Raw genomic sequence first — 72089 nt, forward strand, 5'->3', positions numbered from 1 at the left:
CTAGGGCTTCATCCATTTCCAAAGTACCAATATCTTGAATAGTGCATTTAAAGTGAGAATGAATTTGGTTTATCAACAATACCTTTGGAAGTATTTGTGACTACGCTCCACTTGGATCTAGGGTTTCAGTGATGGTAGGAGTGAGCTTGAAATTTGGAGCCTTCCATTCCACACCATGAACTAGCATGTCTGAACCACACTTTGCCTTGCTATTGTTGAATGCCATCTTCACTCAGTAGGGTTTGAGAGAATTCAAAATCTTTTGATAACAATTCGCTCAAATCACTTGGAAGCTCTTGAAGATCACACTGTACAATGTCTCTTGAAATTTCATGGTGAAAATGACTTTGATTTCATTCCTTTTCTCAAATTTCACCATAAATGTTCGATATGAACAGTAGATCAAATTGACAAACTATCATCTACTTCCTTGCATTGATTACTTGGTAGAGTCTTCCATCATTTGGTAACCATATGGAATTTAGTTACTCTTGACCTTGCTTGGTAGAGTCTATGACCCAACCTCACTTGGTAATGAAAGTGACTCGGTAGTAATTGGTATCCTTTTACTTGGTGATCCCTTTGTATCTTGAATACGGATATGGATCTTTTGTCTTTTCAACTGGAACTTTTTTGAATGTCTTCTTTGGTAGCCTAGTCCCAGTTCTCCTTTGAGAAATCAAGTAGAAATTATGGAGCCACCCAATTCTTGAGTGACTTTTTCATCATTGTTTGGACTTGCATTCTCGGTAGACTTTGGAACCCATTGCTATCTCATCTATTTTCAGATGTTATCAGCCTTTGCCTTCTTTTCATCTTCAATTCTACTAGTATTCATATAGTTCTTGGCAAGATGACCAAGTTTTGTACAAATGAAACATCTTTTAGTAGTATCTCTTTTCCTCAAATGATGCTTTACACAATTCATTCCAATGTGTCCAAATTCTCCACAATAATGAAATTTGCACGAGGTGTTATAGTCCCAACCAAATATGGATTTTATAATTTGTTTTGCTAGATTTAATATCTTGGTTTTGCATTTTGATGGTTTGTACCTATGCTTCTTACATTTGTGACATTTGCCTTAAAATCTTGGTTTTTCTTTGCATTCATTAGCCTTATGACCATGTTGATTGCAATTGTAATATTATCCATTGAATTTTGGTTTTCCATTGCTCCAACATTTGTTTGAAGTATGATCTATCTTACCATAGTGATTGCAAGTAGGTCTTTGATTCTTTTGAGTTCCTTGCTTGGATGATTCTCCTTCTTCTATATATCCAATTCCTGCTTTTCCTTTTTGTCTATAGAGATTTTTCTCATTCAATTGATTCATGTTTTCTTGGGATTTCATCATTCTTTCATTGATTTTTCTTTTAGAGTTTAGGTCATTCTACAATCTTTCATTTTTAGATCTTAGGTTCATGATTTCTTCATTTGTATTGGAGAGCTAATCAATGAAGTCTTCTTGTTGAAGGGATAGGTGCTGGATTTCATTGTTCTTTCCTTCTATTTTTTATCTTATCTTTTTTTTCTCTTTCATAACTTCACATAATCTTACTACCTAAATTTCTTTCTCTCTTCTTATTTTTCTTACTTCTTCTTGCAGTGAACCATTCTTTTTAGGAGTTCTTTGTTTGCTTCATTTGTTTCATCTAAGCTGCTTGCTAAATGAAGGTCTTCACTTCTTTGTTCAATTTAGACATGATCATTCATTTGAAGTGCAAGATATTTTTTTCTTTTCAGGGATTGAGAGAGTTTCTCCTTTGCTTTCTTGAGTTGGGCAATAGCCATTTCCAAATCTAGCTTCTCATTATCAATAGCTTGTCAAGTCTAAATATCTCCATGGCCTTTGATCTTTGTAGAAGTTGTTAAACTTTTCTCTGAGAACCACAAAGCCCTGATACCAATTTTTGGAAATATACTTAAAGGCTAAGTTATTAAGAGGGGAGGGGTGAATCAATAACTTCTAAAACTTCTAAAACTTTAATCCAATCAAAAATTCATCTAATACTAATCTTAACTACATGCATAAGAATCCAAAAACATGAAAGCATACATAACACTTTGACACAAGATTTGGTGACCCAAAAAACTTCCAAATAGAAAGTAAGACTGGGGTGGGGATGATACCCACAAGCTTTAGTACTGCAATATAAAGTTGGCCTATTAAGGCTTACATTGATCACTTCTAATGATCTACCCTGTTAGGAGCAATAAGGACTTCTAGGTTCACCTTGTTAAAAGATTTACAAACATACAATAAATTATGCACTTGGTAAAGAGATTTGCATAAGACTATTAGGTCTACCTTGTTAAAGGATTTGACTGATCCACTTATTAGGATGAAGCCATAGCTAATCTCTAATCTACAACTTGGTTTGCTGAATGAGATTCCTTTAAGTGTACAAATCACCTTTCTGTGATAGATGAATCTTTGTTGCTCCTTATACTACTGTAGCCTTTGTAATTCACACTCTCTGCTCTTCACTAATGACCATGTTGATTCCATACATATATTCACACAACTTGGATGTGATACAATACAATACATTACATGTATACCAATCTAATTATATAATTACAAAGTCAGCCACAATACAATTTTACACAAATATTACAAAGTTAGCTCAAATGTAGACACTCAGGTTTTGAAGACTGACTCAGTGAGGTTTTGATACTCGACATCCACTATCAATTCTTGACATCATCATGCACTTGGTAGACCTAGAAGCTAGGTCCATACTAATCACTTCTAAGTAGTTCTTGAACTTAGTCTGCACTGGTGACTTAGTGAAACTATGAAACTCAACATATAAACTAAATCACTTGTTTACCACTACATAGCTTGATAAACACTATCACCTTAAGCTTAGTATAAACTGAGTTAGTTGGTTAATACTAAGTAGCTTAGTTAATGTTTGACTTGCATTACGTCAATTGCAAACTTGGTAAGCACTACACAGCTTAGTTTTCATTGGTAAAATTGACATACACTAAGATGCTCAGTTTACACTACTGATCTTGACAATAATTGTAACTACTTAGTTTACATTAGAATTTGTAGATACTTATAATCTAAATAAGTGTATATCACTAATAAAAAACTTGACTAACATGTCAACAAGAGGGATGTAATTTAAAGCTCTTCAAAAAAAGAATTAGTTCAAAAGGCTTTACGATTTGAAAGTTATTGCAGTTTTAAGTTGCCTTGAGACCCCTTAAAAGCACTTCAAAGTCAAATTTGAGGCACTAAATAGCCATGTACATGCATAAAAAATGGGGGACAAGAAAATTTGGTCCATAGAGCTATAGAGCACTTGGAGAGCTTTCCAAAAATCTAAACGGTTTTTCATTTGGAGTCCCTTATCAAAAGCTATGCCTCCCAAAAGATGGACTACCATTTATTAATTCTTCTAATTTTGCTCCGACTTCTGATGTGCTTTCTAGAACCTTCTATTTTGGTGGTGGATTCAAAATGATGTATTATAAAATGTATTCCTAACCCTAAACCTAATTTAGGTTACTTAAGGTCATTTCTGGCATTGTAAAACTAGTTTTGGTGGAGTTTGGTAGAAGGTACTATGAAAAGGATTTTTCTCCAGAATCTTATAATATTGTAAGCCAACAAGGCATGTCATGGAGACTATTTTTTTGTTGTACTAAATGTAATAGAATATCACTTCTAATAATAATATTCCTCTTTTCTTATTGTGTTTATTTTGTCTTGGGTTTTTCCCTCATAAAAAATATTGCAATTGCTAGATAGAAAGTAGAAGTTTTCTTCTAGACTAACAATGACTTGCAAAATGATGTGTAAATTGTTGAGCAAAGAGGAGAACATAGATCAAAACCAAGAGAAGATATAATATTTGAGTTAGAAAATCCTACCTCTAATAGGAACTTGACAAAGAATCACCCTCTAGAGTAGATAATTGGAAGCAAAGACAAAGGTTCGATGACAAGAAATAGAGTAAATGAGGAATTATGTTTGATTTCTCAAGTTGAACCTAAGAGGCATGCAAAGATGATCATTGGATTCAAGAAATGAAGGAAGAATTAGGTTAGATTGTGAATAATGACACATGGAAATTAGTTCTAAGGCATAAAGACAAGAATGTTATAGGGACCAAATGGGTATTTAGAAACAAGATGAATGAACAAGGTGAAGTTGTAAGAAACAAAGCTAGACTAGTATGCAAAGGATGTTCACAATAAGAAGGAATTGGTTATTAGGAGACATATGCCATTGTAAATAGAATGGAAGTAGTGAGAATTTTCTTGTCTTATGCAACAAATAAAAAGTTCAAAGTGTATCAAATGGATGTAAAATCAACCTTTCTAAATGGAGAACTTAAAGAAAAGGTATATATTGAGAAAATTGAAAGTTTCCCTTTGATAGAAGAAAAAGAAATGGTATGTAGATTGAAGCAATCTCTATATGGTTTAAAGAAAGTGCCTAGAACTTGGTATGAAAGGTTGGACAAGTATTTGGCAAAGCTTGGATTTGCTAAAGGTACGACATATAGTAACTTGTACTTGAAAGAAATTGAGAATGGTTTGCTAATAATAGTAATATTTATTGATGACATAATTTTTGGAGGCAATGATTAAGCAAGTGATAAGTTTTCTAAAGAAATAAAGAATGAGTTTGGAATGAATATGATAGGAGAGATGAATTTATTTCTAGGTTTGTAGACTATGCAAAATAGTTATGGTATTTTTATTTCACAAGATAAGTATTTGAAAGACTTGTTCAAAAGATTTGGCTTCAGAAGTTGTAAACCTACTGGCACACCCATGATAATTGGTCATATGTTATCTAGTAAGTATAAGACACCTACTTTTGAGTAGAAGAAGTCTAGGTCCATGATTGGAGGTTTGCAATATCTCACTCACACTAGACCAGATATAGAAAATGAAGTTGGGATTGTTTCTAGATTTCAAGTTGATCCTAAGGAGTATCACTATGCAGTAGTAAAGATGGTATTCAGATATTTGAAGGGAACATTTGATTATGGTATATGGTATGGTGGATCAAATGATTTCACTTTATGTGCCTATACTGATGTGGATTGGTCAAGCAATATGGATGATAGAAAAAAAACCAGTGGTGGAACATTTTTTCTTGGAGGAAGATTAATTTCTTGGCCAAGCAAGAAACAAGATTATATTTCATAGAGTACAACTGAGGCAGAGTATGTAGCAATAAAAAATAATTTTAGTCAAGTCATGTGCATGAAGTAGATGCTGAAAGATATTGGGATAAATTTTTTAGAACCTATTATCATATATTGTGATAACACAAGTACAGTAAGTATGTATAAGAATCCTATATTGCATTCTAAGACTAAGCATATATCTATTAAGTATCACATTTTGAGAGAAAAGATAGCAAAGAAAGAGATAAGATTGGAGTATGGCAGTACTAAAGATTAGATTCTAGATCTATCTTTACAAATCCTTCACCTAAAGATACATTTGAGTACTTGAGAGGTATGCTTAGGGTTATGCCCTTACCTACTTTAGAGTAGATGATGTAGAGATTGCATAAATCTAGTGGTATAGGGCACTATTGTTTGAATGGATTGAATATTGATGTTTCCTGTATGGGGGAGTATCTAAGATGAGTAGAGTTCCTAAGGACTCTTGGTAATTGGTCTTGAACAATATATTTAAACACATGGGTTGGTTGAAGATTTGAAGTAGATATTTGATAATGAGGCTTTTGACATTGATGTTAATAGGGGAGAGAATGCATGAAAAACATCTTTGAAATATGGGGGAGAGAAGTGTGATAACATATCCTAAGTATGAATGGGGGAGAATAGAAATGTGCATGGAAAAACATCTCTACTTTATTAGGGAGAATTAGAAAGATTCATGTAATTAAGGAGAAGGAATATCTATATGAGAGAGATATACAACATGAAGGGAGAAGTTGAGAGTTGTTTAGTGTGTGAACAACTGATGCCAACTATAAGAGATGCAGAGAAGAGCAGTATTCCAGAGGATTTTAGATTTGATTGATGAAGAGGATTTTACAAGATGAGAGCAACAATAACAACAATAGAGTATTGTTTGGTATTCTTGGGATCTAGATGTTTTTCATCTATGTTTTCATCAATGCTAAAGTGGGGGATTATTAGCATGAATGCTAATGGTATTCCTTTGGGGGAGTATCCTAAGCATTGGTGAGCATGTCGCACAACTAACATGTTGCATTCATGAATGTGTTTGTCATTGATGACAACATAGTATGGTTTCTATGAAGATTAGTTGAGTAGCTATATTACCCACCTATAGTTTTCTTTTGCATTATATTTACCAAACTCATTTATGCCTATTTCACGCATGTGTTAGTTTCAAGGATATTGGATTTATAATTATAACATTATTTCATGATTTGGATTACATGTATAGCAACAAATAATTACTTAGTTTATTATATTTCACATGTTGATTGTTGATTATGATTACTAGTGCATAAATAGTTCTTTAATGGTTCTTAGTTAATAAATGTGGTTGCTTTTAGGATGACATCAAATCATGAGTTTTTATGTTTGAATATGTGATGAATTATACCCAAGATTTATTATAGTACTCACCCCATACTTGCATGTGTATGGTGTGTATGCTTGTTTTACTTTTCTATTTGATGTGTCTAATGTAGTTAAGGGAGGGAGTGGTAGTCACCCGCTAGTTAGGATCTACATGATGTATCACTCCCTTTGATTGTTTTTAAAGTTAAGATATATTTATATACATGTACATGCTCATCTTTTATGCACAATGTAGGTACTAGGCATCGACTTCCATGAATTGCCAGAATGAGCATGCCTTACCACAATAACTCAATGGTAAGAATGGGGAGATAATGTTTAGGTCCAATCCCAGCCATAGCCTAATTACTTGTCCTAAGAAGGAGGACATGTATTTGACTTTCCACCCTTTTTAAAACTTGTGAGTTTATCTTTGTCTATGTTGTTTGATTTTGAGTTTCGGTCTATTTTAGTAATGTTGCTTTTATGTGGATTTTGTTATGTGATTTATTTGGTAAATGATTTAATTATAATATTTGGGTTAATGATATAATTAAATATTATTTGATTAAAAGGAAACTATTAAAGCGCGAGAATATTTAATTAATTAAAAAACTAATTAAATATGTGCTATAATTTAAAAGTCTTAATTTAGAAGTCTAAATTTAGAAAATTGGTTAAAGAGAAATTATAATATGATGACATTTAATTAATTAAATATGTACTTCAATTTTAAAGACTTAATTTAAGAAGTTGGACAAAAAGAGAATTAAAACATTAAAATATTAAAGATTTAATATTACTTTATTATAATTATTTATTTTAAAATAATTAAATTAGAGTTGCATTTAAACAATGAGCTTTGATTATTATTAATTAAAATAATAAACTATGCTTTAATTAATGCTTGCACTAATTAATAAACTGGAGGAAAATGAAATATAAAAGAATGAAATTTAAAGATAAAGTTATAGTTTTAATCAAGTGGCATAGTTATATTTATCTAATTTAATGATAATTATTTAGCAGTTTTATTTTAATAAGAAACTCTAAATAATGTTATTAAGTAAATTAATAAATATATTATTAAAAATGCTTCAAAAATTAATTAAAGAGAGAAAGCTAATTATTTAAATTAAGATATTTTGTAATTAAATATCTAATAGAGTTGTGCATAAAAAGATAAAAGGTAATAAAGTAATAAACAATAATTGATTAGTGAGTTCCCTCTTGTGATTGCACAATCAGAGCCCCAATTTAGGGGAGAACTCTTTATCAGAGATCGAGAGTTCATTTTGCAATTACACAAGTTTTGGGGAGCAAAATTCAGAATTGGGTCAAAAGAATTGTTAAGAGTTTCAGAGGGTTTGAATTTGCACGCATTCACAGATTATTTCAGATTTCAGTTGTGGTTTTGAGGTTTTGGAGAGCAAAATTCAGAATTAGATCAAAAAAATTGTTGAAAGTTTCAGAGGGTTTGATTTTGCATGCATTTACAGATTATTTCAGATTTTAGCTGTGATTTTGAGGTAGGGTTTGAAAACCCATTGTAGAATTTTATTAAAAGATTTATCTACTTCGTGTCTTCCTGGGTGTTTGCATATTGCTTATTAATTTACTGTATTAATTTTTGAATAAAGAATTATGTTGTAGATTTTAAGAAAGGGAAACTTATTAATCAAGACAACTTGACTGAGGAAAATTATAGAAAAATTATAGAAATTATTGTGACTATATTCTTATAAACCCCTTTCTAATATAACAAAAATTTGATTATTGAAAATTGGAAGAAAATAATAAATTGAATAGTTAGGGTTTCACTTTTAAATTTTTTATTAGAACTATGTGATTATCATGAATTTTCTAAATATGGATGAATATTCTTCTTACATCTAAATAATTTAAATGCAATATTTATTTGGAAAGCAAAAGATTAATTGAGAGGAAAGCACATTATGACTAAATTTATACATGGGTAATTGAAGGATCCAAAGTAACAAAATAACTGGAGCGTACGGTGCAAGCAGGAATGGGTTTTTGTATCAGCAGCAAGGCAGGAATGGAATTTTGAATCAGCAGCTAGGCGAGAATCGAGAGAACACGGGCATTGGGGGGCAATTTGTAGGTGCAGGGCAGAAATCAGAGGTGAATGATGCAGACGCCTCAAAGGATGGGGACCCACGGGAGTTGCTGCCTCACCTAGGTGAGAAGATTCCTCCCCTTCACTCAGGTGGTGGGCTGCCTGGGGCCTAGGGGCACTGGTCGAACCTATTTGGAGTCAAACCATCAGGTAAGTTGACATTCCCGAAAGTCATTGATAAATCAAACAAGGATAAGGGTATCTTTGCTCTGAAAGTTCCTCAGGAAATTATAGACCACAATATCCTTAGTATGGCGAATACCTTGGTGGGAAAATTTGTAGGGCCAAGGCCCAACATTGATGTTGTGAGGATTTTTACGAGAAAAAAATGGGATTTAAAGGGGCATGTAGAGGTGACAGCAATGGCAAAAGGTTTCATGACTTTTGAGTTTTCTTGCTCGAAAAACTTTTCCAGAATCCTGTGCACAGGGAACTAGTCTTTGGGGAGATCTACTTTAATCTTGCAAAAATGGTCTTCCAATCTAGACTTGAATAATGATTTCCTTTTCCAGGCTCTAGTATGGATTAGACTCTCAAAATTTCCCATGGAGTACTGGCATGAGGACATCTTTGATGGCATTTCCAGTTCTTTTGGAGAGCTTCTTTCCATTGATCCTATAATGACAGCTAAGAAGAGACTTACCTATGCAAGGATATGTGTAGGAGTGACCGAAGGACAGGATATGGCTCAAGTTATTGAATTTCAATCTCATTTGGGAAGCAGAATCCAAATGATTGACTATGAAAGTGTGCCCTTTGCGTGCTTCCATTCTAAGAAGGCAGACCATAAGGCTGGATTCTGCCCTCTATTCAAAGGAAAGGGAATGGGGGGAAAGGCCCTCCCTCATGGTGGGAAGAAAGCTGCTCATGTTCCCAAAAAGACTTGGAAGAAGAAAGAAATGCAAGTCAAGAAAAATGGAGAGGTTGAAGAAAAAGCAAATGATTCTGTTACTGACCTCCAAGCTAAACCTGAGACCTCCAGGTTGTAGTGGATGCACTAGAAGGAGAAAGGAATGAGACATCTGAGGAAAAAACCAACCCTTCCCAAATGAAGGAATCCAAGGATAATCTCGAAGAGGCAAGTATTTTGGAGTCTCAAATCCCTGAGAGTTCTGAGGAGGTTGATTCGAACCTTTCCTCTATCTCAGACTCTTTGGAGGAACAAAAGGAAGGGGAACCATTGTCTCAAAACTCCACAAACTCGATTAGTAGGGAACCCCTTGTAATAGTGAATAGAATCTTAGAATGGCTATCTACCTCAACATCGAAACAACTGGCTAGGCTAGATGCTTTGTTTGATTTATGTAAAGAAGAAGAAGAGCCACCCTGGATAGAAGTCAGAAGAAGAAAGAAGAAGAATAGCCGGGACCCTTCTCTTGCCTCTCTTGCTTCAACTAGAAGCAAGGCCAAGGCAGATCTTGGTCATAAAACCAACTCGGTAGGAAGGAAAAGCAAGAAGAAACATCATGGATGGAACGCAGCGTACCATCCAGGAAGCCTACTCATCAATTAAAGCATGAAGATCCTCTCATGGAATATTCGTGGACTCAATAGAATCCACAAGCAAGAAGTTGTAAGGAATATGATAAGGGATCATAGACCCTATATATTTCTTATTCAGGAAACAAAAATGAAGAAAGAAAATCTAGAAAATATTAGATTCAATAGCAACATGAATGTAATTGCCTCAAACTCAGAAGGAGCATCTGGAGGGCTGCTGCTATTATTCAATAATAGACATTTCAATATTGTGCCTGAGTATGATGAGGATAACATCATTTTATGTAGAGTACAACATTTGCTAACTAATGAATGCTGGTTTTTAGTGAACATTTATGCTCCCAACAACACGAGAGATAGAAAAAATTACTGGGTCAAAGTTGGAAAGTTGATGCAAGCCAGTGACATTAAAAAATACATTATCTTGGGAGACTTCAACTCTCCGTTGGAGGACAAGGAGAAGATGGGAGGATTGCCCACGGATTGGGAAAGCATGTAGGATCTTTCCAATTTCATCAATGACCTCTTCCTAATGGATTTGGAGCTCTCGGGGGGTACCTTTACCTGGTCTAACAAGAGAGCTGGTCAGGATTGCATTTAGGTCAGATTGGACAAAGCTTTAATCTCCCCGAAATGGTTGCACTCTTTTAACTGTAGATTATCTTTGCTACTAAGAGTTGGTTCTGACCTCTCTCCCACTTCTCTTTTGGTGTCCCCTCTTGAGCCCAAGAGAAACTACCCTTTTAGGTTCGAGAAAATGTGGACCACTCACCCAAACCTATTGAATAATGTCAAAAGATGGTGGGGGATTGGTGTTGATGGCTCAACCATGTTCAGAGTCACCAGAAAGCTCAAAAATGTGAAGAGGATGGTAAAAATTTGGAACAAGTCTAATTTTGGCCATATTTTCCATGACAAGGAGGAGTTGTCAGACAATCTATTTGTCATCCAAGATAGTATTCAGAAGGAAGGATATAATGAGAGTAACAGGGAGGCTGAGTTGTTGATCCTATCTGATCTTCATAACATCATCAACAGGGAGGAAAAGTTTTGGAGGCAAAAATCTCAAATCTCATGGCTTAAGGATGGAGACCAGAACACAAAGTTCTTTCATATCTCCTCCCTAAAACATAGGGCTAACAACAAGATCTTTGAAATCAGGAAGGGGCAAGTGTTGTTGTCTGAAGATCCTGTTATCTCAGCTGAAGCGGTCTCCTTCTTCTCTTCTCTTCTCTCCGAGGACCCCCTGCTTTCCAAGGTGGATCAAGAGGATATCATCTCTTGTATTCCTCAGATTATTCAATCCCACCATAATAAACTTCTCTATGCTATTCCTAATGCATTGGAAGTTAGAGAGGCCCTTTTCTCCCTACCTAGTGATAAATCACCTGGTCCGAACGGGTTTCCCACCTTTTTCTTCCAAATGTACTGGCTAGTGGTCATGGGGGATGTGGTAAAGGTAGTTCAGGAGTTCTTCGGAGCTAAAAGTATTCTTAAGGAGATTAATTCTACCTTCTTGGTTCTCATCCCTAAATCCCTAGGGGCTGACTCTTTTGACCAGTTCAGGCCCATCAGTTTGTGCAACTCTTTCTACAAGATTATCTCTAAAGTTCTCACTTCTAGAATGCTTAAAATCCCACATCTGATCATTTCACAACAAAAATCGATCTTTGTTCCTAGGAGACAAATCTTGGACTCGGTATTGATGGCTCATGAGGTTATTCATTCTTTAGAAGCTTCCAAGCGGGAAGGTATGTTGCTAAAACTGGATCTTTCAAAAGCCTATGATTGGGTGGACTGGTCCTTTATTGGTGAGGTCCTTTAGGCATTTGGTTTTGACAATAAAGTGTGTAAACTCATTTCTCAATTGGTGTCTACCTCCTCTCTTGCTGTTCTAATTAATGGAGCCCCCTCTGAGTTCTTTAAACCTTCTAGAGGTCTCAGGCAGGGAGATCCCTTGTCACCTATCCTCTTCATTATTTTAGCTAACTGCATTGGGATGCTTATTGAATGTAAGAATTCTGATGGAAGTCTTATAGGGATTAAGCCTTCTTTGAGAAATGACCCCTTCACTCACCAGCAATTTGTGGACAACACTATAATGTGGGGGGGGGGAAGCTTTTGTGAAAGAAGCTAAGACTTTGAAGAGGTTCTTGATACTTACTCCAGAGGGACTGGTTAGCTGATTAACTAGAACAGAAGCTCAACCTTCTTTGTTAACACCCCTGAAGTAAGACAAAAGAAAATTGCCAAAATCCTTGGTTGTGGGGTGGGCTCTCTCCCTTCATCCTATCTTGGACTCCCCTTGGGCTCTTCTCCCCCTGACTCTTTATGGAATGGTATTTTGGATAGATTCAACAAGAAGATGGTTGGATGGAAAGGTGCCTCTCTCAGCTAGGCTAGGAAATGTCTACTGGTCAAATCCACTCTTCAGAACCTTCCCATTTATGCTCTGAGCCTTTTTGGAATTCCTGTGAAATTTGCAGAGAAAATGGAGAATATCCAAAGAGACTTTCTATGGACCGGACTTGAAGGAAAGAAAAGGTAACCTCTTGTTGCCTGGGAGAAGGTCTACCTCCCCAAGAGGTATGGAGGTCTGGGCATCAAAAAGCTTACCCATCTCAATGAGGCACTTCTTGCAAAACAAATCTGGCATATCTTCAATAACATTGGTGAATGGAGAGACATTCTGGAAAATAAATACCTTAGAAGACCCTCTCTTCATTTTTCTTTATTCAATGAGGACATCCCTAAAAGGTTGACTATTTGGAATGGTATCCTGAAGGCTAGGGACCTAGCTAAGGCTAGGGTCTCTTGGAAACTAGGCAATGGGGAGGATATTCAATTTTGGTTTGATAGGTGGTTATGTCAAGGCCCACTTTCTAGCAACCCAGTTTTTGAGAGATGGGTGCAAGAATGCACGAAGCTATATGGGTTTAAAGTAATAAATTATAGGGTTGGTTAGGAATGGAGAGACCTTTCCCTCATTTCTGAGGACTTGAAACCAATTATGACTATGCTTAATGCTTTGATCCCTAGTAATAATAAGGATGAGATGGTATGGAGGGATAATCCCAATAGAAGTTATTCTATTGCTTTTGGCTACAACTCTCTCTGGGGTTTAAAGGAGAAACCCCCTTGGGCGGATGCTTGGCTCATGGGCCTCACTCCTAAGATCAACATATTTTATTGGCTAACCCTTCAGAACAAAATTCTAATGCAAGATAACCTCATGAAGAGAGGCCATGTTATGCCCAGTAGATGCCCACTCTGTAAAAACCAGTCTGAGTCGGGAAATCACATCTTCATTCAATGTGACTTTGCTAGGGAGGTGTGGAATTCTCTTAATCAGGAAATGGAGATTCTTTGGTGCTGGCTAGATAACCTTATCGCCTTTTTTAGTCATTGGAAAAGCCTCTATAAAATTGCAGGCCAGCAGGATAATTATGCCTGGATTTTGCCTCAATTCTGCTGGAGTATTTGGAAGGAAAGGAACAATAGAATTTTTAGGGATAGAGAGGAGCTGGCTATTATTCTAGGAAGGAAGATTTTGAAAAACATAAAAGAAAACCTTCAAGTGATGAAGGAGGGGGAAGTTGATATAGGGGACAGGAAGACGGTTAAAGAAAAAGATAGGGAACCCAAAAGACAGGATGCAAGATGGATTCTACCCCCGAAAGGATGGTCAAAAGCCAACTTTGATGGCACTTCTAAGGGCAACCCTGGACCCTCTGGAAGTAGTGGAATCATAAGAAACAGTTTTAGGGAGGGGATTGCAGCCTTTTCTCTCCCGCTTGGAACTCAGACCAACCATTTGGCCGAAGCCAGAGCTGCATGCAGTGTGGTAAAGCTGGCTTTTGAAGCTGGAGTTTCCAAACTTTGGCTTGAAGGGGACTCCAAAAACATAATTAACAATATAAATAGAATCTCCCCTCCCTCATGGTCGATTGCAAATATAATTTATGAGACACGTGCCGCCCTCACAAAATTTGAGAAGGTCCACGTCACACATGCGTTTAGAGAGGCAAACCCAGTTGCTGACTAGTTCGCTAATAAAGGGGTGGGAGCAGACAAAGAGATGATCTGGCATTCTGAAAAAGATATTCTGATGGAGGCTAAGTCACTAATTGAGCTAGAAAAAATCCACAAAAGTACAGGTCAATCTAACTATAATTATGTTTAATAAAGAAAGAATGGATGTTGGTACAAGCAATAATATGTTTCTTGGTTTTCGTAATCTCAAGGGATTTTCTCCATCTTTTCGACACATTTGGAGGATCACTATCATTTTCACTCATTATTGCATCAGAGAGGCAAACGATCACAAACCCAATTATAGAAACAGAGCCAAAATCTTGGCTAGAAAAAATTTGCAGAGATTGGGGCTCATGACAATTGTTGAAGAAAAAATGGATGTCATGACTGGAGAATGGAGCAGAAAGGAGCCGATGGGTGAAGTGGAGAAGTTGAAGAATATGGGCAAAGTCTGGAAAAAATTGGAAAAGGGCAGGGTTGCAAATTTTTTTGAGAAACTCCATGGTTTTGACCCTGAGGTCACCAACAGCATGGTGAACTTGTGGAACAATGGCAAGGTCAAGGTAAATAGGGTTTCTTTCCAAATCACAGAGGAGGTGGTTGCGGAGGTCACTGGTATCCCTATGAAGGGTTTCAAATTCTACAGGGACAAGAAACTTTCATCCAATGCAGTCAAAGAGTTCGTGAAAAATTCTACAGAGATGAACAAGCTGGAAAAGAAAGAGTCTTTCTATGTGATGGAGACTATAAAGAAGCTCTGGAGGTATGTTTTATATGCCCTCATTGATTATGTTACCCTAGACCCTAGGATTTATCGGGTCAGAACTCACCATTTTGTGATTTTAAATCATTTGCACCATAAGAAAAGAATTTCCATTCCCTTTTACCTTCTCACTTCTATGAACAAGGAAATCTCTAGTTTCAAGAAGAAAGCCACTATTAACCCTGCTTTGCATGAGGGATTATTGCTCCTCATCCATGAGCATTTCAAAGCTCAATCTATATGCAAGAACCCTCCTCAAGTTGAGGATGTTGACGAAGGTAGCTCTAGCTTTTCTTTTGACTCTGATGACATTGAGAGCATTAGCTCGGAGGAGGAGAATGTTTCCTCAGGAAAGAAGAAAAAAGGTCAAGCCAGGAAACTATCCACTACTACAACTCCCAGTAGGAAAAGCCCTAGGGATCACAGCCAAGCTCAAGCAAAAGAGGGTTATGTTGAGGAGGAGGAGGAAATGGATATGGAAGATTCTGACAAAGTGTCAGAGGAGGAGTTGGAAGAGGAGAAACCTAGGAAAAAATGGAAGAGGGAGGTTGTGAGAGTTGAGGAGACTAGAAATCAGAGGACGGATGCTATTCCTCTTCCCCTCTCCCCTGTCCAGTCTCAGCCTCCTTCGAAGGAAAAAGTGAATGTCATCACTGGTCAGAATGAGGGGGAAGTGCAGGTCAAAAATAGGATAAAGGCCTGGAAAAATTTCAATGTGAGGACTACTACTATGGGGATTTTTAGGGAAGCTATGAACCCTCAGATCTTGGTGGACAACCTGGAGCAGCCTAGGCTCAATGAGTTCATAGACCCAGCTATCCTGGCCATCTCGAACAATGCAAGGGAGAATAGAATGAACCTTCTGAATAATGCCTGCAGTAGTATGATTGACAACTTTAGATCAATCAAATGGCTCTTCCATGAGTTGGAGGAAGCTAGAGAAAGGGTATCCCAGATGGAAAGTATTAAGAATAAGACAGGTAATGACAGCCAGGAGGACCAAGAAAACAGAGAAAGCTTAAACAAATGGAGATTAAGAAATTTTGAAAACTACAACCACAACCTGGCAAGTCAGATGATTTCTCTCCTGAGTTTGATGAATGACAACATCCAATCTCTTGTTGGTAAACTTAAAGACAAGGGCTTGCTGGTGGAGAAGGGAGGCAGAACAGGGATAAGGCCAGGTCAGATGATGACAAGGCCACAATCAATACTCTCACCAGTATGGAGCAGGGCATGGAGAAGGTCCAGAATCAAATGGCAAAGGAGCAGCAAAAGATAGTCGAGGCAGCTCAGACTATGCAGGAAATGGAAAAGATAACTGAAGACTAGTTTTCTTGTCTTTTGTCTTTTCGTCTTCCTAGCTTTTGGCTTTTTGATAGGCTTTCTGTAGTCTGTTTTAGTTTGTTTGTTTTCTAGCCTTTCTGTGGGCCTTTGTTTTGGGCTGGGCCTTCGGGCTTTTTTCAGCTATTGGACCTCTGTTTTGGCTGGGCTTCTTTGGCTCATTTTCAGCCTTGTTTTTGTAAAACTTATGGGTTTCAGGATCCCTTAAAACCTATTTATCTTATCAAAAACTAAATGTATATATGCATGTGAAAATAAATATGCTAAAAATAGAAAGCTAAGTATAGTATGGTTACATGCATGTGAAAAAAAATATGCTAAAAATAGAAAACTATGCTTGCATGATTTGAGAGATCAAAGACATGTGAAAATACTAATTGCATGTTTATTTTTATTTTATAAAAAATTAATATAATTTTCAAATTTATTTATTTTAAAAAATAATAAATTTATTATTATTAATTAATTTAAAAAAAACTAAATAAATATTATCTATTTTAGTCATAAAGTGAATGTTAGCATTAGTGGTTATTTAAGTCTAATAAAACTCTTAATTGCATATAAATGATTTTATAATTACTAATGCAAGAGGGAAGTTAATAAATAAATATTTATAATCTTATTATATTTTAAGAGAAGTTAGTGTAGAGTTTACTTTGTAATCATTTACTTAATAACTATTTCACTTTATGAGAGAAATTATAAATAATTAAATTAAATTTATAATTTTATCTCTAGTTGCATTATGAAATAAAGGAAAAGTAAATATTAATATTGGACTTAAATAGAAGTCAAATTAATACTTTAAAAATGAAACTGATATTAATATTTAATCTAATAATATATATTTATGTTATTGATTAAAACATTTATTATTTAAGATTATTTAAATTAAAAACATAATAATATTGCATGATATTTTATATGCACAAAAAGATTGGATATATAAATACTAATTTTTTTAAATAAGTATATTAGTATAATAATTTATATTAATATGTATATTCTTACTTTATTTCCAAACACATCTTTATGACCCAAACTAAAACAAGAGAAATTGGTGGAATTAAATCATGGGTTTGAAAACAATGTATTTTCTAATATCCTATTTATATTCTTGTGATATTTATTTTCTTGATAGTTTTTCTTTATGGGTTATTTAGTTGGCCAAGTTAGGATGTGCACGAGAGGCATTTTTGAGATTTCTTTTATGATTATTTGACTGGATGTAATGATGAACTTTATGATTTGAATTGAGATTTACATTTTATGAGATTTATAATATTGAGCATTTATGAGAACTTGGGTTTTGAAAACCAATGTTATTTTTGGGTTGCCTGTTAAGGAACCAAATTTGATTAATATTACTCTTATGGTATGGTACACTATTTTGGTTTGTGATTTTTGGGAAGGTAGTCTAGGTGCATGTCTATGGGAGTGGCTTGCAATGGGGGTCGGGGCCTAAAGTGGCTACCAGGGTAACTCATTGTAAGTTGTGTAATAAGTGATAACATAGTTATTAAAATATCTTGCCTAGCCCTTTTTCTTGAGATACATTAGAAAGTTAAGCTAGAGATTTTTCCTCATTCATTCCTTGAGTGCTTGTATGGACTAAGGATGAGATGGAGATGATACCTTGAGAGGCATGGCTAATTTTTTCGCCATCACGAGAGGGTATTCTAGTTTCGCATAGAGTCACTAGGGGGCCAGGGTCTTGAGAGACTACCAGGTTAACCTTAGAGTTGGCTCATGTGATAACACTCCATAGTATGTATCCTAAGTCTCCTTCATATTTTTTTTTATTTGCCTCTACTAGTGTACTTGTTGGATATTATTTTTGATGGTGTATTTATTGTGAATTGTTACTCATTGATTGAATATCATTTATCATTGACAGATGACTTTTATTAATGAATGATTAGTTATTCATTGGTGGTGTTTTTATTATTGGAGCTAGTGATTGGTAGTTTAATTTTATTGATGATAGTTTGTAATGCTACACTAAAAATAAATAAATAAATAGGAAACCAAGAACGAGCATAATGAATGAAAGAAATTATTTATTTATTTATTCAACTTTTACAAGAATAAGAACAATGATTGAGTCACTCTCAATACGTAAACCTCAAAATAGAAGAAGATATCATCCAAATAAATTTCCATAATGATGTTAACACATAAAGAGTTCAGTACAATAATGAAGTACAATATCATTCTTAAAAACCTATGTCCAACATATGGACCCTACAAGTAACAAATTATGTTTCAAGAAGTAACTTCAATAGTCATCCTTAGCTACTTGTTAATCAACTTGAAACACCTAAACACACACAAAAATACAACACAATACAAAGAGGGCTCAGTACACACTGAGTTGAAAAGCGTAGTCCACCTGCATACATGTTAGAATAAACATATACAAAACCATAATGCAGATATCTGAACCACATAATATAGTGCAATTCTAAAATTAATATGCAAGAAGTAACCATCTTCTTAACAATGCAAAATTAAACTCGCACTAAGAATAACCATTAAATGAATCATATATATACTGAGGTATCATCACTATGGTTCTAAGATACTACATTCGTATACGGTAAGCTCATAGACAACACAGTGGGATTCTCTATGGTACTCATGAAATGATGTAATAGAGACTTGCCTTGTTCTCCATACTTAACCTTACTGGTTTAAGTCATAGGTAAGGCCAATTATCTTTTGTATGTAATTAACCCACCCAATTCATCTTAAAACTATCACTGAATAGGATAATTCGATATTCAACCACCTTGATATACGTTCATTACAGCTATTCTTAAAATACACATTGAACAGATATTCTAAGAATGCACATGTAACGAATAACAAGTCAGTTTTCACATGATATTACATTCTTCATCTTTTGAAAATCTCATCTTCTATTGCCAAATTTGAAAGTAAACTTAGGTTGTTTTAACAACAAAAATAAATACTACAATATTATGATCTCGTAAATATAATTAAACTGTTACATCAGTTTAATGATATTTACCATTCATAATACTATACTACTTATTCCTACTATTATAATAAACTAAACTTATCCTTCGAATTGACCAAGATAATTAAAACAATGCACATATGATATTCTTGCTTTAAATGACATATCATCAAACATATATCACAAATCTATCTTTTCCATTGAAAACAATTTCCAATTCAATAATGGATAGAAAAACATCATTATAATAATAGATTCCAATTCATACACATATAATTTTCATCTCAAAAGCATAATATAAATACCATTGGCATATCTAAAATGCTTCAAAAACAAATCAAATAAAATCATGTCTAACAATTCCCTCTAGCATTCAGTTAACTAAATTTTTCGAGCTCTGTTGATGTTTTTTTTTTAAAAACAAAAAGAACATAATCGATGATACCGAGTGTTCATACAAACTCATTTCCAAATTGCCAATTGCAAGTTCTGACCCATGGATAACATACTCACTATTTAGATTCTCTAAAATACTAATAGATAAGATGCGACACAAAATAACCTATTACCAGTTTACGCAACCTCTCGTAACTATTATAAAGGAATTCAAACCATACTACAATGTTTAGACAGTGTATTAGCTATTACTCTTGGAAATTTTCAAACATTTCAATAACCATAAAAGATGCTATGATTATAAAATGTAAATTCAACATTGTTTTGGTTTCATACTAACTGTTCGACAAAATGGCTCTGCCTTCGACTACGTTCATGAGCCCGTAGTTTAAAGAAAACTCATGATTGAGGCCGAGCCACTCACATATTTACTACAAAATACCAAGTGAGCTTGAAATATGGGTTCTCATAGAGCTCGTCTCTATGGGAGCCCAAATACATATTTTTTATTTCACAATAGCCAGCAAGCTAACTGCCACAACCATGTGTTTCTCATAGGGCTCAACTCAGTGGAAAACACATGTTTCGGGCAAAGCCAAATTCAAACAACACTATCCATAATGATATCTCTTCTCTTCACATTCAAGTATGGATGCACATAGAGCCAAGCGATGCACATAGAGCCAAGTTCAGCATGAATCCATTCTTGAGTGTCGAGTACACAATATAAAAAATAAAATTGATAACCATTTGCAACATGCTAATAAATATCACAATAAAATTGTAAACAGAGAGAGAGTAAGGTAAGAAATTGCCCCTACGTGAATACTAAAGATGGAAAATGTTCTGCAATTTAGCTCGATGCAAAGCCCCAAAAGCCAAGTCAAAATTGGTAACAATCTCCACATAGCTTACACATATAACTCGCAAATGACTTCACAATGGAGTGAAGTAGAAGAACCCAACAATAACAACAGACAACTTCTGATGAGTAACTCCATCGTGCTTAACCACATATACAAGTTTCCCCTTCCAATAAAACCCTTCATTATGCCAATACCTTAGCAACAAGATCATAGATGTTAAACAAAACAAAGCAATGCGGTCAAGTTTTTGGCCCAAATTCTACAAAAAAACCAACTCACAAGAAGAAATGGCCAACCAAACCTTAAGTGCCATAATTCCTCATAAACAAGCATTCAATACACATCAAGTATCACAGAGTCATGTATTCAGCAGTGCCAAAACCACCGCCATGAATTTGGCTTTCAAAACAATGAATATGTTCCCTCTTACATGGCATTCGATACCTATTTAAGGTTGCATTTCATTTAAGAATATATTAAACCCCTCTTTCATAACATATGCATAATCTATACCAACTACGGGTTATTAAACCTTTAAAAACAAAATGCATATAAGTTATGTAATCAAAACCAACCTAAGGTTTTATGAAATAAAAAGTATCTGAACCCTTCACATCATATGTCTATATGCTATACGGAAAAAAAATCTAATGCAATAACTCCATCCCTTCGCAATCACGTATATGAAATTAAAATGACAAGTTCGAAATACATATAGCATATTAACATACAAATGTATTTGAAATGTCAAGTTAACATACAATATATAATAGAATGCAGTTTACAATGAGTTTGAAACATAATAAACATAATCGATACCCAATCAACATGCAATTATTTATATGCCAATTTCAAATCTTAAAATCCTAAATCACCTTCACTGCTAACAACATAGTTCAAAACAGAAAATACATTCAGCATAAGTCTCGTGTTTTAAAGGACAGTAATCTAACCAAGTTCTACAAAAATAAAAACATATCAATTGAAAGGAACTTAATACAAGGTCCTAATATGCAGAAAAAACCCAAAGTAGTGGTTAGGAATGACACCCTCCCCCACTAGGATTTGACTTTCTCCTGGAAGTTAGTAAACAAGAATGGATGTGTTGTTCTCATCATATCAATGTCTTCCCAGGTAGCAGATGTTTCATCATTGGGGTCCCGTAGGACCTTTACCTACCTTATTTCTCTCCCTCGTAAACTCATAGTTTTGCTTTGTGTGATCTGTACTGGTTCCAGCATGATTTGACCATCCATAATCTGCAAATTTTTCCAATCAAGCACGTGAGCAATATCAGGTATATACTTATGCACAACTAAAACATGAAATACATTATGAATGCATGAAAGACTTGGTGGCAAGGCAAGCTTATAGGCAATAGGTCCAATCCGTTCTAGAATTTCAAATGGACCCACGAATCGAGGTGCTAACTTGGATCCCTTTCCATAATGAATTGGACTCTTATGCAGTCTTAACCAGAGAAACACTTTATCACCCACCAAGAATTGACAGTCAATTCTATGCTTATGAGCATATTTATTCTGTCTATATAGAGCAGTAATAAGGTGCTCTCTAATCCTTTTAACCTGCTGCTCCAAATCTTACAACATATCAGGTCCTAAAAGAGTCATATCCTCCAAATTATCCCAACTGAGAGGTGTCCTACAAGGTCTACCATACAATGCTTGAAAGGGTGCCATACCTATGGAACTGTGATATCCATTATTATAAGCGAATTCTACCAAGTGTAGATACTCCTCCCATTTATTCTGTCTATCCATTATGTACATCCTAAGCATGTCTTCTAGAATCTGGTTGACACGTTCAGTTTGACCGTCTATCTTTGGGTGATAAGTTGAACTGAAATCCAGCTGAGTACCTAACTCTCGCTGCATGGATCTCCAAAGAGAAGAAATAAACACTGGATCCCTATCAGAAATAATCTTTTTAGGAATACCATGTAAGTTAACTACTTGCTCCATATATATCTTGGCAACCATTGCTGCATTATAGGATGATCTAACTGGGATAAAGTGGGAAACCTTCAAAAATTGATCCATTACCATCATAATAGTGTCATGCCTTCGAGTTGAAATAGGAAATCTAGTAATAAAATCTATAGAAATGGTGTGCCATTTCCATTCTGGAATATTATGTGGCTACAATAATCCCGTAGGGTGCTAATGTTCAGCCTTAACCCACTAACATTCCAAGCATCGAGCCACAAAATCTACTATGTCTCTCTTCATTCTAGGCCAATAGTAATGCTTCTTAAGGTTAGCATGCATTTCCTTAACACTCGGGTGAGCTGAATACGGTGCATTGTGGGCCTCAAACAAAACTAGATTTCTCAAATCACCCAACTCAGGAATGTATACACTCCCTCTAAACAGTAGTAAACCTTCAGAATTTATTGAATACCCCTCAAAATGCCCTTCCAAGATGCTGCCACTATCAATAATAGCCTTAACATCTTGAAACCAATGATCTGCGAAAAGGTTCTGTAAAATCTTATCCTTAAGATCCACTGTTAGGATCAAAGAAGATAATTCATGTCGCCTTCTGCTAAGTGCATCAGCAACCACATTCTCCTTCCCTTGCACACAACTAATCTCGAAGTCATATTCACATAGGAACTTTATCCATCTTCGTTACCTAGCATTGAGGTCTGGTTTTGTGAAAAGATATTGAAGGCTTCAGTGATCAGTATGTAACTCAAATCGTTGACTCAGAAGAAAATGTTGCCACTTGGTCAAAGCATGCATAATTGCCACAAGTTCAAGATCATGAGTAGGGTAATTCACCTCATGACTCTTTAGCTTTCTAGACTCATAAGCTATAACACATCCTTCTTGCATCAACATTGCCCCTATGCCATCCAAAGATGCATCAGTACAAACCACAAACTCCTTAGTTGAATCAAGGACTGCCAGAACTAGTGCACTAGTCAAACTTTCCTTAAGTTTTTGATATGCTTCCTCGCATTCCTCTGTCCACACAAATCTCTTCCCTTTTCTTTGAAGAGATGTGATAGGATGCGCTATTCTAGAAAAGTTTGACACAAATCTGTGATAATAGCTTGCTAAGCCCATGAAACTTTGAACCTCGAACATATTCGCAGGTGCTGGCCAATCTACAATAGCTCAAATTTTGGATGGATCTACAAAAATTCCATCCCCTGAAATGATATGACCTAAGTAACAAATCTCTGATTTGAAGAATTTGCACTTCATAGGATTGGGATATAGTTTGTTCCCACAAAGGCATTCCAAAACTTGCTCTAAATGTTGGTCGTGCTCCTCAGCAGTGTTAGAATACACCAAAATATCATCCAGAAAAACCACTACGAAATTGTTTAGGAAAGTTCTAAACACACCATTCATTAGGCTCATAAAGATAGAAGGTGCATTTGTTAACCCAAAAGGTACTACTGTGAATTTGTAGTGCCCATACTTGGTGTGAAAAGTTGTCTTATGAATATCAGCTTCCTAGATTCTAGGTTGATGATACCCAAATTTTAGATCAATCTTTGAAAAGACTCGGGCACCCTTGACTTGATCAAACAAGTCATCAATTCTAGGCAAAGGATACCTATTCTTAACAGTGACCTTGTTTAACTGTCTATAGTCTATGCAAAGTCTTAAGGAACCATCTTTCTTCTTGACAAAGATTACTAGAGCACCCAAAGGTGATACACTAGGATGAATCAAACCTTTCTCCAAAAGCTCCTCCAACTAAAATTTAAGTTCAACCAGCTCTTGAGCTATCATTCTATATGGAGTCTTGGAAATTGGTTCTGTTCCTGGCACTAAATTGATTCAAAAATCAATTTCTCTTCTCGGAGGTATTCTAGGAATCTCCTCAACAAAAAATCCAAAAAAATCTGCAAGGTTGGATGATCGAGAGAAGAACCTTTAACCATGGAATCTTCTAAGTCATTTACCAATATGGCAAACAAACTATAGCCTTTTTTAGCACGCCTTGCCAATTGCTTGGCAGAAATTGTCCACAAAGAGATGGGTCTCTTGATTCCAACAATAATCCTAGCTGATCCAACATCATCCAAAGAAGTAATTGTCTTATCCTTGCAATCCATAATAGCTTGATGTTGTTCTAACCAATCCATCCCCAAAACTATGTCATACAATCTTAAAGGTATAACCCTAAGGTTTGCTGAAGTAGTAAAAGGTTTCATTCGAATCTTACAGTCAGGAGCAACAATATTAGCGTTCACCCTAGAACCTGACACTAACTCCACTTGCCATCTATTCCTTGCCCTAACCATAGGAATTCCACTATATGCAACTAAAGTAGAAGAAATAAATGATTCTATAGCTCCACAGTCAAATAAGATAGATACTTTCATACCTTGAGCTGAGCTCTTGCCACTGGATCATCCTCTACAGGAAGGTTAATACCCTACACAAGAGGTATCCTAACATTCGCCCCCCCACCAAGAATTTGGTTGTTAGTCTCAATATTATCGAGACATTCCAGTATCCGTTGAAGTACCATAGCTTGATTTGCTTGGTTATCCTAGTTGTTTCCAACCCCAGCATTTTGATCAAACTGATCATCCCCAACAATTCTTTGGTGCCTAGGACCTCTACCATGGCCCCTACCCCTACCTCTACCTCTGTCAACAAATTTATCCTCAGGAATGCCATGTCCTTGAGCTTCTCTAGTGATGGGAGGCATGATAGCAACCTAAAAAATAATTAATTGTTAATAATGCATTGATGACGAGAAAAACCCTATAACCCAAGAGTCTTGGTTATTCTAACCGTGCTCTGATACCAAATGTAATGCTACACTAAAACAAAAATAATAAATAGGAAACCAAGAACAAGCATAATGAATGAAAGAAATTATTTATTTATTTATTCATCTTTTACAAGAATAAGAACAATGATTGAGTCACTCTCAATACATAAACCTCAAAATAGAAGAAGATATCATCCAAATAAATTTCCATAATGATGTTAACACATAAAGAGTTCAGTACAATAATGAAGTACAATATCATTCTTAAATGCCTATGTCCAACATATGGACCCTACAAGTAACAAATTATGTTTCAAGAAGTAACTTCAATAGTCATCCTTAGCTACTTGTTAATCAACTTGAAACACTTGAACACACACAAAAATACAACACAACACAAAGAGGGCTCAGTACACATTGATTTGAAAAGTGTAGTCCACCTACATACATGTTAGAATAAACATATACAAAACCATAATGCAGATATCTGAACCACATAACATAGTGCAATTCTAAAATTAATATGCAAGAAGTAACCATCTTCTTAACAATGCAAAATTAAACTCGCACTAAGAATAACTAGTAAATGAATCATATATATACTGAGGTGTCATCACTATGGTGCTAATATACTACATCTATATATGGTAAGCTCATAGACAACACATAGTGGGATTCTCTATGGTACTCGTGAAATGACGTAATAGAGACTTGCCTTGTTCTCCGTACTTAACCTTACAGGTTTAAGTCATAGGTAAGGTCAATTATCTTTTGTATGTAATTAACCCACCCAATTCATCTTAAAATTATCACTAAATTAATTAATTGAATAGGATAATTTGATATTCAGCCACCTCGATATACGTTCATTATAGCTATTCTTAAAATACACATTAAACAGATATTCTAAGAATGCACATGTAACGAATAACAAGTCAGTTTTCACATGATATTACATTCTTCATCTTTTGAAAATCTCATCTTTTACTGCCAAATTTGAAAGTAAACTTAGGTTATTTTAATAATAGAAATAAATACTACAATATTACGATCTTGTAAATATAACTAAACTGTTACATCAGTTTAATGATATTTACTAGTCGTAGTACTATACTACTTATTCCTACTGTTATAATAAAATAAACTTATCCTTCGAATTGACCAAGATAATTAAAACAATGCACATATGATATTCTTTCTTTAAATGACATATCATCAAACATATATCACAAATCTATCTTTTCCATTGAAAATAATTTCCAATTCAATAATGGATAGAAAAACATCATTAGAATAATAGATTCCAATTCATACATGTATAATTTTCATCTCAAAAGCATAACATAAATACCATTGGCATATCTAAAATGCTTCAAAAACAAATCAAATAAAATCATGTCTAACAATTCCCTGCAGCGTTCAGTTAACTAAATTTTTAGAGCTGTGTTGATGTTTTTATTTTTAAAACAAAAAGAACATAATCGATGATACCGAGTGTTCATACAAACTCATTTCCAAATTGCCAATTGCAAGTTCTAACCCATGGATAACATACTCACTATTTAGATTCTCTAAAATACTAATAGACAAGATGCAACACAAAATAACCTATTACCAGTATACGCAACCTCATGTAACTGTTATAAAGGAATTTGAACCATACTAACTGTTCGACAAAATGCCTCTGCCTTCAACTACGGTCATGAGCCTGTAGTTTAAAGAAAACTCATGACTGAGGCCAAGCCACTCACATATTTACTGCAAAATACCAAGTGAGCTTGAGATATGGGTTCTCACAAAGATTATGGTCGTATAGAAAAAAATTTGATGTTCTAATGATGTACAGTTGAGGAGATGTTCCACACTATGTCTTGATGATGAGGTTAGGTGCATGTAACATAAGTCAAAGAAATACAAAAGATATACATGATTTATAGAGAGTAGTGTAGAGACAAAGTACTTGATAAGAAGTTTCTAATGATCAAATTGTATCTTCTAACAGAGATATAATTAGAGTATGTGAAGTTATACAGTGATCAAGGATAGTCCAATGATGACATCAATGAGTGTGCAAGTCCTAAAGTTGCATGTGTGAGATGAGATTGCTATGTGATTGTGAAATAATTAATTATCTTATTATGGTCCTATTATAATTAATTGGGAAAGCCTCAAGGCTGACTCAAGGAATTTTTTTGAGGACTTGGTATAAAGGAAATTATTTTCCTTGATTGTAAAGTGTGTGTGAGATGCAAAGTAATTAATAAAGTGCAAACAAGAGCAGAGTGTTTGGAAAATGCAAGAAAGAGATCCAAAGGATTGTTGGATGTAAAGTTTTTGATTTGGTATCAAGATCAAAAGGAGAAGAAGTCTAGTTGATAGGATAGAGGAAGAGGAAGGAGAAGTGAAATTAAATTCTATTATTCTTCAAGTAATAATACAAAGATCATTTGGACAATGAGTTTATTGGTCTTTCTTGTGAAGTTTGTTGGATAATGGTTGCACCTGCCTTCTACAACTCCTAACAAGGTTGGCACAAATCTTAATAGGGTTGGAATCTCCAAATAAGAATTCAAATTCTCCTAACAGGGATTGATTTCTATTGAATATTTTTATTGACTCCTAATAGGGTCCATCCTCTAAAAATGAATATTTATATTAGTACATCATCTTGTGGGTACCATCCCCATCTGGGTTTTCCCTCTAATCAAGGGTTTCCCTAGTTAATATATCTGATGTTATTATGCATGAGTGTCTTGTTGGGGTTTTTGATTATATTTCTCATATGGATAAGATTTAATAATTAGGTTAATAATTTTGATAATTATTATATAATTAATTCACACCCCCCCCCCCCCCCCTCCTCAGTTATATTGGTAGATTATATATTATAACATTAACCCTAGTTATATCATTAGATGAATCTTTCAAGACAACCTACATACATATTCTTTCCCTTTATTCATATTATCATGAGTCACTTCAAGACTTAAGGACTTTGATTTATGACATTATGCTCAAATCTTGGAATGCATGCTCTGGAGAAACTTTTACCTATAAAGAATAGAGTTATGACCTTATGCTCAAATCCTAAGCATAAAGTTGGGATGTATTTTCACCTTTACAAAAAAAGAAAAACTTAAGATGATACCCTTGAGTCTTAGGCATAAGGTTGAGACACTTGATTCATATCCCTTACAACTCTACACTCCACACTTAATCAGGTGGTTAGGGAAGAATAAGGAATATTCCTATCAACAACTACAACTTCTTGCTTGTATATAAGACTTAGGAAAAGGTAAAGTACCGACCATAGGATAAAATATTTTAGGCTAGGTGAACAACATCATGAAGACCCTTAACATAATCTTAGGTTATACAAGATGACTTAAAGTCTTAACATAACCTAGGGCACAGGTTAAAAAATTTAGGATTTTTTTGCTAAAATTTTGCAATTAGAATACATGAAGCCCTACCTCCATACATGCACAAGATTTTCACAATATTTTTAATTTTTTTTTAAATGGTGAAAATACAGGCCATTAGTGGCTCTATCTAGGGATAATTTACAACACACATCCATGAAAGAATTCAACATTTCTAGAAAAGAAAACCACATACTTGACAAGGTGACAACTACTCAAAGAGAAACACCTAATCAAATCATGGAGCAAAACAACACACTTAAAGAAATTTATAGTATTTACAAATGTATAGAGACCTAAAACTATTGTTCAGGGAATAGAAAGTACCTTCAACAGAAGTACTTCTTCAGAAACTGTCCATGAACTAGCAATTTCATAATATCTCCTGATAATTCCTTGACAAAATAAAAATCCTCACCCCACTTCTCATGAATTGAATATGGACCAAGACAAATGGGATTAAACTTCCCATGTTTACCCTTATCCTCCATTCTAGTATTCCAAACTAGTAGTAAGTCTTCTAGCTCAAATTTCCTTTATGATGCCCTTTTATCATACAAATTTTTCACTTGCAATTATAACTTTGTATTTTTTGAAAAGGCCTCTCTTCGAGTTTAATCTAGTTACAAGATATCATCAAGCCTTATTTGCATTTCATTTATTACATCATCATCATACTGTTGGATAAAATTATACATTCCATTTAGATTATTCTATGGTAACCTATCTAGTATCCCATAAACTAATTCAAAGGTGCACAACCTATTGCCTCAAGGATAATTTGGAATCCCAAGCTTTCTTGTTTTCACCTAAAATCCTTTTAATGATCTTCAATAGACTCTCATTACAGGTGTAAGAAAACTTGCAAACAAAATATTACCATTCTCACATAACCCATAATAGATCTGAAATAAAATTGCAATTAAAATCCACATGCAACAAAATAGACAATATAACCCAAAAATATGACACAAGATATACCCTGCGAAACCCTCATTGAGGGAAATAAACCGACCTCTAAAAGCATCCATCACCATGTATTATTCAACAATAATACCATTGAAATACAACCATAGAAGCCTTCAAAGCCATAACCACAACTAAGCAATCCATGTGAACAAGCATGAATCCACACATCCCATGCCATGCTTCTGGTGATCACAAAAGCTCCCTTTTCTAACTTGTCAAACATTTTCTTTCTCAACTCTTGCCTTTTTCGCATTTTTTTCTCATCTCTACAACTACCTTTGTAGTTTCTTATATTCTAGCAAGTCATGCAAAACCACCAAGTGGTATTACATAAACCACGTGCTAAAACAATGTGTTACCTAACCCATTTACCCCATATTTAATATTGGACATTTAATTTCTATCCCCCTATATTAAATAATTTTAAAAAAAATTATCACAATCTTATGATACAACTCATCAAGTATATTTCATGGGAATATTTATATTTTTCACATCCATCTAGGTGCTCCTACATTCAACATTACATAAATTATACAATATAACAATGTTATGCAATGCATGCAACACCCATTATCTCAACAATCTCCCACTTATTGTATACCATTGCATATGGTCAATCTGTAGCTACATAAATGGATAAGAAAATAATCCCTCCTAGAACATCCACTATCATGGATCAAAGTACACCAAGTGCTCCATCTTGGTACCCACAACAAATTCAAAGTATCCAACATCTTGAACACGAATGATCCCACCTTATATTATGACACTACCACTAGACATAAATAGAAGTCATTCAAAGAGAAAGCCACCTAACCTATCACATTAGAAGATCATAAAATCTTGCACCAACTAAAATGTCAAGGACAAAAACTTGATCCAAAGGTAGTCACATGTATCTATAGCTGTCAAAAACTCTATATAGCACCCACAACAAGTGCCAACCCATCTAAATATCCATACCTCCAAAGGTATAGCAAGTGAATCTTACATCATCAACATATCCAAACAATAACTTGCAATCACAAGCCTCAAGAGAAATACTTACCACATATATGCCATTAAGCTCCCTTTGCAAAAGATGATGTCAAATCTATAACCAAACCACTCACAACATCTTAAAGAAGTGAATCCATGTGTAGTGCCTACCCCTAAGTTACATTTTTGTTATCATTGCCAAATTCTTTTAGGCCAGTTTTATGTTTGATGATTAGTACTATTATTTTAGAGATGATCAGATATTGGTTTACATTCAGTTTATTATATGATAAGATTACTTGGTACTCTATATTTCATGTATGTATGATGATTATTCAGTGTTTTCAGTCATCAATGATGATTAATTAGATGGCTTATTATCACATGTGTTTTCTTATGGATACTTACCCCATACTGCATGTGTATGGTGTGTGTGTTTGTTTTCTTTATGTATGGCATTTCTGATGTGGTTAAGGAAGGGAGTTGCAGTCACCTGCTAGTTGGGATCTACACGATGCACCGCTTCCTGCCATTGCCTGTTTAGCTTAGTATATATTGTGTTTGTACATGTCTGGATTTTATGTAGGTTGTAGGTACTGGGTATCAACTTCCTTGAATTGCCAAGATGAGCGTATCCTATCGCATTATCTCAATGGTAAGAGAGGGGAGATAAATTCTCAAGTCTAAATCCTAAACCTTTAAGCCATCATCCTAATTAAAAATTAGGACAATTATCCGAGTCAAGTACCCTTTGAATGCATTGAATGACATTAATTCATGATTATAACCCTTTTGTTTGATTTTGTATGTGTTCTTCTATGATGGGTTTTCGTATGTTGTTTATGAGTCCTTAATGGTTTTCTATTAATTAAGTCTAATTAAAAAGATTAATTAATGATTTAATTTAAAGGAAAATTATTATGATATTTTAATATTTAATTATATTTAATTAATTGAGAAATTAATTAAATAAAAAGAATTAAATTCAAAGATAAAAGTTATAAGAATAAAATTAGAACATGATAATATTTATTTAATTTAATGATAATATATTTAGAGTTCATTTTTAAATAAATGCTAAATATTATTGTTATTTAAGCTAATAAATATTTATCAAATTTAACGTTTGCAAATAAATTTAAAAGTAGGAAAAGATATTAAATTATTAAAAGATTTTAGATAGCATGATGCGTGCATGAGTTGAAAATAAAAGAAATTAATTAAAAAGATAAAATAAATGAAAATAATAATGTTATTTTAATTTCATAAAGTGTGCATTGGATTAAAAATAATAAATTAATTAAAAATATAAGTCAAGTGGGAAAATTAAATTAAGTAAACGTGCATGAAAAGATAAAGCAAAGATTAATAAAAGTTAATTTAGAGTTTGAGTCTTGTGAGCAAGGAGTCCTCTTAGGTGAATGCACAATTAGTGCCCCGATTTGAGGAGAAAACTCCTTATCACAACTTTGGGGTTCATTTTTAAAAAAACGCAAATTTTAGAGACGATTTGGGGATGCAAATTTTTGGGAGTGAATTATTGACAGGAGATTTTGGAAAATCATTGGAAAGAAGTCCTTAGATAGAAGCGAATTCTCTTGCGAATCTCCTAAGCGTTGCAATTTTAGCATCAAAACCAGGTAGGTTCTTGAATTTTGTTCACCCAGTTAGAATTATGATTGTTAGATAATCCTATCTTCTCCGTGATTGTTGGAAATGACTCTCTAAATCTTGTTGTGTGAATCTTTTGTTCTCTTTTCTGAATCTATGAATATCATTTATATGATATGATTGAAAGAAAAATAAATCAATTTGGAAACCTTGTCCATAGGTAATAGAAAATTAGAATTATATTCAAGAAGGGTTTGATTAATATGAGAATTTTATATTAAAAGACTTGATTGGTTCACTATATTCATCCTATTGGAATACAGATGGGGTTTTATGTCAAATAAAAATAAGAGAATTTAATTTGGAAATTTGAATGGTTATTCAAATCTTCCTATTAGATAATTTGGGAAAGATTGAAAATTGGAAATGGAAATTCTAGGTTGAAAATTCAAGTGGTTGGTTGTAAGTATTATATCAGATTTAATGGAAATTGTGTTAAAATTAAATTAAAAAAATAAAAAAATAAAAAAAATAAATATATATATATTTATATATTTTAGTAAAAGAGAGAATTTGGCTTGGAACGATAAATTTATTAGCATTCGCTTGGAATGATAAATTTATTAGAAATATATTTTTTAAAATAAAATAAAATTTGACTTATATATAATTGGGAATATATTTTTAAAAGTTTCTAATATATATATTTTTGCATATTGAATCGAAGGGGGGGTTTGTTTTTATTTTTATAAAAAAAAATATAATAAAAATTAAATTGGGGGCAGGGGCCATCACATCCCCACCCCCCCATCTACCTGCTGAGCAACTTGATTGTCACTTACGTAGGGTACTGCGACAGTGATAGTCCTTAGCTGTCGTGGCCGCAGGCCCTTGTGACAACACAGTGGCCACAACCCATTTTAAAAGGCCGGCGGGCCTTTTCAAATAAATGCTTTAATAAAAAAAAATTTAATATATAAAATTTAATTAAATTAAAATTGTTTTATTAAAATTTTATTATATTAAATTTTAAATTATTATTTGTAATTAATTTTTATTAATAAGATTTATTAATATTTATTAATTTAATAAATAATTAAGTAATATTAATATGGTTATTTTTATTATTATTATTAATTAATTTAGTTTAGTTTAACTTAATTAAATTTAATTAATAAAGAATATTAGTAACCAAGGTTTGGAAATTTAATTAATTAATTGATTTTTAATAAAATCATAGAGACTTTTACTTGAAAATTAATGAGTATAATTTTAATAATTTTAATAGATAATTATCTGTTAAATCATTTTTGAATGATTGATTTGAAATCAAATTAGGGTAATTGTATAATCCTATTTAAATATAAGAATCAGTTAAGGGATATATTGTAAATCATAGGTACTTAAAATATACACTAAAAACAAGATCTGAAACCTTTACATTTGAATTAGTATTATATTTTCAAGATTAAACCAAATTGTGAGACTATTCTATATTTCTATTTGTTATCTGTGTTTTGTGGTTTCGGGGTTTGTCCTAGTTTTGACTAGTTTAGGTTGTTACCAGAGGCTTGGGGGTTATGCGATTGTGATATTATGATGATTTGTTCTCGATCTTTCTAAACCCAACCATGGTGTTGTGTTGATATGCTCTATGATGGATGTATTTACTGGTTGTTATTGCTTTCTAGTTTCCTTGTGTGAAATTGAGGTGTATGTATTTGAGATACCTGACTTAACCATTCTTGGAGTCTTCGATCAATACTGTGATTTATTTTGGGATATTTTCTAGTTGCTTGTTGAGAGCCATTGGAAATTATGAATTATCATTAATGCCTTCAGTTGCTGATAGAGAGCTATTGTGATTATTATGATTATCATCTTATGCTTATCAGTTGCTCATGGAGAACTAATGTGATTATTGTGGCTTATCTTTTAATGCTTTCTAGTCACTTGTATAGGGCTGAGGTGATTTTGTGATTTGTGATTTCATGAGCCTAGGGTAGGTTATAAATGTGTAGTGTCAGGAAGTGGCTTGCAATGGGGGACGGGAGACCCTAAGTGGCTCTAGGGATGACTCATTGTAAGTTATTTTTAATAAGTGATAACATTACACTAAATACTGACTTAAATGAACCTAATAAGATTAATTGTATGTTCTCACCCATGCCTCGAGTGCTAGTATAGACTAGGATGGCAGTAGAGAGAACGCTTGGTTACAACCTTGCATTCTGTGGTATGCCTCGTTAGTATGAGAGGATACTAGTGGCCTCAGGATCAGTGGGGACTTGGGATTCCTAAGGGAATGCTTGGGTAACTTCCAATGTGATTCGTGTGATGACACTTTGTCACTTGCATAGTAGGTTTCCTACATGTTTTGTGTGCCTCTAGGTCTAGATCTTGATCTATGTGTTAGAACCTTTGAGTTAGTGTACTTTTAGGATATCCTGGACTTAGAGAGTATTTTTGTTATGTGATTTGATATCTTGTTTGGGACTTGAGATATATCCTCAGCCCAGTGGGAGTGAGCCATTTAGGTTCCACGTGGTCGGGTGGTAGTGCTTTTTCACTCTTACCATTGAGATCCATCTATAGTCACCATAGCTAGAGCATTCTATGTTGGCATTTATCTTCATTCTATTCATGGATCATTATGATGGATGGTTATATTTGATGATGGATATTATATTTTTTTTTTATGTATGGATGTATCATGTATGGTGGATGATTTCATTTATTTAACTGTATTGCATTTACATCATGGATCTGAAGAGGATGATGTATTTCCATTTTTATATATGTATATTCTTTTAAGCCTTTCATACCTTGTGACATGTACAGTGGATGAATGAGCATTCCGAATTAATTTGCCAAGAGGTATTCAGAACAAATGTATATTATGGACATTGGACTTTTCTAATTATTCTTTCATGTGGATATGGTAGTTGATAGACTTAGAATTAATTAAATGTAAATGTGACTCAACATCTTGGGATCCTTAAGGAATGTAACTTGTTATGTATGTTTGTTGATTATTACATCTTATTGCTTCCACTACTATGTGTTTGATTTGTATGTTATACTTTCTTACTTTAAAAAAAAAAAAGTTTAACAAACTTAGTTAAACTTTAGGTTAATTCTTTTGGATCCCTTGGCAAGGTGTTACACCATGTAGTATCAATGACATCCAAAATACATAAACCAATAACCTACAAGAACGACTATCATAACAAGTCTCCAAAACTCTCTCAAGTTCTCCACAACCAACAAAAGAAAGAGATAAAGTAATAACCATGTCATCTCTCACATTACATACATGAGCACAAACTAGTGATCACAATCTTTAGCCTATCTCAAATCCAATGTAAGTGAAGCTAAACATCTAGGAAAATAACCAAGACCAAAGAGAAAACATGCATCATGTGCTTCTACATACACTTCTAGATGTAAACTATGCAAGTATAATCTCCTCCATAAAACTCCAACCAAGAAGTCACAAAAAGACCCAAACCATACCATATAACTAATCATGGATGTAAGCCTCTCACAAGAAGATCAAACTCATAAACCATTCCTAATTCAAGGAATAACCATTTCTTATCTAAGAAATATGTTCGATATAAAATCATATCCCAAACTCAACCCGCATAATGAAAAACATATGCACATGGAGATAGCCAATGTTAAACCATCTCTCAAATGAACCCTGCAAAACTAACTCATGTACCATAGTTTAAGATCCATAACAATGAAAGCCAAGCATAAACATAATGCACCTAAGAGAAATAATGGGATATACCTCTCAAGTAGTAAATCATCAAGTAGACCAAGAGCAGGGAATGATAATGTTCACCAAGATATCCAGGTCTCCAACCAAGACTCATCTAAGAGTTCAATCTCATCTCAAGTCCATATAAGGTGAATGCCCCTCAGAATTCCTATTGAAACCAAACAACTATATGCTTCTCTAATCCAAGAGAATTCATCATTACCACCATCTCTATGTATCCATGAGCACCTATAGTCTATGCTAACTCCAAATGCAATATAGAAATATCATGAGGTATCCAAGAATCATCTATGTCATAATCTTGCATTGACACCTTATCATAAGACCAATCTAAAATATAAACTAAGTATACAATGACATTAAATCCAAATCTCCAAAATATATAATATCATAAACTCACAATGTTACCATAGTTAATATATATCATAAACTATTTAGATCAATAAATCACCAAATAAATGCCAAACCTACACCAAATCTGAACCAATGTATAGAGATTTCCAAGAGCTTTCTGTTGACTACTCGAAGTCCAAAATTTGACTCTGTATGCTAAAGTTATGCCCAAATCTATGCTCAAAATAAATAACATCTGATTTTCATGCTTTTAAAAACTAACAAAATGTCAAAATCATAAAATCAAACCTGCACCAAGTTATAGTGCTATAAATTATCTTTCTAATAAATGTAAGAAGTCTAAAATACGATATCTTGAGAGAAAGTTATGGTCATTTTACCAAGACAACCTTTTTAATATTGTACTGTGATTTTTTCATTTAATTTATTTTTGGTGGCAAAATTTCTGATGGGATTAAATTTGATAGTAATCATGGGCTAAAACTAAAAATCTTTTACATTTTCTATCAACATGGCCAAACTAAGGCATATTATATATCAAAATTTAAAGAAACGTTGACCCATATCCAATGGTGAGGTCTATTTTTGCCCAGGAGGTTATTTCTACAAGCTCCCTCTAAAACCCTCATTTAAATTAAACATTCAAAAACCCTCTTGACCAAAAACTTCACATGCCTAAAATCTATTAACATCCCATCATAACAACAAACACAAAACCCTTAGACCTGTAGTAAACAACCTATAAAAGCCATATATCTTACCCTTTCTTTAATTCTCTCATGTATTCCCATGGATTCAGTCTAGGGTTACAACAACAAAACTATACCTCTGATACCACTTGTAAAAAATTTACAACAAAAACTATTATAATTTCTACATAACCCATAATAGATATTAAATAAATTTGCAATTAAAATCCACATGCAAGAGAATAGACAACATACCCAAAAAAATATGACACAAGATATACCCTCGAAAACCCTCATTGAGGAAAAAAAACCCAGACTCCAAAAACATCCATTATCATGTATTATTTAGCAAAAACACCATTGTAATACAACCATGGAAGCCTTCAAAGCCATAGCCACGACTAAGCATTCCATGTGAACAAGCATGAATCCACACATCCCATGCCATGCTTCTAACTTTCACAAATGCTCCCTTGACTAACTTGCCAAGCTTTGACTTGTTCAACTATTGTCTTTTTCCCTTTTTTTCTTGTCCCTACAGCTACCCTTGTGGTTGCTTATATAGTAGCAAGTTCCACAAAACCACCAAGTGTTATTACATAAATCATGTCTTACCTAATCCATTGACCCCACATTTAATATTGGACATTTCATTTATTTTTCCCTATTAAATAATTACATCAATTATTATCACAATGTTTTTGATTAGGTAAAACAAGTTTTACAAGGATCCTGAAACCCAAAGTTTTACAGCAAAAAGAGCGAGATGAAATAGACTAAACAAACAAAAAATTGTCACAAAAGGCCGAAGACAAAAGAAGGCCCGAAGCCAAAGTACAAAAGCCAGAGACAGAAAAGAAAAGCCAGGTGAACAGGCTAGTGGCCATCCGTGTCCATGGCCTGCAAATCATCACAATGTTACAATGCAAATCATCAAGTATATCCCATAAGACTCTTTCCATGTTGCACATCCATCAAGGTGCTCCTAGGTGCAACATTACATGATAAAATAAAATAATACAATATAATTATATCATGCAATGTGTGTAATACTCATTATCTCAACAATTGGATTCTGCCTACCCATTTCCTTGAGGATGATATGGGGATGATGTAGATCTAGTGATGCCACATTTATCACAAAATTGCTCATATTCCTTAGATCTAAAACACATAACATTATCTGTGACAACTTTATATGGACATCCAAATCTAATGATAATGTTGTTTAGGACAAAGTCCATCACTACTTTACTAGTTTCCCTCTTAGTAGGGATTGCTTCTGTTGGTGTCTCAAAACTACTAAGTTGCAGAAACCCAATACCATGGTACAGAAGATAAAACTCATTCTAAGGATTAGGTAATTCCCATATTTAATCAAATTTATCTCAAATATGGACCAACTTCAATAGAGTACAAAGACTCTCTACACTTTAAGTTTTGCAAGGCTGAGGCAAGTGCACCTTAGGGATTGAAATGACTGGTCATTTGATATTCTTCTTCCAAACTTATGCACTCACGCTCTTCCTTTCAAATCTATCCCATATAGCAGAGAATGGTCAAAAATCTACTTGAACTTCTAATTAACTCCTTGATTACAGTAGCTTGCTATAACTCAGAGGAAAGTTACTACAAATAAGTAATGACCAAAAATTTAGTTCTTCCTTGTAGAAATGGAAAATTGATTTTGATTTTATATGTGTATTGTACAACCACGTGATTACATCAATTTTCATCTAAATTAATGACCAATGCCTTTTCCATTATTACACAGAGTCAAACCAGTAACCTTAGACCTAATTAATTGACTTGCAATTAAACTTGTCAACTGTTAACCTTGAATTTCATTCTTATGATATCCCTCCCATATACCTAGAAACCCTATTAATTCCTGAAAGCATTTACTTAACTCTTTAAATTAAAATAAATTAATGAAAAGAAATACAACCCATCCAAGCTACAATAAATTGAAAGAACTTTTCTCATTTCAATCTCAAAATAATAGATACATGAAAATGGAGACAAAAAATCAAAGACACAGATATGCAAAACTTTCCATTGTATTAATTCTCCTTGAAACAATACATTACTGGTATAAAACTCAAAAAATAATTCAAGACATGAAAAATCCTATCATTCAAGATTCATTGTATTCTTAGATTTGCAAAACTGAATACATCATACAATTGACACAAAAACTGGACCGACTATAAATAGCATAACCACTAAAATTCTACAAAATTTGGACATCCACTCCATATCTTGGAAATCCTTTTATAGAAGGATTGAAAAAATATTCAAATGGGAGGACATATGTCAAAACTCTATTGGAAAGAAAATACAAAGATATTTCACATGTTACTCTTATAAGCATTCTTTGTACTTTAATCAAAATTAGGATGTCATGCAAAATTTTCAGGCAGTACTTTCTATAGGTCTCTTCAACATATTTCTATTTTTCTTTAATTGCATGTTACTTTTCTTGCCTTTTCTTTATCTTTTCATCTCTTCTACCTTTAACTACATCTTTGAACTGTCTAATCACTTTCCTTAGATGGTAGGGCCTTTATATCTAATATGACCTACTAGATAGCAATATCAGTGTTCACATTAGGCTAGGTGACATTCCTAAATCCATTTAATTCTTCAACATGTTTGTTCCACTTTGCATCTATTATAGCCTTAACCTCTATAGTTATGTTTGACATCTCAGCTTCTATCTTATATAACATATCTATCAAATCATTTACTACCACCAAACCTACCTCATGATTGCAATATGCCAAAAATCTGGGATGATTCAAAATGTTTCCAAAAGAAGATGACCATTCCATCAAATCCTTAGCTCCTCCATCATTGTCCAAAATGATGGGCACAAAATTAGGTGTTCCTATGGTAATTGCTTTCATTTTATTCAAAATTATTTGCAACTTGCCAACAAAGAAACCATTCAAATTGTTTACCTTATTTATCATTTTTTTGATATTGATTATCATTACCTTTGGAAAATATTTTTTCTATGGTAGTCTAGGTACAAGATTATCAAAAAACTAGGTGTAAGGACCCCATGTGGCAAAAAGGGGAGACAACAAAACAACAACCTCAAAATATTTATATATAATCCCCTACAAAACAAGATAATTACTATGCACATTTTGTGAAACAATTTTTAATGAATTTATCTTGTGAATCAACAAGTTCTTGATAGTTATAATTTGAATCTCCTTGCTAGACTCCAATTCTCCTTTATAAACTGCCATAGCTTGGCCTGTGACCTCTTCTGCTTTAGGTGCATATCCTTCTATTTGTACATCCTAGTCTTGCATTTCAGCAATAGATTTGGTAGTGCTCTTTAAAATAACCATTTCATTTTCCAATTGGAGGTTTTTCCATTCTAAGACATGTATTTTTTATTTCCTTGTCATAATGCCTCTCGATTTTAATGTATCACTCATTGGCTCCTTCTAGTTGTTCCTCTAGTACATCAATCCTGATTTTCCTAACATTGCTACTAAATTCTACAATCCATAGTCTAGCTACTAGAAGTAGAGTGTGCATTCCAAAATATAACATTCCCCCTAGGGGATTCTTTAATTTCCATAAGAGTAGGCTTCTATTTTTCTAGAGCTAAACTCCATATAGCCATAGTCTGGGCATCAATGTTATACCCAAAGCCTCTCAACTCTCCAATCTATTTTTTATCTTCAAAAGATATTGTCCTTTCTTGTCTTCTCATTTGATCTAATAAAAATAAAGAAATAATATCCCATCCTAGTAAAACCATCATCCCACTCCTCTTTACCAATTCTCTGGCCTCTTCCACAGTGATGGTTTTACTGGCAAGGTCATACTCTTATAATTTTTGAACCATCTTAGCAACTACTTCATCCAAATCACTTGGTTTCATATGTATGGATAATTCATTCTACTTCAATTTGAAAAGAAAGTTCTTGAATTCCTTTGTTTTAATGAAATTATCATCATTCATGAATTCATTGGCCTCAATAATCCTATCATCAATCATTTGAGTTTGAAGCTCCAACTTTTTGGCCCTTTTCTCATCCTCAGTGGCTTGGGTGATCACAAAATTTCTTCTTACAGTATCAAAATATTGACTTCCTCTTGGAAGGATTTGCAAGGCTTTTTTATGTAGCCTTTTGTGGAATCTCCACCATTTTCTATTTCTTGTTCCTTTATGGAGCCCAATCAGAACTTTCTGCTTGGTCTTCTTCATCATCACTAACCTCTATCACAATGTCCTGAGTAGAGGACTCATGATCCACTCACTTTCTGATCTCTTCTGGTACTTGAGAGAAAATTTCATCAAAATTCTCAATGCATTTATCCAATCTAGCCCAATACTCCATCTCAGGATAAAATCTCTTAAAAGATGGATCAACCTTCTTCATCTCTTGCTCAAAAATTACTACATCCTTGAATTTAATCATCCTTTCTCTACATACATTTTCATCCAATCTATCAGCAATTACATCCTCCTCCCATAGACATTTTTTTTTTTGGAGGTAAGGTATACCCCTCACGTTCTTTAAGGAATTCTTGACTACATTGTAGGGGTCATAGATTCTAGCAGGGGAAATTGGTAATTTGTAGTCTCTAAGGAAAACATTAGTTTCCTCAATTACATTCTTCCCTATCTCAAAATCTCCTACTTTGGTACACCTACATAGGAAAGTTCCCTTCTTGAAATTTTTACCTAAGTATTCTTTGTTCAATGAAATTAATTACCAGAATATATCTACAATTCCTAACCTCTCTGGCAAAAACTTTGGAAGAAGATGGGGGGGGCTGAGAGCATCCAAAACCCTAATAATAGTATAGCCTTCTAAAACACTACCCCAATTATGTCATATCTATTTTCCCCCCTCATAGCATAAATTGGGCTTAACTATATTCTTCACATTACATGGTATTCTTTCATTAACAACTCCTATCATTTTTAACATAGAGTGTACAGAGTCATTATAAAAAGGAAAAACATTAGAGTATGGGTAAAATCTTTGCCATACCCTTGTCCATCTTTGCACATGAAATCTCTCTCCTTATTCCTATGTACACTCAAAGAAGCTCTAATCAAAGAGATCTACATTTTTGAATAGGATTAGATACATGAGCAAGGAGTAATGATAGAACCTAAAATTCTCTAGTCTTCCCTCTTGTGCAGTGACAATTTCATCATGGATCTTGGTGATTATGTAAGTCAAAAAATAATAACCCACATTTCTGTTGGGATGCTAAATGTTTAATTCCATGATGTAATGTGCACCAATAGAATACATGGTTCCATCTGAACCTAAGGTTTTGTTCAAAGCAAAAACAATGTTCTTCATATACATCTGAAAGAAGTCAAGAGGCATGGTTTGATCCACTTCCTTTTTCTTTGGTATTTCCCCCTTCTCTTTCTTTTCCATAGGGATGTTCCTAGTCATAACCCTACCTATGTAGAAATTCTTATGGCTTTTGAAAATTTCATTAAGTTTTTCTATGTCAATTGGAAATGACATAGGGCCTCCAAAATTGAATGCTTTTATAATAGTCTTCTTATCCAATGCCAAGAAAATTCTTCTATCTTTCCTATGGAAATACTTGTTGACTAGATTATAAGATTTTATTAGTGCCTTCACTAGGTCAATGTCCACAAAGATCTCTGGCATAATCAACTTTCCAAAGTTTCTAGTATAAGGGTTGCAAATTGGGACTTTCTCTATCCTATTCTTGTAAAAATACTAGAATAGTTCACTACCATTCCTATTAGGCACCTCTGCATCTCTACAGAATGCATAGGGGTCCTTGAAAGCATGGTCATTTGCATACTATGCATTAGAAGAACCAAGTAGAATCTACATCTATTCATCTGTGAATGGGCTAGGGCTTTTCCCTTTTGAAGTGGATTCTTCAATTATAGCTTGTGCTATTAGTTCACCTTCTTTCTATGCCATTTCTAAAAAATAATCTCAACAATTCTGAATGCTGGATGCTTGAAATTTTCTCAACTTCACTCTGCAACTTTAGCTCTACTCTGAAATCTCAAACACTTATGCAACTGGTAATGAAAATCTTTGTTATTCTTAGAACTTATCTATCTCTATAAAGGGGAACGTGACATTAATGGTCTTAAAAAAATTGCATGCTTAAAATCCTTGAAAAGCTAGTTTTGTCTTCACTTTTTCATTATCTATACTTCCAACTCATATTTCTTCTTCTAGCTCAAATATAGCCATTTTAAAATCAATTTTATTCCTTTAAAACCGAGAGTTGCAATTATGCAATGACCCCTTTGTCACTACTTCACCACGGTTTCCTTTGTTTCTTTATCCTTGGCTGCAATCATGCAAAGAGGGCTATCTTAAGCTATTTTGCAACTTCATCACTTAAATCTCTAAGTATTATATCAAGCTTGCGATGTTGCACTTCCCTTTAACCTCTACTTAACAACTATTTATCAATTCAATTTACTAACCCATGTGATCTAACAATGATGATCAAACTGAGTACCTCACATCTTCACTATAGTCTAGGAATTAATATTTCTTTTACTTGTGAAACAATGATGACTCAAATATTTACCTTGTTGCCTCTTTGCACCTGCTAGATGTAAATCTTGTTTTAACTGTGTGATGTTGTGATCATTTTTTTGATTGTCTGTCACTTCATTTCACAACTTTACAACTAAAAATCTAAATTGCTATTGAAACCTTTCGATGATGTAGTAACCACATAATCTCTAACCATTTCTTTTCTTCACATTCCTGCATCCTCAAATTTTAACCATAGCTTTAACCTTGCAAAGATGTGATCATGAGCATTTCGCTACTTCACCACTTTAACCAGGGGTTAGCCTTAACTCTTTGTGATGATGCAATTTCTTAGACTTTAACTATTATGATTACTTCCCACACCTTCACAACTTAACTTTCACTATAATTTAGACTCCTTTAATGGTACAATGACCACTTCCTATAACTCTCTAATACTCTTCATAGTTTCACAACTCAAAATCTTTGCTCTAGGGTTAACCATGTGAAATTTTGATCCATTAACTTTTGCCAATTAATAACTACGATGTGAAATTAGATTTAACCTCTTGCAAAGCTGCAAAGATTTAAATTCTAATTGTCTTGGTTGTTTATCACTACTTCGCAACATAAAATGTCTTCAGTGCTTTGTAACTTGTGACATTGCGATAACCATTTGAAGTTAACCATTTCTTTCAATTGCAAACTCACAACATGAAATAATAACTCATTTTTTAACCCTATGGATTTGTGATTACATGCTTTTGCAGCTTTGCCACCTTAAACATGGGTTACGCTTAACCACTTGTGGTGGAGTGATAAATTTGACTTAACTAGTGTTGCTAGCTCTCACACCTTTGAAAATTAGAAAATAGATATTATCTAACTGCTTGCTACAGAGCAATGGTTCAAATTTTGATTGCATGACTCTTAATCGCTTCTTTGCAACTTAAAATATCATAATCTTGATGTGAGTTGCAACCTTGCAATCAATAATTTATCACCTTTCAACAACCCAAACTTGACATCTAACCTTAATAGCTATAAAGTTATGCTCACCCTGTTAATGATTATTTTGCATCTTCGCATTGTTCAACATAATCAATAATCATAAAGGAGCGATGTTGTGATTGAAACACTATCACAATATCACAACTTAAAACTTTTAGAGACATGACTCATAATATATGAAAATAATTAAATGACCTAGGGACATCAATGTATAAGAAGGATTTCTCACATATCCCTATAGATACTGGCCGATCAATCTTGAACAGATTTCAACAAAACATAAGTCATGACTATTGCCCTAGGATTTTGTCATAAGGGAAATTTTTTTTAGAAACCCTAAGAAATTGAAACACAATTTGTTTATGATTTTCAAAGGATTTCATAGAATGTTTTTTTTGGGTGAAAAATTAGGTCATCAGCTTCAACCCATTTTTTGAAATAGTCTGTTGCAATTGGAATCCATGAATGCCCACCTGTGGTGCCTGCCCCTAGTTTGCATTTTTGCTATTATTTTTGAACTCTTCTAGGCTAGTTTTATGCTTGATTCTAGTAGTATTGTTTTGAGATTATTAAATATTATTTCACATTTAGTTGATATATGATGAGATTACTTAATACTCTATACTTCATGTATGTATGATGATTAATACATTGTTTTTAGTTATTGATAATGATTAGTTAGATGGTTTATTATCCTATGTGTTTTCTTATGGATACTTACCCCATACTGTATGTGTATGGTGTGTGTTTTTGTTTTCTTTATGTATGGTGTTTTCTGATGTGGTTAAGGAAGGGAGTCATAGTCACCTACTAGTCGGGATCTACACGACTTCTTGTCATTGCCTATTTAGCTTAGAATGTTATGTTTGTACATGCGTGAATTTTATGCAGGTTGTAGGTTCTGTAGACACCTAAAAATCCTTTAGAAAATAAAATATTTTTATTTTCTGAAAAAAGTCCCTGATGACATCATCATTTATTAATTAATTATTTATTTATTTTTATGCCATTAAATCCCTTTATCTTAATTAAAAATATTTAATTAAGGAATCCCTCCCAAAAATGTTTAAATCTTATTTAAACATTATTTCCTTATTTATTAATTATTTAATTAATAAATTGACCAAAAATCCCAAAATAAATAATTTATTTATTTTTTGCCCAAAACTTGGCCAATTTCTTTAAGACCACTAACCTCTTCCAAAATATTCTAATCCTTCTTTAATTTTGATTAAAGGCTAATCCCATCATTTCCTACCCCTAATCCCAACTCAAAATATTTAATTAAGATTAAATATTAATCCTCATGTTTATTAAAAATATTTTAATAAATATCTCCTCAACCCAAACCCTTGAAATAAATAAATTTTTATTTATTTCCTAAAAACTTTATTTATCCTCATCCTAGGAAGTTCTAGACTCTTCTAGAAAGTCTTCATCCTCATCCAAAGCCTAAACTCTTCTAGAAGATGTCAATCCTTATCTTTAATCTTAATCCTAATCTCCCCCCTAACATTGTCACATTCCCTAAACATGGGTTAAGACTTGCTAACCCAAGCCAAAGCCAACAAATATCTCCTCCTTCACCCACCCTCATTAAATGCCATCCACTTGCCCATCTCTAACATCCCTAATCTAATCCTAAGACATCTCTAATCCTACCCTTAATCATTTGCACAATCCTAAACAAGCTTAAGACTTTCCTAAGCCAAGCCAAAGTCTATCTCCTCAAAATATCCCAATCATAAACTTTATGAAGCCCACAAAGCCATAAATGACTCTTACAAGCCCATTCATTGCTCTTACAAGCCATTATGAGGGTCTTTATGAGCTTTGAGCCTCCTTTGTTGACCCCTCAACCCCTCATTCTCTAACCAATGACTCTATGACATGTGTCACTCCCTGATTAGCTATAAAGAAGCACAATCCATGTGCTCTCCTCTCATTCAATCTAAACCTTTCATAAAATTTCTCCCATCCTTGCATCCTAGCCCTTGATCCCTCAAGCCCTTTTCCTATTTAAGGAATCCTCTCCCAAGCCATTTTAACACAATCCATGAAGTAAAGTCATAATGCCATTTTAAGAAGCCATTTTACATCAAAACCATACACTCACACCCAAATTCCAACTCTATTTGAAGCCCTTTTTGAAGCATAAGCTTGAGCATACATCCTATCTATTTAGACAAAGCCACTCAACAAGAGAGCTTCTCATTGAGAGAGCCCATTAATGGCTCATATTCTCAATTGAGAGCTCATCTTAGTCTATCTTGAAGTTTATGATTTTTTTTTAGTTTTTAGAAGCTTTATTTAAATTTGGTTTCTATTAGCATACTAACATTGCTCATATAGATTTTGGTACGCCTGGTGGGACCCTGTATGGGTCATCTTCATTAGCTTTTTTAATCAAGTTTTGTATGTCATTTGCTGATTTTGGCTAATTTTGCTTGGTTTTGTGATTGGTAGGATTGTATAAATTGGCTTTGTAGGTCCACATGAGCATGAAGAAAATAAAGGAACTCATAGTCTATCTCATAGTGTTTGCAGATTTTTCAAGCTTATAGGTGGACGAAGCACTTGGAATTCTTCTTCCTCTTCTTGTCTATATTCTTCTTCTATTCTGTCTACTTCTTCTTCTTCTTCTTGAGGGATCTTGGCTATTTTTTTAAGGAAGCACAATCATACACACTTATTTTTAGTGCTTAAAATGAAACCCCAAATCATACTTGAATCCATTAAAAACTAAAAATTTACCAAAAAAAAAATCTTTTAACAAGTGAAACTAAACCAATCCAATCATTTGCATCCTTGCAACATCAAGGTTTTAGACGCATTCATGCAAAGTTAGGAACACTTCATTTTTGAGAATTTAAAAAGAACTTCAAGTTTCCATTTCAAAAGGTTCAAAATCAACACTAAGTGCACACCAAAATCTAAATCAAACTCAAAGAATCAATCAAGGATAAAATGAACCTCATTTGCAAATATTTTAAAGTTCTTTTAAAAATCTCATGAAAACTAAGAGTCCTAAATGGTTGCCAAACTTGTCCTAAAAGCTTTGTTATTTGTTCCAAACAGATGTCTTGTTGCAAAATCTTGAATGTTTCTTAGGTTTTTCATGCATCAAAACAATCTAGGAATATCATTTTTGGGCTTAAAACATGCAAACTAGAACACAAAATCTTGAATGAAAACCAAAGTTCAAAGAGTCATTTTCACTTTTGAGTCCAAAACAATCTTAAATGATCTAAGGTTAAAACAAAGCACTTCAAAGTTCTTAAAACAACACACAAAATCTCAATCTTGAATGCTCAAAGGAAAAAACTTGAATATTTAATCATTTGTCTTTGAATGTATGTTGCTAAAATCACTCTTGAGTTCCATGGATTAAAATAAATTTTTTTAAATTTTTTTATGAATGCATGATTAAAACAAAAAATCCAATCTTGAATGCAAAAGGTCAATTAATCATTACAATATCTCACACTTCATCTTTTGGGGCATAAAAATAATCTACATTTTAGAAACTTTCTAAGTTATAAAAACAAATAAAGACACTTTGAGTGAATTTGTTGTTGGACTCACCCTCTTTAATCACCCATCATTCTAACCATTGGTTGCAATATCAGCGCCATATATGGGGATGGGTCTACCTAAGAAGGTGTTAAGTGCTTCACAAAAATCAAACTCGACTCACTTGAGTTTTTATTGGTTTTTCTAAAAATAGAAAAAAATTTGAGTGCACATTAGTCTCGCTAACACTTCATTTGGGCATAAAAATTGAACAAATCTTGATGTGGAGGGCCTTCAGGTGCGCGATTGAAATTGAGCTTTACACACATCTTTGTTTTGGCCTTAAAACGAACAAACACAAACTCTTGAATGCCTTAAAGGAAATTAATCGATACTTGGCGTAGAGGGCCTCTGGGCGTGCGGATTTACTTTCTTGTTGACCGTAACTCTCCTCTATGTATTCAAATTGGAATTGAACCTTTGCATCTTAATCACGTGTGTTTTCAAAAAGTCTAGATCAGAAAACTTAAGCGTCAGTTGGAAAAGAACTCTGTCTTTTAGCCCAAGATCATCCAAGTCTTCTCTCCCTTTGTCATCTTTCAAGGCCATCTTGGGTGCACAAGATTAGGATCCAAAATCTTGTCTTAGCTTTTAGGAAGCCTGCTTGGAGATTTCATCATCCCTTGGGATGACGTCAACTCTAGTGTTCCGGTGGAGTATAAAGATCAGGAGGTGAATCCAAAGACACCTCTCTTGGGATCAAAATTTTGTCACTCAAGCTAAGCCTCAAAGAACTTTATACCCTTGAGAAGTGAAAGAGAAGTGGGTTACCGCTCCTCTCGGCTGTGTGACATTGTTTTGGTTTCATCTACGAATTTGGACTTCACGTACCTTGGGTATATCAAGGAATCCCTAGCTAAACTAAATTTCATCCTTGTAGAAAGCTTCCTAGGATGTTGGTGTGTTTGAGGTGCTTGCTCCAAACTTTTGTCTAATTGTTTGTTCATAGCTTTTGAATGAATGTTTTCCAACTTTGGTCAAAATCTCAAAAAAACAAAAATCTCCTAGCTCAAGGCATACTTAGCGTAGTCACTACCTCATCAGAAAATCATCCAAGCTCCCCTGCCGCAACTGAATCTATCTAGTTCTTTGCTTTAGAACAATCCCAAATCCAAAGTCCATCCAAATCATCCCCCCAACCAGCTAGCAACCCAATCCAAAATCACCCAAGCCTTTAAGGAATTTTTGTTACTCTGCCAGAGTTTGCTATCCAATCAATCTATCCAAATCCCTCAATCTCCCCAAGGTTATCCCTTTGATAGAGCTTTGTCTAGGGTAATCTAGCCTTGTCACTTGTCATCCCTCATCACCTTAAGCTAAAGGTTGGGATCCACAAGTGGTCAATCTCATGTCATGCCCATAGGATCATTTGTCTATCCTCAAGTTGACACCAAAAGCCACCAGTCCTACACATAGGAAAGCAAAACTCTTAATTTTTGATAGCATACCCTTGAAGTCTTCCATCCACAAGAAAGCCAAAAATCTCTAGCCAATCCTCCTTAGGTCTGTCATACAACTTTGACTCTCCCTAGGAAATCTTTCATCATCCAATCCAAAATCTATGCTTAATCCAAATCCAACCATGAGCTTCCGTGTTCATCCATATGCAAGACCCCATCCCCATCCAACTCATCATTAAAACATGAAATCCCAACCCTATCATGATGAGTTTGGTCGCATTTTCCTTTCTCCCGCTACATCATATTCCAATGATGATGAAAATCTTGTTGACTATGATAGGTATCTTGAGAGCCTTAGATGCCTTCCACCAACCATCCCCCAAAATTCAAGCATTCCTCCAAACTATCTAGTCATGCCATCTCATATCCTAGCTTCTCCTCTATCACCCAATCAACCAAGCTTCCAATATTCCACCCCCATCACACCAACTATTCATATCAATCCACCACCTCCACCTTCGACACACGAGTCTCCCAGGAATCTCCTAGAGAAAATGCAAGAAAAGCCACCTCCAACAGTCAATAAGCCATGTCATCTAATCCAACCATGTGAAGTAGTCAATGATGAAGCTTCCCCATCTTTAATATCACCTCCATCTCCCATAGCTATCATCCCCATACCATCCATCAAACTGCTTAAAATCCTTCCACTTCTCGTAAGCATCAAAATCCCACCACCTGTCAAATCCCTCCAAATCCTATCCACATCACCTCCAAGAATTGCCTAAATCTCTCGTAATGACCCTTATGCATCCATCTTCTACTCACCCATCTTCACTACCGAATCTCCCATCTATCCATCCGCTGCCTTTGAAGAATCCATCCCTTCACCTCCTATCGCACCATCCACTCCAATCCAATCCTATTAAGATCCTGCCCAAAAGCATGTTGACATCCCCCAAAACATAAATGAAGATATCATCGTACCATGTCTTCCATCCATAGTGCAGTCACCATTCCCTCCATCTCCAAAACCTCAAGCCATACCTCCTCTACTATAGGATATCTTTTCATCCCATCAGCTAAATCAAGATCCTATCCTACCATCTCCTTTGCTCCATGCTTCCATCTTACCACCTATCCAAGCTATTCCACCATCTATAATCTACCCTCTTGGTTCACTTAAATTCATCCATGGTGGCCCCCTCTCAGTAGAAGAATTAAAAACAATATCTCCCCGTTGTAGTACATCTAATAAAGCACTTCTACCATTTTCTACAAGCAAAAAGTTTCCTTAGCTCATTCAAATGCTCAATCGATGGCATTATCAAGGTCAAGGTTTAGGACCACAAGAGCAAGGAATTAGAGAGCATATTATTGCACAAAAGAATCCAGGATTTCATGGTCTTGGATATGTATCCAAAGGCTCACAATCTAAAAGTGTTGGTACACGCCATCCTCAAACCAAGCCTAGCTCTAGGCCCACCATGCCAACCTCCCATCACTCCTTCAAGAAATCTTATGTCATCCCCCCTCCACCATCTTTGCAACCCAAAACAACCTACCATATCCCCCCTTCATCCACTAAATCCATTTTGGGTCCCTATGTCCCAAAATCTACCATCCTCCATCCTCCTATCAGCCATCATAAAAATCCTATTCCATCCATTCCTATGCAAGATCAACAAAGGCACATATTGGGGCACATCATCCATCATCATCCCCCTACACGCTCTTCCATATCCTCTCCATCTCACAAAGCTTCTCCTAACCATCTTCCCAAAGCTTACCACAGCAATGTGAATGCCAACTTCAAAATGCATAAAGCTAAAAATCCACATCCTAGGCAATCATATGTCTTTTCTAAAAGACGTACTCCAAAAAGGCAAAATCCAATCAAAGAATGCAAAACAATGCAAAAGCCTATGAAAAGAAAATCCAAAACCATGTGGATCCCAAAGAAAAAATTTGAAACCCAATGCATAATGGCATCCATCATTGCTAATCCCCCATCTCCTAACTCAATCTTGGGTGCCTATATCCCCAAGTGCGCTTCCATAAATTCTCCATCAAGCTCGCATCTACCATTTATCCCCCATATGCTCTTTTCACACCCATCTCAACATGTGTCAATGTTGATCTTGCAAGCATCCCCATCTCATGCTTCTTTCCAACCTTTTCATCCCTCCATCTCCTACCATCAATCCCATCTAATCTGATCTATTGCATAAATCACACATCTAGTGTACCAACAGCTAGCAGCAAAATTGAACATTCCAATAGCCAGTGAAAAATCTCAAAAAAGCCAAAAATAGCTGAAGAAAGCCAAAATCATTCCAGCTAAGTCCAAAGTCAAAAAGTCAAAAAAGAAAAAGAAAAAGAAAGTGTCCACTAGTGAAAACTTGGCAATTCAAGTGCCTTGGACAAGTACCATGATGAAAACTTGGCAAACAAGGGTCATGTGTAATCCAGCCATCCCCAACTTAGCCTATCATCCTCATGCTTTTATCTATCACTATCCACTTATCTTTTGTAACCTCACCCCATCATCCCCGCTATCATCCATCTCTCTAGCGCCTTCAACTTTTCCATCCTAGCTTCAATCCTATCACATCCATCATAAGACCTCCTTCTGCATGTCATCTTCTGACTGGGGGCACTGTATTCCTTGGAGATCTTATCTTGTCCATCCTCCCTTGTCATTGGTATCTCACTCTAGGCTATCCTCATGCAAATCCAATGTCATCCTCTCACTAGCCATTCACTCTAGTGCCATCTATCAGCTCAGCTACCACCAACCTTAGCATTGTCCCCATCCTTGGTCGCACATCTATCATTATCATTGGATGCACCCTGCCAAATCCATATCTTCTACTATCACCTCATCCTTAGCTTCTGCATCTTTTACCAACTTGAGCCATCCTGCTATCTTATCATCCAGAGCTCCTGTATAGCTTGTAAATAATCTTGTATCCAACGATTGTATCATAGCTTGTCTATCCAATCTTGTCCAAAACATGAACAACCTTGTACATTTGTAACATATCTTGGTCTGTCATCTTGTACATCCTCTTTAGCTTAGTACCATTGTATCTATCTAGCTTTCATGTCAGTTCATCCTTGATCAGCATCTTGGACACATCGCACAACACTTAGTTAGCTATTCCAATGCATCCTTTAGCTAGATCTCTTGTCATCAAATTGTTATCCTTCTTAGTTCAGCTTGCCCAATTCATCACTCATCCAAATCCACCAACTTAGGTGCTCTTTGATAGATCCTTGCAGGATATAGCTTTTCTCATGTCCGATCTTGGTCCATTAGTACCTCATCCTACCCATCTCATTGGCAAACGGTTCTCTTTTAGATTTTCGCTCTCTTTTGATTTGGAATCTTCCCTTTTGAGTCTTGAAGTATCTTTTCCAAGCAATCTTTTTGTTCCCTCCTCAAGGTTGCCATGATCTTCCATATTATGGTATGTTGCAAATGGGGCACTCTGAGCGTATGGTTTTGATAAAGTCTTTCATTTATTTCTTTTTTGCTTGTGGGTTACCCAGTGTCAGTTCTACGCTGTTTCATTCAAGATTCATGTGTGATGCTGGGGCAATCCTTGCATGTTTGTTTTGAGTCAGTTCGTCAGTCCTCTGGACATTTGGTGATACGGCCTTGATGTTCTTGGTAACCTTGGCAATTAACCAATAGTCCTATAGAAAATCTAGTGCTCAACTACATGGTGGTACTTCTATTTGAAGTATCCCCCCGCTCAAAAAGCTTCAATGGATTCTCTTCATCTCCATTATCCCCCATCCATATCCAGCATCTGTCTCTCCTACCCTAGCTTATGCATCAGTATCTCTTTGAATCAATCTTCACTTTTAGCTTTAGGGATCCACAATCCTAGTCTTAGGGATCCACCAATCCAATCAATCCACCAAGCCTCATCTTTCAAGATCCACAATCCTAGTCCTAGGGATCTCTGAAATCCATCTTCCGCTAATCTGACTCTTTGAAATTTTGTTGCATTAGCTTTATAATCCCCTCATCCATCTCCCTATTCTGGATTCCTTTTTATAGTGCTCCACTCCTTCATCCTCCAACTTCCCTAAAGTCTTAAGCTTGCTTCCTCTTGTGCATCTGATTCTCCTTTATCATTCTCCCATAGTGAGATTTTGAGCTAATTCAGCCCCTTCTCTTTGCCAATTTGAGTCTCCTTGCTTATCCCAGATTCTTGTATTTTTCGAGAAGTCATCGCGCCTCACTTTCTCTCCCTACCGCCTTCTTGAGGGGGCATCTCACAGTCCATTCTCTCCTCTTCTGCTCTAGCCTTGGGCATCTTATTTTCTTATCTTTGATGCCATGCCACTTGTGGCATCACATCAAAGAGGGGCAAAATGTAGACACCTAAAAATCCCTTAGAAAATAAAATATTTTTATTTGCTGAAAAAAGTCCCTGATGACATCATCATTAATTAATTATTTAATTAATTTATTTATTTTTATGCCATTAAATTTCTTTATCTTAATTAAAAATATTTAATTAAGGAATCCCTCCCAAAAATGTTTAAATATTATTTAAACATTATTTTCTTATTTATTAATTATTTAATTAATAAATTGACCAAAAATTCTAAAATAAATTATTTATTTATTTTTTGCCCAAAACTTGGCCAATTTCCTTAAGACCACTAACCTCTTCCAAAATCTTCTAATCCTTCTTTAATTTCAATTAAAGGCTAATCCCATCATTTCCTACCCCTAATCCCAACTCAAAATATTTAATTAAGATTAAATATTAATCCTCATGTTTATTAAAAATATTTTAATAAATATCTCCTCAACCCAAACCCTTGAAATAAATACAACTTTATTTATTTCCTAAAAACCTTATTTATCCTCATCCTAGGAAGTTCTAGACTCTTCTAGAAAGTCTTCATCCTCATCCAAAGCCTAGACTCTTCTAGAAGATGTCAATCTTTATCTTTAATCTTAATCCTAATCCCCCCCCCTAACCTTGTCACGTTCCCTAAACATGGGTTAAGACTTGCTAACCCAAGCCAAAGCCAACAAATATCTCCTCCTTCACCCACCTTCATTAAATGCCATCCACTTGCCAATCTCTAACATCCCTAATCTAATCCTAAGCCATCTCTAATCCTACCCTTAATCATTTGCACAATCCTAAACAAGCTTAAGACTTTCCTAAGCCAAGCTAAATTCTATCTGCTCAAAATATCCCAACCATAAAACTTTATGAAGCACACAAAGCCATAAATGACTCTTACAAGCCCATTCATTGCTCTTACAAGCCATTATGAGGGTCTTTATGAACGTTGAGCCTCCTTTGTTGACCCCTCAACCCCTCTTGCTCTAACCAATGACTCTGTGACATGTGTCACTCCTTGATTGGCTATAAGGAAGCACAATCCATGTACTCTCCTTTCATTCAATCTAAACCTTCCATAAACTTTCTCCCATCCTTGCATCCTAGCCCTTGATCCCTCAAGCCCTTTTCCTATTTAAGGAATCCTCTCCCAAGCCATTTTAACACAATCCATGAAGTAAAGTCATAATGCCATTTTAAGAAGCCATTTTACATCAAAACCATACACTCACACCCAAATTCCAACTCCATTTGAAGCCCTTTTTGAAGCATAAGCTTGAGCATACATCCTATCTATTTAGACAAAGCCACTCAACAAGAGAGCTTCTCATTGAGAGAGCCCATTAATGGCTCATATTCTCAATTGAGAGCTCATCTTAGTCTATCTTGAAGTTTATGAATTTTGTTTAGTTTTTAGAAGCTTCCAAAATAAATAATTTTTTTTTTTTTTTCCAAAACTTGGCCAATTTCCTTAAGACCACTAACTTCTTCCAAAATCTTCTAATCTTTCTTTAATTTCGATTAAAGGCTAATCCCATCATTTTTTACCCCTAATCCCAACTCAAAATATTTAATTAAGATTAAATACTAATCCTCATGTTTATTAAAAAAAATTTAATAAATATCTCTTCAACCCAAACCCTTGAAATAAATAAAATTTTATTTATTTCTTAAAAACCTTATTTATCCTCATCCTAGGAAGTTTTAGACTCTTCTAGAAAGTCTTCATCCTCATCCAAAGCCTAGACTCTTCTAGAAGATGTCAATCCTTATCTTTAATCTTAATCCTAATCCCCACCCTAACCTTGTCACATTCCCTAAGCATGGGTTAAGACTTGCTAACCCAAGCCAAAGCCAACAAATATCTCCTCCTTCACCCACCCTCATTAAACGCCATCCACTTGCATATCTTTAACATCCCTAATCTAATCCTAAGCCATCTCTAATCCTACCCTTAATCATTTGCACAATCCTAAACAAGCTTAAGACTTTCCTAAGCCAAGCCAAAGTCTATCTCCTCAAAATATCCCAACCATTAAATTTTATGAAGCCCACAAAGCCATAAATGACTCTTACAAGCCCATTCATTGCTCTTACAAGCCATTATGAGGGTCTTTATGAGCTTTGAGCCTCCTTTGTTAACCCCTCAACCCCTCTTGCTCTAACCAATGACTCTGTGACATGTGTCACTCCCTGATTGACTGTAAGGAAGCACAATCTATGTGCTCTCCTCTCATTCAATCTAAACCTTCCATAAACTTTCTCCCATCCTTGCATCCTAGCCCTTGATCCCTCAAGCCCTTTGCCTATTTAAGGAATCCTCTCCCAAACCATTTTAACACAATCCATGAAGTAAAGTCATAATTCCATTTTAAGAAGCTATTTTACATCAAAACCATAAACTCACACCGAAATTTCAACTCCATTTGAAGCCCTTTTTGAAGCATAAGCTTGAGCATACATCCTATCTATTTAGACAAAGCCACTCAACAAGAGAGCTTCTCATTGAGAGAGCCCATTAATGGCTCATATTCTCAATTGAGAGCTCATCTTAGTCTATCTTGAAGTTTATGAATTTTGTTTAATTTTTAGAAGCTTTATTTAAATTTAGTTTTTATTAGCATACTAACATTGCTCATATACAGGTACCAGGTATCGACTTTCCTGAATTGTCAGGATGAGTGTACCCTATCACATTATCTCAATGGTAAGAGAGGGGAGATAAATTCTTAAGTCCAAATCCTAAACCTTTAAACCATTTGTCTTAGAAAATTAGGACAAGTATCTGAGTTGAGTACCCTTCAAATGAGTCGAATGACATTAATTCGTGATTATAACCCTTTAGTTTGATTTTGTATGTGTTTTGCTATGATGAGTTTTTCGTATTTTATTTTATGAGTCTTCCGTGTATTTTTTATTAATTAAGTCTAATTAAAAGATTAAATTAATGATTTAATTTAATGGAAAATTATTATGACATTTTAATATTTAATTATATTTAATTAATTAGGAAATTAATTAAATACAAAGAATAAAATTTGAAGATAAAAAGATTATAAGAATAAATTTAGAATGTGATAATATTAATTTAATTTAATAATAATATATTTAGATTTTATTTTTAAAATATATGCTAAATAATATTATTATTTAAGTTAATAAATATTTTACCAATTAAACAATCAGAAATAAATTAAGTAGTTGAATAAAAAAATTAATTTATTAAAAGTTTTAAGTTCGCATGATGCGTGCATGAGATTAAAATATAAGAAATTAATTAAAAAGATAAAACAAGTGAATTTAATAAGAGTTGCACAATGCGTGCATGAGATTGAATTTAATAAATTAATATAAAGAGGAGTCAAGTGAGAATTAGATAAAGTAATTTAATAATTCATTTGATATGCATGGGAAACGATAAAGAAAAGTTAATTAAAAGTTGAGTTTGGTGAGCAGAGAGTTCTCTCGGGTGAACACACAATTAGTGCCTCGACTTGAGGAGATAACTCCTTATCACCAATAGAGGGTTCATTTTCGAGGGGACGTGAATTTTGGAAGAAAATTTTGAAGCAAGTTTTGGAAGAGGAAGGAATTTTCAGAAAGGAGAAGGTAATATGAAGAAGGATTTCTCTTCAATCTTCTTGGGCATAGTGATTAGCATCAGTGTCTAGGTAGACACTTGTGATTATTCACACAATTTAATTATGCAACTTTCTTTCTTGTCTTCTCCATGCTTATGGATTGTAAATTTGAATTTTTTCTATGATGAACCCTTGAACATTTCAATGTGGTAAATTACTGGTTGCATGTCAATATCTTCTACATACATGAAGATTACAAAAGTAATTAAAAAACCTTTGTTTCGTAGATTAAAGAATTTTAGTATTTTATTCGGGAAGGGTTTTCAAATAAAAAAGAAAATATAATTTAGAAATTTGAATGGTTAATCGAATTTAGATAGTAAATTCAATTAGTTGATCATTTTCCTCCTATCATAGATTTGCTAGGTAAACAAAATTTTAAAAAATAAAAAATATTTTTTTTTATTAGCAAGAAGGGAATTTATTTTATTTAAATTTTAAAGTTAATAATTTTTTTATAAAATAAATTAATTATTAAATGAAAAATAAATTTTAAAAAAATTGAATTGGGTGGGGTGGGGGATACCCCACGCAACCCCCCCTTTTATTTAGCTTCGTCGACAGCCTGCTGCTGGCATAGGGACTGCATTAGCAAGGCTGCCGCAGGCCTTGCGTCAATAGAGGTCGCACGACATGCCCATGCAGCTATTAATACAGCGCTGGGTGTTATTGTTTTTTTTGAAAAAAAAAAAAAATTTTAAGTTATAAAATTTAATACTATTTAATTATTATTTAATAATATTTTAATTAGTAAATTTTATAAGTATATATTATTATAATTATAATTAATAAGTTTTTTTTTAAATTAAAAAATTATTTAATATTTTTTATTAATAGATTTTAATATGAATTTATTATTATTTAATAACTGTGTTAATGTGTTTTAATGATACTTTCATTATTATTTGATAAATTTATTAATATTTATTATTTTAATAAATAATTAATAAAAGAATAAGATTATTTTATTTTATTTCTACATTATTAATTAGTTTAATTAAATGAAATTTAATTAAGTTTAATTAATATATGAGAATACTTAGTGGAATTTAGATTTACTTTAATAATAATGATATTAACTTTAATAAAATTGAAATTATTTTTATTGGAAGAACAATCATTATTATTTTAATAATTAGTTATCCTTAGGGTATATTAAGGAAATTAACATAATATAAATGAGGCTAATTTTATATTTTATCCAAATTAATGAATGAGTTGACTTGTAGAATAAACTAAGAATTCTTCTACTTGAAAGCGTATATTGAAACACAAAGGCTGAAACCTCACATTTAACTCGTTAATGTGTTTTTAAACTTTAACCAAACTACTAGACTATTATGTTTTCTATGTACTATCTATGCTTTGGGGGCTTTGGGGTTGATTAGATGTTGACTAGTTTAGGTTGTTACCATAGGCTTGAGAGTTTTGTTAGTGTGGTATCATGATGACTCGATCTTGATTACTTTTACTTAACCATGGTATGTGATGGTATGCTCTTTGTTGAGTGTGTTTATATTGTTAGTTACTATGTTTCAATGTCTTTATGGAATAATGTGATTTATGCTATGACATATTTGACTTAACCATTTTGAGTCCTCAATCAATTATATTTGGGTTGTTTTCCAGTCGCTTTGATAGGACTAAAGCATTTGTTATGTTCTTGATGATGTCATGTTGTGACATGTTTGACTTAACCATTTTGAGTCATTGATCAATATTATTGGGATACTTTCTATAATGGTCAACAAGTCTGTCTTTTAGTCCAGATAAGAATGTTTCCTATCCTGTCTCTTGTGTCTTCAGTCTAGATAGGAATGGTTCCTATCCTATCTCTAGTTTTGTTTTTAATTTCGTCTTCAATCTACGTTGTTTCTAAAAGAAACAACATCCTTGTAATTCTTTATCCAATCACTTGTATAGGACTAAGGTGATTTTACTATGATTCTTTGATTTGTGATTCATGAGCTTAGGGTAGGTAATCTATATGTGTTGTTGGGAAGTGGCTTGCAATAGGGGCTGGGGCCCTAAGTGGTTCCCAGGGTAACGCATTGTAAGTTGTTTAATAAGTGAAAATATTAGGCTAAATGAGAGTAAAATGAACCTAATAAGAGTCTTACATGTTCTTGCCAATGCCTCGAGTGCTAGTATAGACAAGGATGGGAGTAGAGAGAATGCTTGATGGCGAACTTGCATTCCATAGCATGCCTTGTTAGTACAAGATGATACTAGTGGCTGCATAGGGATCACTAGGGACCTGGGGGTCCTAAGAGATTGCTCGGGTAAATCCAGCATGATTCGTGTGATGAAACTTGCTTGCTTACATAGCAGGTTTCCTACATGTCTTGTGTTCCTTTGGGTCTAGATGTTGACCTATGTTGAAACCCTTGAGTTAGAATGCTTTTAGGATTTTCTAGACTTAGAGAGTACTTGTGTTATGTGATTTGATATCCTATTTGGGACTTGAGACTATCTCCTCAGTGCAGTGGGAGTGGGCCATTTAGGTTCCACATGGTCGAGTGGTAGTCTTTTTTATTCTTACCATTGAGATTCGTCCATAGTCACCATGGCTAGAGCTTCCCTGTCTGCATATCCTTTCATTCTATCTTGTATTGTTTGATGGATGGTTATATCTTATGATGGATATTTATATCTTTCATGGTGGATGCTTTCATTTATTTTATTGTACTTTGTATCATGGATTTGAGGAGGATGATGTCTCTTTATTTCTACATATGTATATTCTTTTAGCCTTTCATACCCTGTGACATGTACAATGGATGATTGAGCATTCCAGATTTCATTTGCCAAGAGGCATTCAGAACAAATGTATATTATGGAATTGGACTTTTTAATTATTATTTCATGTGGATGTGGTAGTTGTTAGACTTAGTATTAATTAAATTTAAATATGACTCAACATCTTGGAATCCTTAAGCAATGGAATCTGTATGTTTGCTTCTATATGATTGTATGTTATTGCTTCCACTACTATGTGTTTGTTGTGTATAATTTAATTTTCTTGTTTTTAAATTATTTTTTTTGGAAAACTTAGTAAAACTTTAGGTTAATTCTTTTGGATCCCTTGGTGGCGTGTTACACCACCACTAGATTTGTTCATATTCTCTCTTATAAAGTCAATTCCCCATTGCTGGAATGATTCTTGCACCTCCACTTGCCTTAATGGTAAGTTTCCAGAGAACTTCAACTCGCTTATGAACCTTTGACAAGCATCACATTTCTTTACAAGTTCATGTGCATCCTTGAATAGTGTAGTGTTAGAAATAGATAATACTGAGAAGGAGGGCGGGGTGAATCAATATTCTACAAACTTTTGCTCACAACTGAATATTGTTAATTACTTTATAACTTGCATATGAAAGTAACCCATTAATGTTGAACAATAAATATAAACATACACAAAGAGAACTCATAAAACAATTATTTTTTTACTAGGGAAACCCTAGCCAAGGGAAAACCCTGGTGAGGATGGCACCCATAAGATGATTCACTAAACAAAAAAATCTTGTTAAGGATATTGGCCCTATTAGGAGTCCATGAAACACATATAGTGTCTCGAGTCCTTGTTAAAGGACTAGGTCCTATTAAAAGCCTCAATCATGTTAAGATTTGGTAGAACAAATATAATGTATGCAAGAAGAACTCACTACTTTAAAATGCAATATAGAATTAAGTTTCTTCACAAGAGTAGGTATACATACAATACTATCTTATTGATGTATCTCATACTTGATTTGATCATACATTAGATTTTGCATCACATAAGATTTGCATATCATATAAGCTTTCTTCTAAATCATTCGCATCTCATCCACACTCTACTTAGCAAGACAAGATATGATCTTTACTTATATCTCGCAAACTAATAAATCTTTGCTTAGTCAACCTTAATTCTTTCACACACTTGACCAAATATAAAAATGACTTTGGGTAGAACATCTAGGATGTTGGCCCATCACGACTTAGTAATTATTTTGTCACCAAAATAATTCCTTAAGTCGTACAATCCAGTTCTATGATATGCTCTATTTTGTTCTGTTAAATACCTAAAATGGTATCTTGACTGTAACTTGCACCATACCATTTGTACAAGTCTGCATACTAACATATGTCATTACTATGTTGTCATCTATTGATCCTTAATTGTGTATGTCCTAACTTGAACTTAGTCATCCATACATGTCATATCTATTTCTATACTGCTGCAATCTGTCTAACAGTTAGAAAATTTTCTAACTATGATTGCATAAATAAAATATTAAAGACATGTTGCCATAAATGACAACACTTTAGTCATCTAACTAGCCATATTGCCAACAATCTCCCCATTTGGCATTGATGGCATTTGGAAAAATTAGTTAAGTCCCAAAATGATGTCATACAAAAATGAATGCAAAAGGTGACTACACAAAAGTGCCTTCAAAACATAAAGTATTTTATTCATGTTTTGAGGGATCATTAAATTCCTTATCACTCCTTACAATGATACATAGGTGTACTCCCCCTTATATATATACTTCTCCTTTATACATATACAATTTTCCTTACATATACTTCTCCCCCTTTGACATCAATGACAAAGGTGTCAAAAAGTGTATACAAAATTGTGTTTTCTCTTGCTCATCAACTTGTCCTTCTAGATAAACAATCCACAAAACTAAGTTTCAATCACTCTAGATCTTTCCTCTAGTTCTCCTTAACTATGTCAAATATATTGATGAGTGTACAAAGTGCATAAGATGCTACTTCTACTATGTTCAAGTTAGTAAAGAAAAACTTGTCATAGGAGGCCTTAGCTACAAGACACTTCTCCAATTACCTCTATAAAATATTAATTTTAGGTGACAATACTTCTCTAAAAGTAGAGAATCTTCTGATTACCTATTCTTTATTAGTTTCAATTCCTCTAATAGCATTATGAATCTTCTCTATTTCAGTTCCAAGATCTTCAATGCTTACCTTAGGTCACTTTAAACTGGTAGTAAGTGTTTGAAGCTCACTCATTTAGCCTTTGATCTTATTCTCAAAATCTAACAGGTAATTGTATAATAGTGTGCATTGTCTATGCAACTTCTTACCTTCATCAATTTTCTTCCTCAAATCCTTGATGCATATATCTAATGATTTTATATCATTTCTCACATTTGTACATACTATATCAAATATTGATGCATCATGCTTTGCTTGTGCTTATACTAAAGTTATTTTAGATAAGGTTATGAATTCTTCATCCAAATATTTCACAAATTCTTTTTCCTTGGTCTGCAAGTCTAGATTTGTAACTATTGTGTGAACTGTCTTCTGCATCCTATCTAAGACTTATGTCAATGTTTTCTCCAAAGACTTAACTGATTAGTCCTTTCTGATCATCATCATCATCATTATATATTGTTATTGTTGTTGCTACTACTAGAGTTGTTGTAGCAATGAGTGTAACTACTTTCAACTCTGCACTCTTGTTTTCTTCCTTAGCCTTCTTTCTCTCTTATTCTAGTCTTTCTTTTTCTTTCTCAACTTCTTTTCATTTCTCCCCTTCTTTCTTTAATTCTTCTTCTTCTTTCTTTTTTCTTTCCTCTTGTTTCCTCTTCTGTTCTTTTTCATGTTTCTTCCTTTCTACTTGTCTTTTTCTTCTAATCTTTTCTTTCCTACATTCATCTTTCTTTCTTCTTCTTCATCCTCTTCATCAAAACTAGTATAGGTAGTAATATTTCCAACAATGTTTGTTCCATATTTAGTAAATGGATTCTCTTTGACATCAATAGTTATTTGCATACTCTCTACTTGCATGGATTCAGTACCAATAACTATGTGAGGATGTAGAATGGTTTTTTGCACTTCTTCAACTTCTTCTTCACCATTAGTAGGAGTACCAGCCTCAATGTACATTGGACTTGGTGATTTCGGCTGTGAACTCTCCTTTGTTACTTTAGGCATAGAAGTCATAAATTTCACTATGGCTTCCTATGATTCTTTCTTGACTTCTTCATAGTTTCATCCCATAAGAAGAATATCCCTTCTTTTATTCCTTGGTAGGGGTTCAATGCCTTTTAAAACTCTATCCAAATCTTCATTTGTGTTCACTTCACACAATTTATTAATCATGCTTTCTCTTAGTTGGTGTCTTCTTCTACTACTCTTTTCTTTCTATTAAGTAATCCATTATAGAGATCTATTGGAGTCTCATTTTGTATACTATCAAATCTTTTGTTCCTTAAAATCATATTCCTTACACTAGTGTTCTCTAGTTGTCTTCTATCCATATTTCTTACAAACTATAATATTTATTCAATTATACAAAATTGTCATCACTAATAATCTGCATATTCAAATTTTCTACCTTTGGTTTTCAAGCCTTCTTTCCAATTGGTGTCCTTCCTTCTTCAACTACTTGCTCAAGTGGCTTATCTTCATTTTCATCATCAGATTCCTTAGAATCAATAATTTAGAATATTTTCTTCTTTTCTCGGGTCCATTAGTGGTTTGCTTGACCCTTTTCTTTAAAGGTGGTGTATTTTCTTCTTTGAGCTTTACCAATCTCTTTGAATTTTTCTGTGTAATATGTGTATCAACCTCTGATTGCTTTTTTTGTTGATCACAATGTATTCTAACTGGGTGCACTTGCATAACTACTCCATAAGGTGTAGTAGGTGTCTATGCAGTAGGTCTTGCAACTCTTACACCTTCAAATGGTGTTACAATAGTAATAGGTGTAGCTACTAACACCTTAGACTACCCACTAGCTTTCATCTCCATTGCTATCCCTTTGATTATATTGAATTCTTCTCTAGTCATACCAAATCCCCTGAGAATGGAATCTATCTTCTTCTCCACATTCTTCTTAGTCTCCTTGCTATGAAGTTTAGAATGAACTTCCCTTATCTTTTCCTCATATGTACCCCATCTAGGGCATTCTATGTCCTTCTCTGACTAAAGTATGATCTACCCATAACCTTCAATGAGTTCTTCACTCATTTCATATTCCATGGGTTCAATGAATTTCACCCTAGGTTCTACTACTTCCATACAAGTAGTATCAATTTCAACCATGAAACATATCTCATCTTTATACTTCTCCACCATGGAGGGAGGGATTTTGTATCTCTGTTTCATCTCAGATTGAAATTTCTACATCAATCTATTAATGTCACTATCTCAAGCATTCACTAATCTAGCCCTATAACATTGTGTTACCAACTTCATAGAACATTCATCACTTTCCCAACTTATCATGCCAGGGAACTACTTCGTTACATAGAAGAATAGATGTGTTAACAAATATTCAAATCTAAAGACTGCATTCTTAGTCTTCTTCATCTTTGCAATGTTGTCTAATAGTTGTGTTCTGACTATCTCACACAATTTTACCTTACTTTTCTCAACTACCATAACATATGCTACATGCATGAATCTTTTTGGCACAGAGTTCACTCTAGAACTATGATTCAACTTATATCCTTAAATTTTATTGAACACTTTGACTCCTTTTTCCTAAATCATTCCAACCTTCATGTTCCTTCCATCAAACTTAGTATACAGTTTTGTCTCAACTATCTTTCTTACATTTATATCATTCACTGGATTACAACCTTCATTACTCAAACCTATAAGCTTATGAATTAGGTCATTATCAATTGTGACTAGTACATTAGCTACCCAAAACATCTCTTCATGAAATCTATTCAAAATAATCCTAGTCTATTCATGATTATCGAATTCTATGTAGAACTTAAACTTAATCAAATTTAGCTCATTTAGGTATGCATATTCAAGATTTAGGGTTAAGTCGCCATTGCACATAACTCCTAAATCATTATGGATATCCTCATCTCCAATTCTCTCAAATTTACAGTGAATGTAACTTCTAGCATCCTCTATGTGAAGTACATTTGGTAAGATTTGAGAAAATGCTCCTAACGGATCATCTATGAGAGAAACAAATGGGTGTGTCTTGAACTTATATTTGGGTCTATCACTTACATCACATACTGACTAGCCTACCATGTTGCTTAAAGAATATACTAGAAATTCCAACAAAAGCTTTGTAAAATACCATTAATGTCACATTTAGGGCTTTTGAAACTTCACACTTCAAACACCTTTCTTCATACTTGAATTTGGTGTCAAATCACTCACTAATTGCTCCAAACCCTTCATATGATCAAATGGTACTCAAAATATTTCTCACAATCCTTAAATCATTTCAAATATTACTTCATAGTAAATGCGCATCTGCTTCTTCTTAAAAAGGCTATCACTGATTACTAGTGAACTTGTTTTCTTCTATACAACTTATTGTGATTACACAAATGCTTGCGTACTTGACCATAGCCTTCTGCTAACTGTGCAACTTCTAATTTGCAAGCTCTCATCAATTTTGATCAACTGACACTTTACCTCTACTGGAAATTCTTAATTCATATAGGATGAGTCACAAACAATTTTTGATTTCAATTTCTCATCAACTACATCAAAATATTATTCCTCCAAAATTGTATAAGAACTTTATGGATCCTTAGCTTTCATGAATACTTCTTTGAATTCATCAACATGCTCTTTTACTACTTCTTTCTGATTATTATAATTGGTATTATCATTCCTTCTATCATTCCTATTATTGTTCCTTCTATAATTGGGAATCCTATTGACGTTCCTTCTATCCATTCTATATAATCTTGCTATGTGTCCAAAGTTATTACATAACTAACATATGGGTGCATTTTTTCTCTAATTAATTCCATTCCAATTTTCAGGTGCTCTCTAGTTCCTTGCAATATGTCCAAGATTGTTACACTTGTAACATACAACATGTTTCCTTTCGCTATTAGATCTTTCTCCATCATTAGATCTACTTTGTGATCTTTCTCTTTCATTACTTGTAGGTTAGTATTCTTAAGCATTCTAGTATTCCCATTATTACTATCAAACTTAGGTTTCTTACAATCTATTGCTTTATGTCCATAACCATGACAATTATAACAATATAAATTAGTAATAGGTTTGAAATACTTACCTGTGCGATCTCTTTTCATCAGACCAACTTCATTACATATGAAACATCTACCTTTTAATTCATGTCTAACTTCCTTGGATGGTTCATCTTTCTTAGGTCTATCAACTTGCTCTATTTTCTTTGGTTCATCATGTTTCATAGATAAATCAACTAGTTCAATCTCTTTAGATACTTCAATAGTTGTGCTTGATTCAATCTTACTCAGATTAGATTTTTAGGGGACTCAACAACTGGATCTAGTTCTTTCCTAATTTCAACTTTCTTTGTTGACTCTTCTCCAATAAGATATCCAAGACCTGTCTTGTCATAAGAAGGTCTCTAGTGAAATATTTGTTCATCAATTTCCTCACTACTAGAATAAAGTTTTTCTAATTGTTGCTTATCTTGTGTCGATTTTCCTTTCACAATAGTGTTGTACTTTTCCAATTCTACATGCTTAATCTTGATAGAATCTAATTTAAATGTTACTTGACTCAACTGGGATCTAAGGTCTACATTCTCAATTTTTATATTTGGTTCATTCTTATTGTCATCTTTCTTAAGACTCAACTTAAGTTCAATGATTTTCAATTCATGTTTCAAAATCTCATTTTCTATCTTCAAAACTCCTACTTTATCATTGTTACTAGTCTGCACATTTGATTCCTTCCTAGATTTTAAGATCATCAATCTTTTCTTTCAAATTACCAATGTAGACTTTTGCATCCTCATACCTATCTTTTAGGTTGTCTCTTCAATTTTTTTAAGAGCTTCTTCAAGGTTTCTTTCCAACTATTCCATATCTATAGGGATCTTACTCAAGTTGTTAAGCCTCTTTTAACTAATTGTGTTCTGATACCAATTGTTAGAAATAGATAATACTAGGGGGGGGGGGAGGGGCGGTGAATCGGTAGTCTACAAAATTTTGCCCACACCTGAATATTGTTAATTAATTTATAACTTGCATATGAAAGAAAACCAATAATGATGAATAGTAAATATAACCATACACAAAGAGAACTCATAACACCATTATTTGTTAACTAGGGAAACCCTAGCCAAGGGAAGACCCTGGTAGGGATGGTACCCACAAGATGATTCACTAAACAAAAGAATCCTATTAAAGATATTGACCCTATTAGGAGTCTATGAAATACATATTGTTTCTTGAAACCTTGTTAGAGAACTAGGCCCTATTAAAATATGTAACCTTGTTAGAAATTGGTAGAACAAATACAATGTATGCAAGAAGAGCCCACTTCCCTAACATGCAATATACAATTAAGTTTCTTCACAAGAGTAGGTGTACATAAAATACTATCTTACTATTGTATCTCACACATGATCTTATCATACATTATATTTCGCATCACATATGATTCACATATCATATAAGCTTTCTTCTCAATTGTTCACATCTCATCCACACTCTACTTATCTATGTAAGATATGATCTTTACTTTTATCTCATAAACTAATAAATCTCTACTTAGTCGGCCTTAATGCTTTCACATGCTTGATGAAATATAAAAATGACTTTTGGTAGAATATCTAGGATGCCAACCCATCATGACTTAGTAATTATTTTGTCACCAAAATAATTTCTTAAGTCCTACAATCCAATTCTTTGATATGCTCTATTCTATTCTATTAAATACCTGAACTGGTATCTTGACTATAACTTGCATCATATCATCTGTACAGGTCTATGCACTGACATACATCATCACCACATTGTCATCTATCGATCCTTAAATGTGTATGTCCTAACTCGAACTCAATCATCCGTACATGTATTTGTCTCTGTATTACTACAATCTATTTAAGACTTAGACAATTTTCTAATTGTGATTACATAAATTAAATACTAAATACATGTTGCCATAAATGTCAATACTTCAGACATCTAACTAGTCATATTGCCAACATGTAGACCACTAGAATCCAACCCTAATCACCTTATGAACTATTATTTTATCCATGTAGTACTCTCCACATACTTCACTATGCATCTCACTAAGGGCTTTCACTAACTGTCCTTCATCAACACATTTCAACAATCTACCTTCCATGTTTCTCCGCCATAGCTCTCCTTTGACAATCACATACTTGATTTCTTGTAACTTTAATACCCTCTTCTGATTATCACTCATATTTGGTGGAGTCTTCATGTATTATAGATAATGGATTACACCTTTGTACATGTCACAAGTATCCATGTCACATAAGCAATCATCATCAAGTTGGTTTATCTGGTTTGCTTCTAGATATATATATACCATTAATTTTGCAAGTCCTTTTCCTTTGACCAACTTGGTGATTTGAATGTCTATATTAAATTCTTGGATCCTATTGATCCATCTATATCTCCTTCCTAACACTTTGTGTTAAAGATGTTCTAATATATTTTGATTCATCCAAATACCTAAGTAAAAAATGAGGATATTCTAATATATTATGATTCAATAGTTGATAATGTTGCGGAATCCTTCTTCTTACTTGACCAAGAGACCAATAGGGACGCAAGAAAACAAGTTCCACCACTAGTAATTCTTCAATTATCTAGGCATCTTTCTCAATTAACATTAGTATAAGTTATCAACATAAAATTCAAACCTTTTAGATACCATAATCCAAAATCTTCTATTCCCTTTAAATATTCAAAAAATACTTTCAATTATTATAACACGTGACTCTTTCATTTCTCATTGAGATCTAACTGCTAACAAAACTGCTGCAACAATATGGAATGAAGCAAAAGAAAATATGTGCATGGGATTTGAGTAACAAGGGGCTCTTAAAAAAAAGGCATCTTTAATTGCTTGCTTTATTCTCTAAAAGGAATAGTTGGTTCACCGTCCCATTTAATCTCAAAAAATTTCTTGAGCATCTTAGAGATAGGTCTACATACTTCTATGAAGTTTGTAACAAATCTCCTCAAAAAATTAATCTACCTAAATAAATATTGAATGCCTTTCACATTCTTTGGCTTCTAAATTTTATCAATGGCTTCTAGCCTCTTAGGGTCTACCCTCACTCCTTTTCCAACAATATACGCTAATAGTTTACCTCTAGTAACTCCAAAAGAACATTTCCTTGAATTTAAAGAAATAACATATTCCAAAGCCCTGGAAACCACCTTTTCAAGATGCATGAATTAATCATCTTCTTTCTTTGAATAAGTTTTCAAGTCATCCTAATATACTTCTAGGAATTTATCTATAAAATTAGCAAAAACCACATCCATGGCTCTTTGGAAAGTAGCACCAACATTTGTGAAACCAAATGACATTCTACTATATACATATGTTCCCCATAGTGTTGTAAAAGAATTCTTATACTATCTTGATTCCTTGACAACCACCTAGGGATATCCTAAGAAACCATCCATAATTGACATTAATTATGACCTAGTAACTCTTTGCAACATGACCTTCATATTAGGCAAGTCATAGTTGTCCTTTAATGAAGAGATGTTCAAGTTTCTAAAATTAGAACATAACCTTATATCTCCATTTTTATTCTTGACAGGGATAGGATTAGATACGCAAGAAGAATTCCTTATTGGCTTGATAATTTCAGTATCCCTTAACATCATTAATTCTTATTTTATTTTTGGTGGCAAAGTTGGATTATTAGGCCTTTATTTTTTCCTAAAAGGTTTGATGGCTTCCTTCACTGGAATCTCATGCTGAAATAAATCTTCCCTACAAGCCTTTAAATCATCATAAGATAAAGTAAATACATGTCTATACTTTCTTAACAAGTCAATTAGGGCCTTTCTCACTCCATGAGATAACCTCTTACCAATATATACCTTTTTTGGTGCATTTTTAGTCCCAAGATTAATCTCTTCTAAATATTTAACATCATGTTGCTTAGCATTTAGTTTGGATCTATCTTGATTATCAAAAATAGTTTCCAATACCACTAGTCCTTTTGGAATTTTTTTTTTTAAAGCTAAACCACCTCTTTTCCAAAAATAGTATCCTTACCTTCTACTATTTCAACCAATGTAGCACAATCAATTTTCTAACCCCAGAACTAGTCCTCACAATTTAGGAATCTCAAGATATCTCTATCATCCTAAAAAAATTGTCATTTTTTAATGTTATTAGGGACAGATGGTCTAGTCTATACTTTTACTTTTGATATACCAACAAATGTGACATCATTAAGTTTTAGAGCAATTTTTTCTAATAGATTAGCCATCTTCTTGTTATTTCTTTGCACCCAAGATATCCCAAATGAATCAAAGTTCTCTATAATATCCCATAAAATATTTCTATATTGCCTTAACCTTTTGTTCTTAGAGATATAAACTGATTTCGCTTGAGAAACAACCAATTCAAAATCACCAATTACATGCAAACATTTAATTCCATGCTTATGAGCTAATCTCAAACCTAATAATAAATCCTCATATTATACAACATTGTTAGTACATGGGAAACTCAAGGTAAGAGAGAACTTATAAGTAACCCCATTAGGAGAAATCAAAAGAATACATGATCCAATCAATCTTTACAACATGCTTCATCAAAGTACATAGTCCATAACTCTACTTTCTTTGATTTTGTTTCAACCTCTTTTATAATAGGTAGTTTGGAAGAATCCTTTTCTAAAATGAGGACTTTAGCCTTGAATGCATTCATGTTAGCATCTACAAAACATGTCATCTCATCATCAACATTTTTCTCAATCATATAAATACTTTTTGGTTCTCTATTAACTTTGACTAACTTTTCATCAATATGAAATGTTGCATAAGTCACATTGAAGGACTCCACCCATTGTTGCACTCCATTTTCTAGACAACAAGATACCATATTGAGGTGGAATGTCCACAACTAAAACACTCATTGTTGATTCTTTATCAGGATATGCATGCAATCTATAAGGCAATGCACTTATTGTCCCTATAATAGTAACTTCTCTTTGGTCCATAGCACAAAATCTACCTTAGGTAGTGTGTACCTTTAACCCTATCTTCTCCATGCCCTCAAAAGGCATTACTATATTTGATGCACCAGGGTATATCATACAAATTTTCAATGTTTTTCCATTCACAACAATAGTTTAAAAGAATGGGTCAATATTTCCCAAGCACTGATTTATTGAATCATCTAACCACATAGGTGGGATTTAAGACACACCACCCTCCATTTCTATTGGTTCCTTGTTTTCATTAGAAGATTCATTTGAATTACAATTGAGATCAACATTGTCCTTAACACCCCCAACCCACCTATGGCCTTATCCTTATGCTCTAGAATTCTTAACAACTTAGAGAGTGGACCTTTTACCATAATTTGTGATAACATAGACAACATATCAACATGAGGAGTAGGAGAAACTTTTATTTAAATATCTTTACCTCCTTTTTTTCAGTG

Source organism: Cupressus sempervirens, chromosome 6 (genome assembly GCF_028749045.1).
Source record: "Cupressus sempervirens isolate cs-2001-9-10 chromosome 6, ASM2874904v1, whole genome shotgun sequence".
Classification (NCBI taxonomy): Eukaryota; Viridiplantae; Streptophyta; class Pinopsida; order Cupressales; family Cupressaceae; genus Cupressus; species Cupressus sempervirens.